Below are 58,520 nucleotides of genomic sequence, written 5' to 3'. Positions count from 1 at the left end.
CTCGTCTAACCAAGAGATAAAAGAAGCAATTGGTGCTTTTTCTGAGAGGCTAACCACGGCAGAGTCCCGCATTAGCAAAGCTGAAGACGACATCTCTGGGCTAACTGGCAAGGAAAAGTCCCTTCAAAAGAAAGTTCAAGAGCTTACATTAAAACTAGACGACCTCGAAAACAGACACCGAAGATCCAACCTACGGCTGATCGGCTTGCCCGAGAAAACTGAAGGAGGAGACGCGGTCGCATTCCTTCAAACCTGGCTGCCTGAAGTCCTCGAACCTGACACGTTTCCGAGTCCAGTTGTTATTGAACGTGCCCACCGGCTGCCCGGCCGACATGACCCGAGTGGACCCCCGCGCACTCTCATCATGAAGTTCCTTAACTATCAAGACAAAGTCCGGGTAATGAGAGCAGCTCGTAAAAAAGGAAAAGTTATGTATCGGGAGCACCAGATCATGTTCTTTCCAGACTTGTCTGTGGAGGTACAGAAACAACGCCGTCAATACAACGATGTCAAGCTGAAACTCCGGGAGCTGCATCTGGACTTCGGGCTCTTATTTCCCGCAAAGATGAAGATCAAATCAAATCAAATCAAATCAAATTTTATTTGTATAGCCCAAATTCACAAATCACAGTTTGCCTCAGAGGGCTTTACAATCTGTACAGAGACGACACCCTCTGTCCTTCGACCCTCGATTCGAGTGAGGAAAAACTTGCCCCAAAAAAGGCCCTTTTAACAGGGAAAAAATGCGGAAGAAACCTCAGGGAGAGCCACAGAGGAGGGATCCCTCTCCCAGGACGGACAGACGTGCAATAGATGTCGCATGTACAGAGCAGATCAACGAGATCACAATGTATTCAATTATAAGCGATGGTTGACAGGAGTGAAAGTACACAAAGATGTATTACAGCAATAATGATGAAATGCACATGGAAATGTGATTACTAGTGATAACAGTAGTAATGATCAATGGCAAGGATGGTATGTAGCAATGCAGTACGATAATAGTAGTGGAACGTATGTAACAGAGATGTGACTAATATTAGCGACAGTAGTGGTGGGTGTCAGGCAGGGTCATGGCAGTAGGTGCATCCACGATCAGGCAGGGCCATAGCAGTAGGCGCATCCACGATCAGGCAGGGCCATAGCAGTGGGCGCATCCACGATCAGGCAGGGCCATAGCAGTGGGCGCATCCACGATCCACGACCCGGGCGCGGCCAGGATCCAAGGGAGCCTGTAGGACTAGAAAGCACAAGGACTCCGGGGAAGAAGCAAGTCAGTGACATGCAGAGATGGGGCATGTATACAGGCATAATGTATACAGATGGAGAGGAGAGGAGAGGGGAGGAGAGAGAAGCTCAGTGTGTCATTGTCCCCCGGACTAGGCCTATAGCAGCATAACTAAGAGCTGGTCCAGGACAGGCCTGGGCCTGTCCTGGACCAGCCCTAACTATAAGCTCTATCGAAGAGGAAGGTCTTAAGTCTACTCTTAAAGGTAGAGAGGGTGTCCGCCTCCCGGACCAAAACAGGAAGATGGTTCCACAAGATCTTTCATAAAGGCAGCCGACACCAGTTCAACACACCAGAAGAAGTTGAAGCATTCATTCAACGGATCCGTCAGCAACAAGAGGGGTAAATAACTGTCAACATTATGACAAAACAGAATATTAAACACATCACGTCTTATGAGTGACAGTGAGGAACATTGCCACAGTGTTCAAGTGTTGTTTATCCTGTATAACGTTATAGGTGATTATGTTTGGTTGCTTACACTTGTGCATTTATCATGAGGGTGATGGAAAACATGATTATTGTTCACTGGGATCGGAGCGCTTGACCTATACAGTTTAGGTAGTACGCTTTCTGTTGTTTTATTTTTTTTATTTTGTAATTTTTTCTCTCTTGCTCCTTTTGAAGGATCAGTGAGCTTAGCCGGGTCGCTTCAAGTGGGGAGGGTTTCTGTGTACGAGATCACAGGGGGCGGGAAGGGTTCAGAGTTCTGTGTTGTAATGAGTGTTTTAATGTTCTTTACTTGGAATGTTGGTGCTTTTTTTTTCACAGTAATGGCAAAACGGTATCATCAGGGCCATGTCATAATCACAGTATTAATACATTAATAGGATTTTAGATCTTCAGATAATTTCCTGGAATGTCAGAGGCCTAAGAAAATTAGTTAAAGTAAAGCAAGTTATGAATCGGATTAAACAATATAATCCCAAAATAGTTTTCTTACAAGAAACACATTTGCTCTCTAATGAAACAGGTCGCTTAAAGAAAAGATGGCCAGGTCAAGTAGTCACATGCTCTTTTTCATCATATGCCAGAGGAATTGCAGTACTTGTCCATAAGTCTGTTCCTCTTCGTATTCATAAGACGATTCTGGATCCAGCTGGCAGATATATTATTATACAAGCTTCATTAATAAACCAAGACTTAATTCTTGTACGGTCCTAATAATGACGACCCGAACTTTTATAATAATTTATTTTTGCAAATTTACTCTCTTCGGGGTGTCATAATAATCGGGGGTGATTTTAACTGCGCCCTTGACCCAAAACTTGACCGCTCTTCAGGCATAGATCTAACACATGCAAGAAGCAGGAAGATAATTCACCAATTTATGCAGGAGCTTAACCTAATTGATATTTGGAGGGTTAAAAACCCGACAAGGAAAGAGTACTCTTGTCATTCAACCACACATAATTCATACAGTCGCATAGATTACTTTCTCGTGTCCAATTTGCTTGCTCCAGATGTCAATGATTGTGAATATAAGAGTATTCTCATTTCCGATCATGCTTTACTTCTGCTTAACTACTCAGCTACAACTGCTGTCAAAGGAAAAAGACTCTGGCGCCTAAGGCCACAGTGGTTACAAAATCCCAAATTCCTCGACTATGTTGGGCAAAATATTGATGACTATTTTGAGTTAAATACAACAGAAACATCTGCCTCAGTAAGATGGGAGGCTTTCAAAGCTTTTATTAGGGGTCAAATGATGGGATATACAAGAAATAAATCGAATAAACAATATCTAGAGATATTGGAGTTGGAAAGAGATATAAAGGAACTTGAAGTGGAAGTAACCGAAAACTTTAGTAGAGAAAAACAACAGAAATTAGCGATCCTAAAAGCGAAGTACAATGAGTTATCCACCAATAAAGCCCTGGCAGGATTAATTAGACTGAAGCAGACCTATTATGATCAGGGAGAGAAGGCAGGGAAATTACTTGCTTGGCGCCTTAAAACAGAACAAAATGCAAGAACTATTACAGAGATTGTCACTGCCAATGGAGATAAAACATCAGACCTTCAAACAATTAATACATTATTTGAATCATATTATACACAGTTGTACTCATCGGAATGTTTAGTGACTAATGAATCATTTCAAGATTTTTTTGATCAGTTAACGCTCCCCTCACTTAGTGAGGATGATAAAGCTGATTTAGATTCCCCTATCACTTCAGCTGAAATATCTGAAGCAATTGACAAAATGAAAGGGGGAAAGGCTCCCGGCCCAGATGGGCTACCTATTGACATCTATAAAATCTTTAAGAATAAGTTATTATCCCCACTGTTAGATATGTTTGTAGAAAGCTTCAATTCCGGCAAATTCCCACCATCCATGTGTAATGCACTTATAATTCTAATACTGAAGCCTGGAAAACCAGCAACAAAATGTGATTCTTATCGGCCGATTTCATTGATTAATTCTGATGCTAAAATAATTGCCAAAGTACTGGCACAAAGGCTTGAGAAGTACCTGCCTTTTCTCTCTGATCCGGATCAAAATGGATTTGTTAGGGGACGGCAAGCTTTCCACTCCGTCCGTAGGGTTCTCAATATTGTTCATGCAAAGACAGAACATCCAGATACAGCAGTGCTCTCGTTAGACGCAGAAAAAGCGTTCGATCGAGTTGAGCATCAATATCTCCACAAAGTACTCGAACGTTTTGGCTTTGGTCATTACTTCTCCAATTGGATTAAAGTCCTATATAACAACTCGGTAGCATCTGTATTAACGAATGATACTATATCCAATCCTTTTACTCTTTCTAGAGGCACACGCCAAGGTTGTCCTCTTTCACCCCTTTTGTTTGTGATGGCAATTGAGCCCTTGGCTATTGCCATTAGGAGTAATCAAAATATTACAGGCATTAAAATAAATGAGATTGATAACAAAATAGGCTTATTCGCAGATGATATTGTAATTTTTTTATCTCATTTAGAACAGTCACTACATTTCATGTTTAATATCATTAGCTCTTTTAGTAAGCTATCCGGTTATAAAATTAATGAATCCAAATCTGCTATACTTTTCCTTAAGCATTCAGAAAGAATAAAACCCCCTGTTCAAACTCCATTCAAGGTGGTTAGGGAAAGCTTCACATATCTTGGTATTAGAATCACTCCTAAAATTGAAGATTTAGTAGAGACAAATTATAATCCAGTGATAGAGTCAGTCTCTGAATCTATTAATAGATGGTCATTACTACCAATTTCCATGATAGGGCGGATCAGTATACTCAAAATGAGTGTTCTTCCGAAATTCCTTTACCTCTTTCATTCCATTCCTCTTAGTCCTCCTATTAATTTTTTTTCAAAGATGAAAAGCATGTTTTGTAATTTCATTTGGAACAACAGACGGGCTAGACTTCGCTTATCTTTGCTTTATCTCCCCTACGATAGAGGAGGCTTGAAACTCCCAAACCTCCAATGGTATTATTGGGCTGCCCAACTCACTACTGCCTCTTGCTGGTTCTCGCAAAAAACGCCACAGTCTTGGATGAGTATGGAAAGAAATATGTCATCCCCCCTACCACTCAATTCATACCTATACTCAGCTAAATTAAAAGAATTAAAAGCGTTAACACTTAACCCCTTTGTTAAAAACACAATTCTAGTATGGTATGAGGTTCATAAGCATAAAGGTGAGATACCTGTAATATCTCAATTTACACCAATCTGGGGCAATAGAGATTTTAAACCTGGCCAAAAAGATATGGGCTTCAAAATTTGGGCAAACAAAGGTCTTAGTAAAATTGCAGATTTATTTGACAACAACACTCTCTTGTCATTTGTCGATCTGAAACAAAAATATGGCATCCAACCAAGCCATTTCTTCAAATACCTGCAGATAAGAAGCTATATATTTAAGTTACAGAAGTCTTTATCTCTACCTACACTTAGCCCTATAGAAGAAATAGCAACTAATCAACATCCTAAGAAGGGTTTGACTTCAAGCTTCTATGCATCAATCATGGAAGGTTCAAAGGTTTCCTCAGATAGGAAAAGATTGGCATGGTGTGAGGATTTAAATTCAGTAATCTCCACCGAGGACTGGCAAACCATTTGCTTAAAATCTCAAATACAAACAATAAATACCCATTTTAAACTACTTCAGTACAAGTGGATAATGAGAATATATGTAACACCAACTCAACTAAATAAATTCAACCCCAATAACCCTGACACGTGCTATAAGTGTGGTAGAGTGGGCACACTATACCATTGCCTTTTGGACTGCCCATTGATTCAGGCCTTTTGGAGTGAGGTGATGAATATGATTTTGCAGGTTACAGGTATAAAACTAATATTAGACCCCAAACTTTGTATTCTTGGTATTTTTCCGATAAATCTTAACCTTAACAAGGCAAACAAATCTATGATTATTTTTTGCATGTTACAAGCCAAATACACTATAGCCAAGTCATGGAAATCCACTACTAAACCAAGTATCAGTGTCTGGCTTGCAGGACTATCAGACTCGCTGGCACTGGAAAAACTCACCTTCACGTTAAAGGGTAAATATCTAATCTTTGACAGTATGTGGAGATCTTTTATGGTGTTCTTGGAGGGGAGGAAAGCATTGGAGGCATGTTCCCCCTGTATGTAAGCCATCAACAAACGTAATTACCATGTATTTACTATACGTCTGTTTGTTTGTTTTTTGTTTTCCGCTCCTTTTATTTCTATTTGAAATGCTTTTCCCCAAGTGAGATGATGGATTATTTATATTTTGGAATTTGTAAATAACACATGCTACTGCCCTGTGATGTTTGTACCATTTAAGATGAGCCATACTGTGACAGTTTTGTTCTGCACCTGTATTTACTTGTTGTGTGAATATTTATTCTGAAAAAATTAATAAACACACTTGTTTAAAAAAAACCCTTTCATTTACAAAGTGTTAATTAGGTAGTTTTGCCAACATTTTTTTCAAAATAAAATTCTGTTAAATCTGTAGAATGACAAGTTGTAGAATTGCTGAGAATGACTGTTAAGTAAAATCACCAGCCCCGTTCATGCCGCTCCATTCACACCGCCAAGTTCACACCTCCCCGTTCACACTGTCCTTTCAGTGCGGGAATCATGCACCGATACTCCGCCTCGCCGTCTGTGTGAAAGTTACAGAGGCGGAGAGAGGGGACAGTTTTGCTGTGGCTCTGACCCTCCTCCAGAGGTAGAATCAGAGCTGCAGCCGAGGAGAGTGTGAATGGAAAAGCCGGAGGCGCGGATCAGGAGTGTGTCGGTCTGATGGTGTTCACAGTCTGACAACTAAACAGGTCCTTCACTCAACAAAATAAAGACAAATGTCCCACAAAGCAATGTTACAGGCCCAAACAACAGTAATGTGGTAACGGGTCTAGTCTTTGGCAACATACATGAGGAAAAAATACCACATTTATCGTGGAACAGCCTCTGTCATCCTGTCTGTCCCCCTGTCTGTCCTCCTGTCTGTCCTACCAACATTTCTGCCCGAAAAACAGTGTCTGTCCCCAGCAGAGAGAGCCGGGCAGCCCTTGCTGGTTACTGGAGGTGATTATGTGATGAGATTTAGAGCAAAAAACTCATCATGTCTTTGTCACCTTCCAGTGTCCGCTGTTTATTGATGGTGATTATGTAATTATGTAATTTAGAGCGAAAAACGTAACTTTGTCACTTTCGAGAATGCATGGTTGGTCAGGATCTCAATCACAACACATCCACATCATCCATATGATTATAAACAGTCAGTGGTACATGTTTAGATTAACAGGAGGACACCGGAGGAAACACGTTGAAAAAAACATACAGACATCATCATCATGACATGTACCGCCAGGCCTCTTTTGGATCCACAGCACCAGCTTGCTGTATGAATTGACACACTGGAGTGGCTTTATGTTGGCGCTGCTTGGTTCTGTGTGAACAAACAAAGGCGGCGTAAAGGCGGGCCTTCGCTGTGGCGATAATGCAGAGTCTCTGTGTGAAAAGGGCTGCTGGCTATAATAAAGAGGTTTGGTTATTACTGAGTATTCAGCATTTGTATCCCTTATGTATAAAGACAGGTTGTTAGCTAGTAAAAGGCTACCAAGTTGTGTGGTGTCATGTTTTAACTGTCACAATAATGAACCCATTATGAGTAACATATGAGTAGTGTCAACAGAAAGAGGAGCTTGGTAACACCAACTTCAGCACTAACTAACTACGGTCTGTGTAGCCTGCCTGGAAAACAATTTGAATGAAATATTTCGGCCTAAATATTTTCCAAATACTGAATGAAGACGAGGTAAGTACCATACATACTCATCACCTAGTGCTTAGTATAAAGTCAATAAATGTGAAACCTATTCCTATATTTAGAAAGACACAAATGGACATTGGAAACATAATTGAAGAAAGAAAGACAAAATCACTGTAGTGGAAATTCTCCTTTGTGAGGTAGAGAGTTGCTAAGAATTTTAGACTCAGCGTGATGAATCAGATCTCTTTAATACATGCAGCATGGAGAGAAGTGTTCTGTGCAGTCTTCCAAATGTTTCTGACTTTAATACAAACAAAGTGGGGGGTTACAACAGTTCTTACCAAAACAATGACCCCCTGATGTTTGGTTGATCATCACTTTCCCAGGACAGTGACCCTTTGATGCTTTATTAGAATGTAAATGTCATCCTACCATCTACCTTCCTGTAACACCTCAGACAGAAAGCGTTTTTATACTGGACAGCAACCAGCCAATTTGGCTGTCCTTTTTGCGGCTAGGTCCGCAAATTTAGACAGACCGCAGTATATTGGGGGTCTGTTTTGGTCTGCTAATATGACGCCAATGAGGGTACACTTTTTGCCACCTCCATTGCTATGTAAATCCAAGTCGTCGATGTCCCGGCAATTGCGTGACATGGGCGGAGGTGTCGATGACGTGCACTGTAGTGCGACCCACAGCCGGGAGTTTTAAAAGCAGGAAACAGCTGATCACAGCAGTCAGTTCATCACTTCATCCGCGGACGTCAAGATGAGCAACTGGAAAGCCGCTGAGATTCAGGAGATGCTAACCATCACAGCCGAGAGAATCTACAATAACCAGATCACTCGTCACTGTTCACGCCCAATTTCGTGCTTCACGTCACGTCACATTTTTACACCTACCACAGTGGCGGCTTTTTTGAAAAGGAGGAATATTACACCTCCGTTTCACATAGACAAGATGGCAGATTGCAGCCTTTACCGCGTATTTTCTAAATAAAAGGAGCTAGAGATAATTGCCCTTTGTCTGACTTCCTGACCCTCACCCCAAAAGGGGATTCTCCCCTCCTCCTCTCACATCCTGATATGGTCTTTACAGTACATTGCTTACTGAATGGAAAACTATTTAATTTCTCACATCCCTCCCTCACTCTTTGTTACAGTAAATAGAAAGAAAAAAACAACAACACACTCTAAAACAAATCATACAAAAAAATAAAACTATACCAACTCATCATTTTAGTCATTATATGGGTTTCCTGGGGCCCATTCCAGCATGGAATGAAACACCTTGTTCATTATCGTTGGTTGACTCAAGTGGTATTTTAGCATATAATGTCTTTTCTTCTCCAACTATCCCACTTATCTATCTGTATATAAGTGTCACACCGCGGTGAGGAGTGTCCTGTCTTGGGTTTTTGTCTTGTGAAATTCATGTTTTATTTTGAAAAGTAACTCTCCTCTCGTTTCAGGTCACTTGCCCTTCCTCTTGTGTCACCGGTCTGGCGTCTCCCCTGATCCCTGATTGTTTCCACCTGTGCCATCCCTCCTCATGTGTATATAGTCTTTGTCTTCCCCTGTCTGCGTTGCCAGAGTATTTCGTTCGTCCTGTCGAATACGTCCAGCCCTGTTCCACAGCCTTGTTCTCAGCCTCGATTCTGTACTAAGTTAAGTATTGCCAAGCTTTATTTTTTGGTTAGTAGTCCTCTGAAGAAGAGTGATTTTTTTGTTAATAGTATTTTTGGTCAGTTGTTTGTTTCTGTCTTATAGCTTCATAGCATTTGTTTTTTCCTCCGTTTTGGAGCGCTTTTCGTTCATAAAGTTTTTGTAATTCAGAGTAGTTTAATTTTTATAGCCTGTAAGCCCTCCTCGTTGAGTGATTTTCAGTTTGTTTAATTTTCACCCTCCTCGTTGAGTGATTTTCAGTTTGCTAAATTTTCATAGAGAGTTCTCGAGATCAGTGTAGTTTTGTAGTTTTGCAGTTCTGTCGTTCTGTGTTTGGTCCCCTGGACACATAGATTTTTCATAGCCTAATGTTTTGTCATTCTGTCTGAAGAGCTGCTAAACAGAAAATAAAAGCCTGTCGATACTGCCACCTTTCTGCATCTGAGTCCTCTTTATCTGCTAAGCCTGACAGAATACTCTGGCCAGAAATGGACCCAGCAGAGGTGGAGCAGCTGACAGAGGTTCTGCGCACCCAGGAAGCACGTCTCGTTCGCCAGGAGGAATTTCAAACAGCCATGGCCGCAAACATGGGCCATCTCTCCTCCCAGATACAAGACCTGCTCGGACAACTTGCTCGACCGAGTGCAGCAGCCCAGGCTCCGACAACGCCCGCCCCCCCAGTGCCTACTCCGCCGGTCAGTGGGGCCAGTTGTAAGTTGGCTGCTCCAGTTCCGTATACAGGAGCACCAGGATTATGCAAAGTGTTTTTAATTGACTGTTCGATTCATTTTGAACTCATGCCTCATGCATTTCCTACAGATCGGGCTAAAGTAGCCTTCATGATTTCGCATCTGACGGATAGAGCCAAGGCATGGGCCTCCGCAGAGTGGGGGCGGGGCTCGGTGATCTGTGACTCTCTCAAGGATTTTCAGGCTGCACTAACCATGACTTTTGACCCGGTTACCTCTGACAGGGAGAAGGCACAAGAGCTGAGCAGCCTGAAGCAGGGCAGTGGGTCCGTTTGTGACTATGCCATCCGCTTCCGCACTCTGGCGGCGGAGAGCGGGTGGAATGCCACAGCGTTATACGACGTTTTCTTGAAGGGGCTGGCAGCGCCTATACAAGACCTCCTCGTTCCTCTGGATTTACCCGCTGATGTGGATTCCCTCATCGCGCTCGCTATTAGGACGGACAACCGACTCGTCCAGCTCAGACGGCAGCGGAGCGAGAGACCGGCAGCCACGGGAGGATCTTCGTACTCCCCTACACCGAACTGGCCGGCCGTTCATAGATCTCCGTCGGAGCGGCTTCATTTTCCCAGCAACGAGCGGGAGGAGGAACCCATGCAGCTGGGAAGGGCTCGACTAACACCGGAGGAGCGGCGAAAACGGCAGCTGGAGGGGAGGTGTTTCTACTGTGGGGAGATCGGCCATCTTGTCAGCGCCTGTCCAGCCAAGGGATCCCGTGCGGTGAGTCATGTCCCGAGACTAAGCATGGTGCCACGCACCCTCACGAAAGTTACCATGAAGCACTACACTGCCACCGAATTGAAGGCGTTCATTGACTCGGGGGCAGACGAGAGCCTAATGGACTGGGGTTTAGCTAAAAGGTTAGGACTTGACTCAGAACCGCTAGCTAAACCCATCAGGGCTAGGTCACTAAATGGAAAAGAACTGTTTGAGATTACACACATCAGTAAGCCCATTCAAATGCACATTGACTGCCATGTTGAAAGCATTCGCTTCTATTTGATCAATTCGCCCTCCCATTCCCTGATCTTGGGACAGCCATGGCTGTTTCAACATAACCCACACATTGACTGGAAAACAGGAAAGATCAGAGACTGGGGGATGGAATGTAATAACTGTGTTTCTCCTGTGGATCAGGACGAGAAGCCCACAGAAATTAACCTTTTTTCTGCCAACCCTGCCACAGACCCAGAATACCCGGATCTGAACCTGGTTACTCCCGCCTATCACCACCTACGGGAGGTGTTCAGCAAGACCCGGGCCCTGTCACTCCCACCTCATCGTCCCTATGACTGCGCCATAGACCTGATTCCCGGTTCCACGATTCCTAAGGGCCGTTTATACTCCGTTTCAGGACCGGAGAAAGAGGCCATGAGGGAATACATTTCCGCATCACTTAAAGCCGGCCTGATTCGCCCCTCCTCATCCCCTGCAGGGGCGGGATTCTTCTTTGTGGGGAAGAAAGATGGGTCCCTAAGACCCTGCATTGATTACAGCCCTTTGAACGATATCACAATAAAGAACCGTTACCCCCTTCCTCTCATGTCCTCTGTTTTCGACCAGCTTCAACAAGCTGAGGTGTTCACGAAGTTAGATCTCCGTAATGCATATCACCTTATTCGGATACGAGAGGGGGACGAGTGGAAGACGGCCTTTAACACTCCTAGTGGCCACTACGAATACAGGGTTATGCCGTTTGGTCTTACCAATGCTCCTGCAGTGTTCCAAACTATGATAAATGATGTACTGAGAGACTTCCTTGACCATTTCGTGTATGTTTATTTGGACGACATTCTGATTTACTCTCCTGACCTTGAAACACACCACGATCATGTGACCCAAGTTCTAGAAAGACTGTTAAAGAATCAGCTGTATGTCAAAGCAGAGAAAAGTGTGTTTCATGCCGATACTGTCTCCTTCCTGGGCTTCATCGTAGCCCCTGGAAAGGTTCAGATGGACCCGGCTAAAGTCAGCGCTGTGGCAGAGTGGCCAACACCTGACAGCCGCAAGAAGGTTCAGCAATTCTTGGGATTTGCTAACTTTTACAGGCGGTTTGTCAGAGGCTTCAGCGCAATAGCCGCTCCCCTTCATGCTCTTACCTCCACCCAGGTGCAGTTCCACTGGTCCCCAGAAGCAGAGAGAGCATTCCAGACCCTCAAGCACCGATTCACTACGGCTCCTATCCTCACCATGCCGGACCCACAACGCCAGTTCGTGGTGGAGGTGGACGCTTCCAATGAGGGAGTGGGAGCAGTTCTGTCCCAGCGCTCAGAGAAAGACGATAAGATGCACCCATGCGCCTTCCTGTCGCGGCGGCTGTCCAAGGCGGAGTGAAACTACGATGTCGGCAACCGGGAGCTGTTGGCTGTAAAGCTCGCCTTGGAGGAGTGGAGGCATTGGCTGGAGGGGGCCGTTCATCCATTCATAGTCTGGACCGACCACAAAAATCTAGAATATATCCGTAAGGCTAAGAGGCTTAACTCTCGCCAGGCCAGGTGGGCGCTTTTTTTTTTAACCGCTTTTCCTTCTCCCTCTCTTACAGGCCGGGGTCCCGTAACATCAAACCGGACGTCCTATCACGGCTGTTTGACCCCGAGCCTGAGGCCAAGCAACCAGAAACCATCCTGCCACTGAACCGTGTGGTAGGAGCGGTGACTTGGCCGATAGAATCTGAGGTAAAGCAAGCTAATGGTGGAGCCCCTTCACCTAGTGGATGCCCTGATAATCGGTTGTTTGTTCCCCCTGAGCTGCATCCACAGGTGATCCATTGGGCTCACACTTCGCTGCTTTCATGTCATCCGGGAGTGAAAAGAACTAGGTTCGTCATTGCCCGGCGGTTCTGGTGGCCATCCATGGAACGGGAGGTCCGGGAGTACGTGGAGGCATGTTCGGTCTGCGCACTGAACAAGACGCCTTCCAGATCACGCATGGGACTTCTGCAGCCACTCCCGATCCCCTCCAGACCGTGGTCGGACATATCCATTGACTTTGTCACGGGGCTCCCGGTCTCTCAAGGGAATACCACGGTCCTCACAGTTGTCGACAGATTCTCCAAGATGGTTCGATTCATCGCATTGACCAAGCTACCATCCGCCAAGGAGACGGCAGAGGTCATGATGACTCAGGTTTTCCGAGTCCACGGGTTCCATAAGGACATCGTTTCGGACCGGGGGCCCCAGTTTGTGTCCCGGTTCTGGAGGGAGTTCTGCAGACTCATCGGGGCCAAAGCCAGCCTGACTTCAGGATACCACCCAGAAGCCAACGGCCAGACCGAACGCCTCAACCAACAGCTGGAAACCGGCCTCCGGTGCGTGGTCCATCAGAACCCCTCTACATGGAGCAAACACCTGGTCTGGGTAGAGTTTGCTCACAATTCATTGCCCACTTCAGCCACTGGTCTCTCGCCATTTCACTGCGCTCTTGGCTATCAGCCCCCGCTTTTTCCAGAGAACGAGATGGAGGTGTCGGTCCCCTCCGCCCATGCCATGGTCCGACGTTGTCGCCGCATCTGGGCAGCCGCACGCCAGGTACTAGCCAGACAGGGGGACCGAGTAAAGAAGGCAGCAGACTGCAAGCGACGTCCTGCTCCTGACTACCAGCCCGGCCAGAGGGTGTGGTTGTCCGCCAAGGACTTACACCTCAAGGTCCCCTCCAGGAAGCTGGCACCGCGATTTGTTGGCTCATTCCCAGTCACCAGACTCGTCGGCCCAGCAGCGGTCCGGCTTCGTCTGCCCCGGTCTCTCCGCGTTCATCCCACCTTCCACGTCAGCCAGGTGAAACCAGCCAAGGAGAGTCCCATGGTTCCAGCTGCCGCTCCTCCACCTCCACCGGAGGTAATTGACGGGGGACCGGTGTACAAGGTCAAGCAGCTTTTGGCAGTACGCAACCGGGGCTGGGGCAGACAGTATCTGGTAGATTGGGAGGGCTACGGGCCAGAGGAACGACAATGGGTCCCATCGCGCCACATCATGGACCACACCCTCATTGACGACTTCTACAGGAACCGTCCTGAACAGGCTGGGCCGTCAGGGGCCGGCCCTGGAGGGAGGGGTACTGTCACACCGCGGTGAGGAGTGTCCCGTCTTGGGTTTTTGTCTTGTGAAATTCATGTTTTATTTTGAAAAGTAACTCTCCTCTTGTGTCACCGGTCTGGCGTCTCCCCTGATCCCTGATTGTTTCCACCTGTGCCATCCCTCCTCATGTGTATATAGTCTTTGTCTTCCCCTGTCTGCGTTGCCAGAGTATTTCGTTCGTCCTGTCGAATACGTCCAGCCCTGTTCCACAGCCTTGTTCTCAGCCTCGATTCTGTACTAAGTTAAGTATTGCCAAGCTTTATTTTTTGGTTAGTAGTCCTCTGAAGAAGAGTGATTTTTTTGTTAATAGTATTTTTGGTCAGTTGTTTGTTTCTGTCTTATAGCTTCATAGCATTTGTTTTTTCCTCCGTTTTGGAGCGCTTTTCGTTCATAAAGTTTTTGTAATTCAGAGTAGTTTAATTTTTATAGCCTGTAAGCCCTCCTCGTTGAGTGATTTTCAGTTTGTTTAATTTTCACCCTCCTCGTTGAGTGATTTTCAGTTTGCTAAATTTTCATAGAGAGTTCTCGAGATCAGTGTAGTTTTGTAGTTTTGCAGTTCTGTCGTTCTGTGTTTGGTCCCCTGGACACATAGATTTTTCATAGCCTAATGTTTTGTCATTCTGTCTGAAGAGCTGCTAAACAGAAAATAAAAGCCTGTCGATACTGCCACCTTTCTGCATCTGAGTCCTCTTTATCTGCTAAGCCTGACAATAAGAGCTTGCATGCACGTGAGCGCATAGGTACAAAAACATAACCCAATACCAAACACAATCACAACAGGTATTAAAACATGAATGATTAGAGTACCCAAGGGGCCAAGGTGGTTATTTAACCATTTGTTGAAACTAAAACCTGCTGATTCAGAAGGACCAAATGCATCGCAAATCTTTTCAAGTGCTGTGATTACACTGGTAATATTTTCGGAATTATCAGGGGCAATACTTCCGTGTGCTCTCGTCCATGTGCGGATAGTTAGCATAATACTGGACTAAACTAATGACTGGATCTAAGCAAGGACAGTGTCTCACCTCAAGTTGAAAAAGAGAATGCTAATTTGCTGGAGGACTCTGAATGGCTAAAACATTCATGTTGGCACTGTACATTCTAGACTTCATCCACCTGATAAAGGAGTACCAACTATTTTTCTCTTTATAATTATCAATAAGTTCACCAGCATCGAACCCCCAGGGTTTCCAAACGTTTTTTTCAAACAATTCTCTCTTTTTCCTGATCACCTGGGGCCTCATGTATCAATGTTGCGTACCCACAAAAACATGGCGTACGTCATTTTCCACGCCAACATTCAGATGTATCAAAAGTGAAATGACCGTGGAAATGTGCGGTGCCCCACGCCAGCTTCATGGCTGGCGTACGCACGTTTCTACAGCTATTGTTCCTTTGGCGACACTTTGAGGTGATGCTGGGAAACTGTTAATTATGTGAAAACAATTTGTCCTCAGAGTAATGTGCACATCAGAGACACGGACAGTTAACACACACGTGTTTGCAATCATATGGATCATAAATCATAAATCACTCACTGAAATAAAAAATAAAAAATGGTCGGACGTGAAGGTGGAGGTGAAGCGGAGGATTTCTGCCTAATAACATGCGAAATAGATTGTTTCCTTTTTTCATGCACCACTTGATTGAATCACTATTACTTTTTTCAAAATAAATAATATATATAAGTGCTACCGTTAGTGGGAAATAAACAGAAGGACAAAACAACTTCATTACAAGGATTGACGAGACTGATCACATTTATATTAATGACTGCAGAAGTGCGCCGTGGCTACTGCAGTTTGACATTTCCAACTTTACGCACGCATTTAATGACACAAATACTGAACACAACGAGACAATAAAGGGCTTGTTAGATAGCTCTGCTGCTCTATTTTCACCAGGGAAAAACAAATGCACATATTTGAATGCACGTGCCCAAATGGGCATTGTGCTGGTTTACATTCGGGGCGCTATTAAACGGATTTACTCACCGAGAAGCCACCCATCGCGCACCGTGCCAGCCTCCAGCCTGTTACCAACCATGCTATTGGTAAGAATGAACGAGTCATGTGTTGAACCAGGCCACCTTGCCACGATGTTGGTGAGCTGCATTTGCGCATCACATATTATTTGAACATTAATTGAATGAAAATGTTTCCTGTTGACGAAAACAAATTCACCCTGTGATGGCGCTTTTATAGCAACATGTGTGACTCATGAGCCAGTTGTCGTCATTTGCCAACAGATCTTCCCGTTCTCTAAACACCCTCTCACGTCTGATACCATTTGCGATATCTTCTAACAAGGCCAAGGCTGCCATTGTTAATGCCATTTTTCATAACTTTGCGCATGCTTTTATGCGACGTTTTTGTGCGTACGCAACATTGATACATGAGGCCCCTGATTTCTTTTGTGCGTACGACAGTTTCTGGAATCTAGCATACGCCATGTTTCAGTAGGAAATCCACGCAAGTCTTAGTACATGAGGCCCCTGCTCTGTTCTGACAGGTGACCTCTTGGGATCTTCTGATCCTGCGTTGGTAACATGTTAATGCCACCTGTCCTTTGTATGTCTTCTTTCGCTCTCGTTGATAACAGTCCATTTCCACCCTTCTGTGAAAGATGGGGTGTCTGAGTATCAGTATAAATGACATCAGTGTGATTGGTGACTGCAAGTGAATCAGTTGGTGGTGTGATAGGTATTGTAGCAGGAGGTCACTAGGGCTGTTTTCGAAACCGCATACTACCGTACTGCCTACTACCGTACTGCCTACTACATGCTGTGTTAGTATATACTGTATACTGCATACTGAATGTGGGATTCAGCATGCTACTTCAGCCGACCGACGCCGTTCACACCGCAGTATGCAGTATACAAGTTTCCCAGAATGCATTTCGTGGCGACCGGCAGCGGTAGTTGTAAAACAGGCGCAAAGCTGTTTTATTTTCCGCTGTAGGGTTAATATGTCACTTTATTAAGTTTTAATATTTTTTCAGGCGAGAAAGTAACCGTTTAGATCCCCAATGTGCGGTTAGTTTACCCACATGACGGCTGTTTAGTAATTTGCCTCGATGTTTTCGGAGAAGTGAAGCTCCACCTGAGGGACTGAGGAGCAGCTCGTCTCAGAGGCAGCAGCCCCGTCTCCAGAGGTGTTCCGCCGGCCAACATGCGTTGTCGTCCCGGGGGAGACAGCAAGCCAGTTATCTTAACCGCTGCTCTTTGAAGATTAAACGCTACAGGGAAGCTTCATGTTTGTAGTGGACAGTATACAGTATAGCGCTGTCTCGGGAGCTCTGTATGTACCGAAATCACCAAATATTAATAAAAAAAAAGTTTTTTTCATTTCACATGTACAACAGCCTGGATTTCTATTGTACCTATATAGCTTTTGTCACAATAGTCAAGTAGCCTATGCACTGTACTTATGTTATGTGAACAAACATAAATGCTGTAGGCTACTGCTCCGGAGTACGTGACGAGGACGTCATGATCCAGACTCCAGTGCATTGCATTGTGGGAAACAGTAGGCAGAGTAGACTGGTCGGATGCATACTGGAAATATTTTCCGAATCAGTACGACATCCGGGAACTTTTCGCATACTGCAGATTTTGCTTTTGTTCGCATACTGCATACTACATACTACATTTTGGCCAAGTCAGTGCGTACTAGCAGTATAGTATGCGGTTTTGAATACAGCCTGAGGACTCAAGGAGCAGAGGCTAGAGACCAATCAAGCAACAGGAGGGACTGATTGGCAGCAGGTGTGACTACAGCAGTCACTCTTCAAATCCCTTTGTGTGCACGCCAGGGCTATGACTGCTTGATTCCCTGTGGCTCTGGTAGGATGGATTTTTAACATTGTTTTATACTCATGTTAGCATTTTAATTGTTAGGGTATGGTAGGGGCATAGATATATACATAAAGGCTAGATGTCTTACGGCGGAGTCTAGAACGTCCTCACAGGTCGGCCATCTTGGTACAGGTTAGCTCTCTGGCTGTATCTGTGGAACCTAAGGTAAAGTCAGTGATCTGCACAAACACTTACTCTTATCTCACTGAAACCTTGATGGATTTACAAACAGTTTGGTTTCTTACAAACGTCATTAACGTGGTTATAATTCTGGATGCTTGAACATGTTGAAATCGCATCTTTTCTCTTTGAAGAAATCATCACAGTTTTAGTTTTAAGGATTTTTAGCTCCTCTTCTGGGTTTATAATGGGTGTGTATTGCGTGAGCTAGAGTGGGTGACATCATCGCTAGAGTGGAGAGCAGCTGCAAAAACTTTAGAAAAAACTCTCTTCAGCTTGATTTGGGTCCCACATCTTTTACTTCACATAGACAATATATACATAGAAATGTAGGAAATCGTGTTGGCTTTCAGATGATGGTCTTATTTCAGATATAGGACTTAAACTTTTGGCTGTAGAAGCCCTCGAGCGACAAGCGCTCCAGCAACTCCCCCATAAGCCGCAGTGTTAACTTTGAGCCTACATTTCTGGAGTGGAGCAGACGGTACCGGTTTTGTCTCTCGCTCTGGCTCCCTCATTTTTCACTCTACAGAAATAAAAAACACATCACAGGTTCAGCAATGTCTCCTATTACTCACTGTATACACATTTTGGCCATAACCATTACACTTTTGTCTAGACCTGCAGGTGTTTGGGAGGTGTTTTCTCATTCATCCTTATGGGGAATTTTTCAAATGTCATTTTACTACTGCTTCAGCATACGTTCAGCTATAGAAACTGTTCAACTATCAACATGTTCAGCTTTTTAAGCTCTTTCAGCCTTGTACAGTTCAGCTTTTTAGCTTTTCAACTTTTTCAAATATTAAGCTTTTGCAAAAATAATAGTAATATGGAAGCAAATGTAAAAATCCTCAAATCCTTCAAAACTCATCCACTTTCAACCTCTTCTTGTGTTAAAATATTTTCATTCAAAATTGGAAATATGGACTTGTATGGTTATTCGTCTCAAGGCCTCAATTATTCATAAGTATGCAGTGTCATAAACACATCTCTGTACAGGGTGGGGATTTCAACATGCAGCATTTCTTGATGTATAGCCTATTGTAGTCTACCTATTTTAGAACATTATTCTATTTTTTAGAACATAACATCATTATTCATAAGTATGCAGTGTCATAACTACATCTTTGACGTTTATAACAAACCAAACCGTTTGAAAATCGGTTGAAAATTGAGCAAGTTATGGTTATTTTAAAAGTACATGTTTCATTACAAACACAATGTTATGGGTGAGCGAGCTACCTGTACCAAGATGGCCGACCTGTGCGGACGTTCGACTCCGTTGGCCAGCAACGCGGACGAGACATCTAGCCTTTATATATATATCTATGGGTAGGGGTGCTTGCACCCCGAGGTATTTGTAGCTTAATGATTTTAATTGTGGGTCTGTTAAACTTGCTTTTAGGACTGACGTGACTGCTTGATTCCCTGTGGCTCTGGCAAAGCACTGACTGCCGTTTATTTTAGTTTAGTATTATATAGATTTTAGCTTTATTGATTTTATTGTTTCATTTGGTTAATATAGGATTGGAATTGTTTTAGAGTTTTAACATTCTGTCTCCTTCTGTCTCTAGTGCTGCGGCTGGCGGGGTCCTCCATTCACCGGTGTGGTTGATGCTGGGAGTTCACTTTAGATGGTGTTATGGTTTGTGGTTGCACATTGTTATTAATGTGTTGTTTTATGTGAAGTGTGTTGGGTTTATATTTCTTTTTAATACTTAGCATACTCCCAGTGTCCTAGCAGTGAGTGGTTGGTGTCCCAGCCGTAGTATGACTGTCTGTCCTCTTGTCTCTTCTTGCCTGTGTTCTTAGAGTTTTATTTATAAATAAATGGCATGTATGACCCACACTGGCTGTTGTGGCCTCTTCATTGAAGCCCCTGTGTACTCTACACCTTCTTAAAGGTTACAAGTGTGATTGGTGACTGCAAGTGAATCAGTTGGTGGTGTGATAGGTATGAATATATGAGGACATTTGGAGTCCAATTTTGCTCTGCTATGGCCCAGGATTGGGCAATGGTCACTTTGGTGACCAATCCAACGAATAAAAACACAGCCATGATCTTCCGACAGTATCCCTTCTCAGCATTCCGAAGGCTAGGTTGTGATCCTCTCGTCAGCGGCATGGCTCGGAAAAGGCTTGCACTGGGGTGCATGGATCCACGTGTCCCTCTCAGCTATCCGGATGGCAGTGGGTGTTGTCAGCAAGCACCTGATATGGTCCCGTCCACCGGGGTTGGCGCCAATGTTTCATTCTGAGGTCCTTGACCACTACCCAATCTCCAGGCTGGATGTTGTGGAGTTGTACCAACGTAGGCTCAGGAAGGGCAGCTTTTACCTCAGGGAAGACAAGCTTCAAGACATAGTTAAGCTCTTACCATGTCATCCATTTCTGTCAGAGTTAACCTGTTTTGAGGAAACGGGCTGTTAATCATTCTCATAGGATGGCCAGTGAGTATCTCATAAGGAGACAATCGAGTTGTCTCATGTAGGCGGCCTCTCATAAACATTAATGCAAGAGGTAAAACCTCAACTCTTAATAAATGTGTTTCTGCCATTAATTTTGTTAGTTTTGTTTTCAGGGTCTGGTAAGCCCGATTCACTGCACCTCCACTAGCTGGATGGTAGGCACAATGTTTTTTTTTTCTTTGTTTTTTTTAGGTTTATCTACAGGCTTTCGGAGAAGCTTTGAATTACACTATTCATAAAATGAGATCCATTACCGCTAGATAATTTAGGTCGAAGGCCCTCAACATGGAATTACTTCTCTCAACAATGCTTTTGCTACTGAGAGCAAACTGTAGCATGTTTACATGGGAAACACTCAATCCATTCCAGAAACACGTCAACAATACTGAGGCAATATTTATACCCCCTACATGGAGTAAGTTCAATAAAGTCCATCATTAAATGCTCAAAGGGACCTTTAGGTTTAGGATGGGCTGACAGTGGCATTGCTACACCTCTGCCAACATTGTTAGTTGCACAAATTAAAAAATTTTTACAAAAAATTTCAGCAAAAGTTGAAAATACTGGTGCATCCCACAATCTATTTACAATATCCAACATTCCCCCTTTTGACACATGGTCATGACCATGTGTCAATTTTGCCAAAAAAGGGAATATGGCTGTTGGCAGTACTGGGTGCCCTTCATTCCTACCCAGAGGCTAGATGAGAGTTTTTCTTTTGTTTGTTTTTTTTTCCAGCATCAGCTCCTGTTTGAAACAAAGACATCATTAAGGGTGTTTGACAGACAAAGGCATCTGTAGAGTGGTCGAGGCAGGTGACAGAGCAGCTGCCTTTGACACTGGGTCAACAGAATTTGTATGAACTTGACATTTGCATACTGCTACAGAGGCAGATAGAAGTAATGCAGACAAGAGGTTAATGATGAGACTTCTATGTGCTATGAGTTTGCCTGTAGATGTAAGGAAATCTCGATTCTCCCATAAAAGATAGAAGTTATGACACACATTAAATGCATATTGAAAGTCAGTGTAAACTGTGACGTTCTGTCCTGTTCCTAGAATGAAAAAACACAAGTTTTTGCAAAATATTCAGCTGCCTGAGCAGACAGGAAGTTTAGCATTTTCAACTATGGCATTCTCAGTACATATTGCATATGATCCATCGGTCGGATTTCTCATAGCAGAACCATCTAGAAAGAAGACAAAGTTAGGGTTAATAAGGGGTGTGTCAAATAATGCATCCTGTGGTTTTGTCACAGTGTCAACCACTTCCAGAAATGGATGTGGTTCTTCATCTTGAGCTGTAGGGAGCAAAGTTGATGGGTTAAGGCCAGTACAACGTTTTAGGGTGACATGAGACATTGTTTGTAGCACATTTGTTAGTGCAATACTCATGCTTTGATTATGTGAGTAGTTTTTTTCAGTGTTAAAAGAGCAGACAGCATGCAGAACATTAACAGTTAGAGGACAGATAGTGATATCAGCTGTTGCCATAACTTTCTTTGGTAGCAACTGCTACAGCTCTTACACAATCTTACTATTGCTCTCTCTGTGGTGGAAAGTTATTTTGATTAATGACCTATTAGGCCCTGCATGCCACCATGGGCTAAGTAAGGGTTTTGACATAAAACACCACATTCAGAAAGAGTAGTAGTCTTTTGTTTTTTTTTATTTCAATTTTGTAATCTTTCAGAGATTTCTAGGGTTTGGTAGGCCTAAACAAAAAAAACCCAAACATTTGCATCAAGCTTGATTCAAGTCAGTAGAGGTGGTCTCTGCCTCAAAAGTCAGTCAAAGTCACTCTTGGTCAAATGTTTTCACCCATGTGTGATGTCATACAGGGGTTGGGAGATCTCCACAAAATTAAGAATCCATGGACAACAATAGCCTGCTAAATTCAATAAGGCAATCGTTTTTTTCCTCATTCGCAGTTTTGGAAGATCCAAGATTGTCTGGATGTGGTTGGGACCCAGTTCTCGACCCTCCGGAGTATAATAACGCATTAAATTTTGTGAAATAACTTGCAACTTGTCCTTCTAAACTTGAGGATCGTTTTCTGCCAGAAAACAAAGTGGAGACACTGTCTCAGTTCTTGACAATGCCTCTGTATCGTAAAACACATATACATTGTCAATATACTGAACAAGTGCACTACCACACAATGGCTGCTAATGCAACAAGTTCTCAGCTCCACAGCAAACAGAGTTGGACTGGAGAAGAAACCCTATGGCATCTGCATCCAAGAATAAAGCTTACCATTGAAAGAGAAAGCAACCCAGAACTGTGAGTCAGGATGAACAGAAATGCTAAAATATGCACTTGCTAAATCAATAACTGAACCCCCACAGTCTGATAGAAATTTTGACAGTGTTACAACATCTGCTGGATGCTCAACAGCTTCCCAGCTAAGGTGTTTTACTGGTCTCCACCCCCCATTTGGTTTCTTTACAGGCAAGATGGGGGAGTTACATGGTGTAATTGGGGATTCAACAATGGCACCTTGATTTATTATAGACTGAATGACAGGAGCAATGCCTTTAAAAGCTTTAGGGCTGAGTGGATATTGTCTTTTACCTAGTCTAAAAGTTGATTTCGATTGGACAATAATTATTATAATAATAATTTGCATCTTTTATATTCCCAAAAATCAAACTTGCTTAGAGCCCTCAAGCTATCAGATACTGTTAGAAGCAATGCTTAGTCTTTAGCAGTCAATCAGTGTTTCTCTCTCTCTGTGTCTATGTGTGCGTGTGTGTGTGTGTGTGTGTGTGTGCCTCATCATTATTCGTGTCTAATTGTTCTTTTCTATGTGTTGCTCAATGCTCTGTCCTCCACTGTCTCCTTTGGCTGTGTCAAAGGGAATCCTGAAGAATGAACAGACCCCTTTAGGTGGTGCACGTGGCTAAGAGTCTTCTGGATCTCGTCCCTCTTGCTGATTAAGCTCTGGGGTAGCACGATCATGTGATGTATGCCCATAGCCCATCTGCAGCATCGGTCTTTTTGTCAGTTCTGTTGCACTCTCCCTGACGCGTTGGATGTGAACCCAGTCTCCTTCTCCTCTTGCTGTTTCTGTTGAGACTGCATTCTTTGTCCAGGACTCTGTGGTCCACCCATCTCCAGTCTTTTCGGTGCAAGGTAGTTCCCTGCAACCTCCTTGAATTTGTTCGGCTGACATAGGGAACATCATCCCCTCTGTGATCTTGACTCCGCAACCAGTAGTCAACAGAAGCTGCTATTGGAGAAAAAGGCTTTCTTGGAGAAGAAGGGTTAATTTGTGTCTCTTTAGAAGATAGGGAGAGGGCTGACAGGTCAGGGTGTATTGGTTACCCTCCCCCCTCCCTTGCAGAGTCTTGCTGGGGTGCTTGACCTCATGTGGAGAAGGTGTCATTGAAGGAAGGGCTCTAGATGTGGAGACAGTATACGGAGGAGGTCCATTCCTAATTCTGGCCCTACATTCTTGTTTCTCCTTCTTCCTCTTACTCAAACTTTCTTTTCCCATTGTTTCAATCCCGCTACTGATTTTGCAAAAAAATCATCAGTCTATCTTTTTCTTCCCTACTTTCCTTTTACCCTTTTCTTCTAACATACTCTACACCATCTTAAACATTCTGTGCTTAATTTGCCTCTCACTGGAAACACCCCATGGTTGACATAGTGCCAAAGTTAAACATCCTCAACCACATTATTTCCCCATTTGTCTGCCCTTATTATCCCTTGTTTTTAATTTCCCAGTTTTGTTCCTCCTGTTTTCAATTGACTCACTGGGACAGATGTGCTTAAACTTCCAATGGGCTTATCATTCACACAAACTTCACAATCACACTGATCTTTCCATACAAGTGTATGATTGGATCTCACCAAACAGACACTAACTTTGGGTAACTTATTCAGCCAGGTGGTTTGTACGACACATTCGTTCTGAGCAATGCACCCTTGTAGCATACAGGCTGTATACTAGTCACTGAATGTTACCACAAAGTTCATTCTTTATACTTATTTCATATATATTTTCACTCATACGCCCTTTTTATTGTAGTGGGGCCTATCATATCATATAATACTGTATCATATCATTATATTATAGTATCTCATATAGGATCATATCATTATTATATTATATTATTATATTACCTGTTATCAGGTTTGCACCAAACACTCCTATTCAATTTCTTACTCATCTATAAGGATTATCTAGAACTCCCTCTTGTAATCACAATGTATATATATAATAATCAGTTCTTTTGCAAGCTTTACTTGTCAGGTTACAACAACCTCTTGCTGTGTTGTTAGGTATACTTTAGTTTCTTTCACCCTACGATTTTCTCTTTTTCAACACAAAGTCCAATACTTGTCCCATGCATGAACCTGAATTTTTTTGGGTTATGTTTGACCATTGTGGTATTTATTTGCTGTCACATCATTTCTGTGTGTTCTATCATTCATCACCATTGTGATCTTTTTTTTTTCTTTTTTTTTATGAAGTACTATGATCTACTTTTACTTTACTAGTATTTTATTCAGCCGAACTGCATTTTGTACCCTGAGCAGCTTTGCTGTAGTTCAGTTAGTTCAGTGTGAAGTGACTGAAGATCATCATCAGATCTTCCTCAACACTGGCTGCAACATTACAACATAATCACATGTCACACATTGCGTTGATCTTGACTGTATTGCATGTTTTGTAGAAGTGTCCATTTTTGGCATTATTCAGTTTTGGCATTATGATTAATTTCAGCCCTCTTAGTCTGCATTTTTATTTTCCTCCTCTGATCCTCCTGATTTTCATGTACAACACAAAGACGTTTTGCAGTTATGTATGTATATTTTTGCTGATGCAGTTTAAGTTGGTGTGTTTTCTACAAATTTGCCATTTTTCATGCAATAAATTCAGACATATACATAACGCACCAATACTTGTCTCAGATGTTTTAGTACATGTACAGTATGTGTGTCAGTTAAAATAGTGACGTCACAAGCCAAACCAGCAGCATAAGCAGATCTTTTGACACAGAAGGGTTTTGTCTCTAAAAATCCTATCACACATTAGTGTCTGAATTCTTGAGTTATGAGCCGAACATGGTTTGTGAGGTCACAGTGACAACTGGAAGTCATAATGATTTCAAATACGAATACGATGAAGAGGTTTTGTTTGCTTGCCTTACAGATGCCGTTAGCCTCATGCAGACTGTGTGAGAGGGAGCAGCTTTTATAACATAGTACTTTGTCACCTTGCATTGTCTGAAGGAAAACGTTTCCAGATGAATGATCTACTTCAGTGAAGGTTGCAGTACTACAGTTTAAAGATATTCCGTTAGAAGCACAGGTTTTATTATCAAAGTATAATAATGATCTACTTTAAGTGGAAATACTCACCAGTTAACTCTGGAGCTGCACCGTTAACCCCGATCCATTTTATCATCAAATGTTCAGGACTGTCAAAATGACATGAAAACTTTCAGTTCACTTGTAGACTTGACATCATTTTTATGTTAATTCAACAATGTTTGAGTTTATTTGACTAAAGGTTTTAAAGGCAACATGGTCAAATTAATTGAAGTCCAACTGACATCATACATCTGGTGCACTTAACTTTAATACTTGAAGTTAAATTTGCATTTATTGAAAAGGTTGAAAGTTTCTGGCAGAAATGTTTGTTCAGACAAGCACACGGCCTAGTTATCACGAGAGTCGCTATGGAAACACAATACACTAACTGTTGAAACTGAAGTAAAAGACATTACAGACCTAAAGCGTCGGCTAAACATTAAAAATAATAAATAGTAATTCAACAAACGCTGTATTTGTAGTGTGTTGGGAGCAGGTGGCTAGCATGCTATGAGACAATGTGTCCAGGGCCATGAGCTGAAGTAAACAATTATACTACTAATGTTACCTGGTGCACAGGTATCACAACAATACTACTAATGTTACCTGGTGCACAGGTATCACAACAATACTACTAATGTTCCACATAGCTCACAGCTGTTGTTCTGGTAAAAGACATTTTAGCACTATAATGAAGTGATCTGCTCTGTCAGATATACTGCTCAGCTGTTTAGAGCCAGCTACAGAGTCTGGATTAGAGCCGGACCTTCTGGAGGAATAAACACCTGGAGTCTCATCAGATTCTGGTCCGGAGCCATTTACTGACAGGAGGAGAGCTCAGAGATTACTTTATAACTTTTGGGATTAAAAAGTGGGTTTCACTGACTGCAGCAGTGATCCAGAGGTGACCTCCACTGTCGGGTGTTTATGTTCTGTGATGTTGACTGCTGACTGGAGCTGGAGGGGAAATGTACTTTACTTCATGAAGGTAACGTTACAGCGAGGAGACAGAGAACCAGAACCAGAGTCTGTGGTAAGTAGGCGACTGGATTCACAGAGTTGTCTGAATTTCACCACACAGACACACACACACCCTTTGTGTGTGCCGTTGCTCGCTGACGTTATCTTATGGTGAGTGTACAGTGAAGTAAAGTGGCTGTTTGGAGCAGATTAACACAAATAAACACTAATGATCCTGCCGTCACACTGGCTTCACTGTTCACTGACTTCCCGTATGAAACTCACCGTTACCTTAAAGGATAACTACCGTTTTTTACAACCTGGACCTTATTTCTAGCAAAATATGTGATCATTTACTCACCCAGATAACTTTGGTGTCATTTGAAGTCGTAATTAGATCCAGTGGAGCGCCGCTATATCCATTTAATGTGAGTGACGGGGCACCGAAACACAGCCTGTATATAGCTTATTATCTGCCACGAAACTAGTTCATTTCACCAATATTTTGTTATGATACGCTAGTGCTATTCCAGTCTGAGTCCGGGCTCGTCTGTTATCAACATCCGGGGTCAAACTAGCAGTAGCAGCTACAGGTAAACAAGCCGGCTGTCGCAGGTGCGCGCGCAGCTCAGAGATGACATCTTCCAGGTCAGAGGTAGTAGGTCAACCTACAGACCCCGGATGTTGACAACAGACGAGCCCGGACTCAGAGGGGAATAGCACTAGCATATCATAACAAAATATTGGTGAAATGAACTAGTTTCGTGGCAGATAATGCTCATAGAGGCTGTGCTTCGGTGCCCCGTCACTCGCATTATATGGACATATCGGCGCTACACTGGATCTAATTTCGTCCGAACGACTTCAAATGACACCAAAGTTATCTGGGTGAGTAAATGATCATATCTTTTGCTAGAAATAAGGTCAAGGTTGTAAAAAACGGTAGTTATCCTTTAAGAAAACTTGAGGAGTTCTCTGGTTTGAACATTGTTGGAAACATTTGGGATAATGTAAGAACACAACTTAACATATAGGACAAAGGTTGAGTTGTTTTAAGACATTTTAATGCAGAATTAATACACATTATAGTTTGAAGCGGTTCCTGTTTGATTTCTTGCCACAGGAAATCCCAGCGTGTGTGGAGACGACCTGGACTCCCGTTACATTAACCAGCCTGAATAAATGTGACAGTTACTTTGTGTCATCATTAGGATTGGGTTTAATAAACAGAAAAACCTGATAATTTCATTGCATAACTATTTCCTATTATCCTATTAACTAAATGCTCAAAGAACAGTTTTTTGTGGTTTGACTAAATCTCCCTTCAGAGCAGATTTATTACTCAAACCTTTCGGGATACTAAACTAACCTGAACGTTTCCGTTAAAGTTGAGTGAGTGAGCTGGAGTTAAACGTTTAATATTTTCATCTTGCATTCTTAAATGTTTAACAAGTCTATCAATTTATAAATTGTTGATGTGTTTTAGTAAAACAACAACAACAACAACATGTATCTGGAAAAACAAGCGGTTTAACAAAAAGATAAACAAGCAGCTAGATTGTACTTCAGCATCATTTTTATGTATTTTACGTTACCCCGACAACCGTGAAGCATTTTCAATCATTTCAATTCAACTGTCATGTGACTCAGTCTGAGAACTTTACTTAACAGAAGACTAAAATGCAGTCATTCAACTGTGTATGTTTGTATCCAACACATTCATTTATTAATTCTTGTTACGCAATGTAAGTGTGTCCACACATCACTGTCAGACCTGTGCTCCAGGCCACAAGAACACAGAAAATCAACAACCAAAATTGAATAGAATCATACAAACCAGAAATTTTAGAAAACTATACATGATTTAATGTGCTTAATGTAATTTCTGCATTACAAGTATTTTCCATTTCATGTAAATATGGATTGATTTCATGTTCGGTTCTCCACCAGTTAATCTACTCAAATATACATGTATTGGTCAACATCAAATCATGGTTCAGGGTTAGAGTCAAAAGTAGGAAAACAAATCACTGTGCTTCCATCACAGACCTCAACCACAAAATCAACACATGAAAAATACAAATCAAGGCGTAGGAGACGAAACCTGAGAGGAGACAAAGCTCCTCAAAATAAATCCTAACGGTCAGAAAGGAGAAGTTGTGAGGGACCGAAAATACTACAACTGCATATCAGTCCAAAAACATGGTTGCATATCACACCTTCCCACAGCCAATTAAATACTTTCTTTACACTTTCTTACATGTATATATAATATACAATCCCCCTAGTCAGTCAACTAATCCCATCACATCAAGGAAATGATTGCAGGCAGAAAAAATAACTTACGATATATTTTGTTGCTAGTTTAGAGAAACCTAGAAAAGAAGAAAAAATCTCATTACTAGCAGGATTCTTTGCACACACTGCATCATGTAACATAGACAGTCACTGTCTTGCCCTGATACTGCTTTCCAAAATATTGAACATTTAAAATAAGCAGCAAAAACACTAGTGAATAACCAATACTGTGACAGAATTCAAACCAACTTGGGCAAGTCGGCCGGTGACACGATCCAGGAAGCACTCAGTTTGAGAAGAGAAAGAGGAGCTCCTCCAAAGAGATCACAAACCAAATAAATAAAAGAGCCAGAGTCTCCAGGTGCTCATCAAGTCCTCTGGACAGGAGATGAAGAAAAGCCCAGAGAGTGTGCAGCTGCTTCAGACTTTAAGTATGGCAACACCAGGACGTACATCAGTACAGTATTTACATCCTCTCCTGCCTGCACACCTCACAGTTCAGCTACTGCAGCCCACGTCTGAACAACAACCACTTTATTCAATATAGAAGAATAAAGAAATTCATTTAGACTTTCCTTTCCTTCGGGTTCTCTCTGAAGACTGAAGAGGTAGTTTCATATTGAAAGCAGAGTACGGATGCTGACTTGATGACACCAGTTTCTACTAGTGAGACAAATATCATCAACATCTTTTAGAATGATAAAAATAATCTCACTGGAAGTCGAAGGAACATCATACTGCGTCACTAAAGAAAAAAATAAAAGAGGTCTTTCTTTAACATAAACTGACTGTCCGTGGCCTCGACATCCAATCAGTTGGATGGAAATCCCCTCGTTTAGGCTCCAACAGCATCAATGGGCCAAATGTGCTCCAACTTTTCATCCATATTCACAAATCTCTCCCCGTCTCTCCAGGGTCGGTGTTGCTGTGAGGACAAAGTACAGGTGGAGGTTTGGGGCGGAGTTGATGGAGCTGGCCCAGCAGACATGAAATGAGAGTTTGCAGGCGAGCAGGCCGCTGTCTCTGGCAGAGGTTCAGAGACCAGGAAGAAGACGGGCTGTGGATGTAAGGCGGGGGTTAAAGCTGGAACCCCTCCATGGGTCCTTCATGTTGCTGGAAGACGAACTGGCCTTGACTCTGGTCCACCTGTGGAGCCAGACTGGCATCCTCCTCTTCAACGCCAAAGTAGTGTTCGATCAGGTCGAAGGCCTTCTGGTAGATCTCCTGGTTCTCATGGCTCTGCAGGAACTCAATCTTGTCCAAGCCTGAAAGGTGAAACACATGCACACAGCTCATTCTCTTTCTAACTATACGTTATAAACTAAACTGCAGAGTGACCCTGTGGTCACACGCAACACAACACAGCTGTTGCAACTCTACACCAGCAGTGTAGTGATCCGCTGTAGTGTAAAAATACACCAGTCTTCTGTTTATAGTTGTTACACCAGGTGTGCACTGCCCTTTAACAAAGACCAATGGCTCCTTTTTAAAAAAAATATTTTTTATTAAATTTTATTTTACCCTGCTGTTAACGTTACACAGAAGCTGCTCCTGCTCCTCGATCGTCGTCAGGATGAGCGTCTGCTGCTGATGTATGTAGACAAGCTCTGTGGTACACTGACTATTGTCAGGCATGCAAACAGGTCAGGGCTGAAAAAGGTGAGAAGGATATTGGCGGGGGGGGGGGGGGGGTGTTCTTGCACAGTGTGTGCACATCCTCCCTTTTGAAGAACTCCACAGCTGTCTTCTCCCTGGACTGGAGGGTGTACTTGACCGTTTGAATGGCATTGAATGTTGAAATGTTCATGTTTCCACTTCTATGGTCAATGACCTCATTCATCGAGCTAAAAGAAGACTCGACTCTGGGCCCATGAAAGATGCTGTATACATTCTGTATCCAACGTCACCATTTTAGTCGACGAAAAGTCTTGGCATTTTAGTCTAGTTTTAGTCAAAGAAAATCCAAAGTATTTTAGTATAGCTTTAGTCAATAGTCTTTTTTTAGTCTTTGAAAGCAGATTGACAGTAATGTTAATCACAATTAATCTAGTCAAACCACTAGATTCATTTTAGTCTTTTTCTCACTCATCTCACAAGATTTATGTCATTATTACCTGATGAAGTAGCTCCACATGTTGAATGATTAGGAATGCTACGTTGCTAGAGGAGCAGCTGCAAAGACACGTGTTGCTGCTTTCTGTCGGCCAGTGCCACACCGATGTGAACCAAAAACACTGCTGACCTGATGTCTGAAGTAAGATAGGTAATAGGTTGCCAAAGATCCCATCAAATCTTATTTTTTTAAGCAGGTAAATCGACCCAGATGAAGCTACGACATCTCAGGAATAATACGTTTTATCAGGCAGGAATACATTTATTGAAACACGGGTTAACACGTGAAATTACTCTGTAGCACGTTTCACCAGAGAAGCTGTTTGTAGGCCTACTTGCCGCACTTAGCACCGGTGTTGTGTGCTCCTCCCTCAGGCAGGCGCGCACACACACACACACACACACACACACACACACACACACACACACACACACACACACACACACACACACACACACACACACAGGCAGCAGCGCAGGAGGAGAAAAAAACTGACGCGCATCCAGTGAAGGCACTTTTTGGATTGTAATTTAAAAGTCTGTGACGAAAAAAGAGACACATTGTATTAAGTTTTTATTTGATTAAGTAGTTCTTTCGTCAACAAAAAATGCATGTTAATTTCGTCACAGTCAGTGTTAAAGGGCATTGATTTCGTCTCGTCTTGGTCTCGTTTTCGTCATGAAAAAAAAACATTGTTGACGAATATTTTTCGTCTCGTCTCGTCTGACGAAATTAACACGCGTGGTGAATCGATAAGACTCCTCCAGTCTTATCGATTCACCGTGCGAAAAGCTCCTTCTTCTTCTTCTTCTTCTTCTTCGTGTTTAACGGCGGTTGTCGTCCAGCCAAAGATACTACTGATTACTACTATCCAGCCGTTTTGCCACACACACACGCCTCTAGCGTTATGGCGGTGAATTGCAAGTCCTCTGCTCCACGCTCTCATGTATAGAAATCCATATCCGCTCCCGCTCCGCTCCTTGTTTTTATGTTGTTTTATGTTTATGTTGATGTAAATTATTGTATGAAATGTGAATTTTGGCACAAAACATGGTGTTTTTCATGAAGTCACCACCTGCCTGTCTGGCTGCAGCGCGCGAAAGACGAAGAGAGTAGAGACGACAGTCCGACGTAGAGGGAGAGAAAAGGGTGAAAGAAAGGTACCTAAGCAGGGCCGTAGCCACCATTGAGGACACCGAGGTCATGTCCTCGGTATTGTTTTCCTTAAGTTTTGTTTCATTAAAACCGAAAGTAAACACGGTCGCGACGTGACTGCAGGTCTGTTTTTAGAACGGCAATTAAATGAATCGGAGCAAAGATGCAACGTAGTGGTAAGAGGCTGCATCAATCCAAGTTATCATTTGTTGCAGCAAGAAAGGCAGAGGATGATCAGGCAAAGAGAAGGAAAGGTGAGAATTGTAATAAGCTAAGAGAATGAGAAAAATAGTGAACAAGCCTACAGATGCAACAGATAGCCAATAGAGATGCCAAACTGTAACCTACTGTAAATGAAAAGGATATGCAATGAATCAGAATATTTTCAGGCCATGTTCAGTCACAGTATGAATTATCCATCAATAATATTATTTGGATGTTTGGATGGATAAGTAATAATGTGACTAAACATGTCATTAAAATATTAGGTCAAATTATAGTAATCATGACTCAGTAGTATACTTAGACTTTTCATTTTAAAAATTCCACAGAGGATGAGACAGAAGAGAGAGACGAAGAGGTTGAAGGGACAGAGACAGGAGGAGAGGAGAGAGAAAGAGCAGGAGAAGGAACCAGTGAGATGCATGTGGAGTCTGCCGAATGTTGACCTCGGTATTTCAAAAATCCTGGCTACGGCCCTGTACCTAAGCTAGGTTATATTTGATACAGTTTTGTTCAAACCCATGAAAACGACCCTAATGTTATAGATGGATTAGGCTACAGAAAAAATCCTGAGTCGGGATAAATGTGTTATTGATTGGTTAATACAGGATATGCATTATTTCTATCATTATTTCAGAGAGATTCTTATTTTTATTTTAGTTTTGTACCATTGACACTTGTTAAAGAGAGATTACTTTAGGCCTAATAAAGCATGTCGAGTCTTTGGTCATACAGTAGAGAGAGATATTATTTTGTTGTAGATTAATTTTTAACTGTAAAACTTAATTTTCTATTGATAGAGGAAACCCGTTACGTTTCAGATACACGTTTTGAACAGCACGACATAACGTTAGCTTAGGTAATGCCCAGGTAATTTTCTGCAAGATCCTATTTTCAATTATTATTTTCAATTCATGTACCGGAAACCCTATAGTAAATAATGTATTTAGAAAAACATTCAGTTTGAAATAGTCATAATTTCACATTTCAAAATTCATGTTGTCGTCGTCACCCCGCCTCTTCCACCCGGGCAGACCTCCCCCACGGTTTAAAAAAATCCTGGAGGAAACCCTGCTGTAGCAGCTTGCAGCTGTAGAGGTTAACTTCCCCAGCTTACCCATATTATACACACAATACTCCACCAAACATGCGCTGCAACTACAAATCACAACTTCCGGTTTAAGCCCCACTCACTCTGGGGGCAGATCCAGATCCAGATCCAGATAATTTGGTTGGCTGAACAGATACAGAGTAGAATGTACTCACTACAGTATGCACTTTGTAAATGCTTATCAGGGAACTAAATTCACTAACAGGCCACTTCATTAAATATCCTACAGCTTGTTAGATAAAGTGGCAGACTGTAAAACCTTTGCACAGTTGTTTGGACCAAAAGCTCCGGCCAGTAACAGAGCACTTTATTTTGAGATGTGTGTGAGTGAGAAAAGGTTCTGTAACCTGGTGCCGTTCTGGAGTTAATGTATTTTAAGTCAGTGATTTATTATGAACATACCATAGAATGTCCCATTAAAGAAAAGTCACAAAATGTTTGTGTTGAAAACTATGATGTGCTGCCGATCATAGTAATTCAAAAGAAAGAAGATGGGCCAAATCCAAATGGACAGGTCAGACATAAAAATCAGAACTGGGAATGGGCTCAGAAATACAATCGCTGCACGTCTACTGTTTATAAATCAGTCTCTGTGTTAAGTGTCCCCCCCTCCCTCCCCCGCTACTTCTCTGATGTCTGACTTCCCTCTTGCTCATCCCCACATAATTTCAAATGTACATGGCCCAGGTTCAAAAATACCAGCTCCCTTTTAAAGAACACACAATTATTGGACATTTAGCTGTTTAGACAGTAAGATGAGCTTCATCTGTTAGTGGACTACTTCACTAGTACATGTCTCAACCTAAGGGCAACAAGAAATATATTAATTAGTGTGAATACTGACACAGAATTCACACTATTGTTCTTCTGGAATTTTTTTATTATTTTTCTTCCGTACGTTTTTTAGCTCGCTTCTCCTCCTACAAATTTTGAGCTACAGAAACCATTCAACTATCAAAACATTCAGCTCGTTAAGGACATGATGGCGTCTATTTTTCTTTTTTCTGTCTTTCATACATTTGGAAATATTCAGCTTTTTCTGCTAAATTTTTCCCATTCATCCTTATGGGGATTTTTTCAAATTTCATTCTGCTACTACTTCAGCGTACGTTCAGCTATAGAAACCGTTCAACTTTCAAAATGTTCCGCTTTTTAAGCTCTTTCAGCCTTGTACTTTTCAGCTTTTTAACTTTTCCAAATATTCAGCTTTTTCAAAAAAAAAAAATTTATATGAAAGCAAATGGAAAATCTTCAAATCCTCTTAAAACTCATCCACTTTCAACCTCTTCTTCCCCCTCATACTTTGAGCTAGAGACACCATTCCTTTAAACTATTCACAAGACCTTGAACTATTGAACTTGTATTTCAAAATTTTAAAAATTTTTATGGTTTTGAAATAATCACAGTTTTAGTTTGAAGGATTTTTTAGCTCCTCTTCTGGGTTTATAATGGGTGTTTATTGCGTGAGCTAGAGTGGGTGACATCATCGCTAGAGTGGAGAGCAGCTGCAAAAACTTTAGAAAAACTTATTTCAGCTTGATTTGGGTCCCACATCTTTTACTTCACACAGACAATATATACATAGAAATGTAGGAAATGTTGTTGGTTTTCAGATGATGGTCTTATTTCAGATGTAGGACTTAAACTTTTGGCTGTAGAAGCCCTCGAGCAACAAGCACTCCAGCAACTCCCCCATAAGCCGCAGTGTTAACTCTGAGCCTAAATTTCGGGAGTGGAGCAGACGGTACCGGTTTTGTCTCTCGCTCTTGTGCCCTCATTTTTCACTCTACAGAAATAAAAAAGACATCACATGGTTCAGCAATGTCTCCTGTCACTGACTGTATACATATTTTGGCCATAACCATTACACTTTTTTCTAGACTTGCAGGTGTTCGGGAGGTGTTTTCCCATTCATTCTTATAGGGACATTTTCAACTTTGGTTCTGCTACTGCTCCAGCATATGTGCAGCTACAGAAACTGTTTGGCTGTCAAACTGTTCAGCTTTTTAAGCTCTTTCAGCCTATTACTTTCAGCTTTTCACCCTTTTCAAATATTCAGCTTTCTGCCTTTTCAGGTTTTTCAAATATTCAGCTTTATGTTCAGCTATAGAAACCGTTCAACTATCAAAATGTTCAGCTTTTTAAGCTCTTTCAACCTTTTCAGCTTTTTCAAATATTCAGATTCATGTTCAGCTAGAGAAACAGTTCAGCTATTAAAATCTTCAGCTTTTTCAGACCATTCAGCCTGTTACTATTCAGCTTTTCTGCCTTTTCAGCTTTTGAAAAAATCAGCTTTTCCTGAAAATTCTCAATTCATTCTCATAGTTTAATGCATTTCCAGCAGTACATTCAGCAGATTTCCGAAATCACTTCAGCCATCAGCATTCACACTGTATTTTCGCAGGAAATGCAATTTTTCTAGTTCAGGCTGATCTTATTATAAAGCCTGAATGTAACTGTGCAGAATCTTTGGCTCACAGAACCAGCAACAACTATGTTAAGTCCTGTCACATCTGTCTGAGAAGTTAATGGAGGTATTGGTGTGAGAGGTGTGTTTTGTATAGTGTTAGCATGTTAACAGTGTGCTGTGTTGCAGAGGTGTACCGTAAGCTTCTTCAATGAGAGCACAGTACGGGTTGATCCCCGTCCCGTTCTGTTTGGCCTCCTGTTCTCCCAGCCTAAGGATGTTTTCCAGACCATTCAGAGACACCTGCACGATCTTTGAGTCCATCACGGTCAGAAGGTCACACATGGGTTTGATGGCATTCAGAGACACCAGATATCTGCTCACACGGGGAAAGGTAAATCATAGCACGTCAATTTGTTTTAAATCAACTGTTTTTGAGCTTTTTAACTTTCAAACCTGACAGGATACAACCCGTTTAATTTCAAAACATTACAGACAGGCAGATCAAAAAATTACTCCTTTTCCACTGGTCAAAATTCCCATTTATACCCGCTAAGATCTAGCTTTTGTGTGCAATGGGAACGTGTGAACATAACACCCAGGTCAATGGACTCTGCAGCAGACAGGTTTTTATCACCTCGGCTCGGCTTTGATCTAAATGTAAGACCCGGGTGAACAGGCTCAATTTTGACGCGGGAAGTGATTACGCGTTATCAACATCCGGTGAGTAAGTAAGTAAGTAAAGAAGGAATTTGGGATGCGGTCTATTAATGACGATTAATTACTGGACACAGTGTTGGAGGCGGAGCCCCATTCATTTGTATGAAAGCTGCTCAGTGGTGTTTTGAAGCTGAAAAAGCTCGACTTCCAGGCTATAAAAATACCTGGGTCACCGACCAAGCTAACTTCCGGTTTAGTGCTCAGCTAACTTGAAGGGGGATAAAATAATTTAATCGTGCAGCTCTTCTAGACTTTCTGAATGTTATTGACGTGACGTCAGTGACATACAACGTAAGGCTTCAGATAAAAATCACAGACGGGCTGTCTTGCCTGCAGGAAGTGGGAATGGGGTCAAAAGGTGATTTTTAACGGGTTGAACCATGTTTAAAAAACCTGTGTAGACTTGCTCATTTTAGTGGAAAAGCGGTTAATGACTGGAGTTTCAGTGTCCACGTTGGTCTGGCTTCAGTTCCCCGGCTCATCCCTGTTCCCGGTAGTTCAACTTTTCTTTGTTCTCCTACATTATGGCTGTCACGGAGAACCAGAGCGTTCATGTCTGCTAAATGTACCTTATCTGTGCAGGAGTGCCCCCAGAGGTGGCGTTAGTGATGGCCCACGCTGCTTCCTTCCTTGTACGAAACTCTGCCTTCTGAAGGATCTCAATAAGTACGGGGAAGATGTTGGCATCAATCACATTCTGTCAAGAGAAGAAATATTGTCAGCAACACAGACACAGAACAGATGACACACTACACCCAGGTGCAGCAGCCTGTACCTGAATCTGTGCTCTGTTTCCTGCTGTGATGTTGGACACAGTCCAGCATGCCTCCTTCTTGATGGACTCCTTGGGACTGCTGAGGAGGTGGAGTAAACATGGTAGTGCTGAACAGTTCAAGATTACCTGGGATGACAACCATACAACCAGATATCAGATGACAAGATTCACATTTAATACGCATGAATCAATGAAGACACAATGTGAGGGAATCAGTCCCTACTGTGACCAAGTGAGCCCCTACCTGAGTCTGGATGTCATCTCCTGTTACGATGTTGCCCACCGCACGTAATGCAGGAGACACCACCTTATAGTCACTGTGCCTAAAAAACACAAAGAAACGATCACACATGATCGATCACAACTCAAACACAGCTTCCTTTTTTTCCTTTTCCGAAATGTTATTGAAACGGGACATGGTCATGTATTGTCACATGCATGTCAGCCTAACATTTTCAAAGTCCTCTTGGCCAGTTTTTCCTCTAATGAATCAGGAAGTGACATATAATGTATCTCTCCTATAATTTGGAGCAGCCAGTTACTTACATGAGCAGCTCCACTAGTCTGCGGCAGACCCCTGAGTCAATGACTGTCTGGATCTTTTCATTAGGGCCGTCAGACAGGTAGGACAGAGCCCAGCAAGCATCAGCCAAAACATCTGGATCACTGCTGAACAGAAGCCTGGACAGCACACTGAGACACGGAGACACCTGACGAACACCAGAGACAAGGACAGCAAAGACACAGGGACAGTTTATTATCAGAGCTGGATGAACACGCAGAAAGAAGGCGGACAGGTTCCAGCATTCAGAGTCTATTGATCACATACAATAATACAATGTACAGCCTGGTGCACCTGGTTCTCTGCATTAAACCCACACAAGCACGTGGGTGCATTTACGTGCAAATCCACACTGAAGAGCTCTGCTGCAGCCAGGATTCAACACTGTGACTGTGAGTCACCGTGCTGCTGCTTATGACGTGTACACTCACCTTGGCAAAATCTGGTGGTGGGTTTTTCCCTCTGCAGAGGTTGGACAGGGCCCAGACTGCATTGCGGGTTGTTGTGAGACGGTTCGACTTAGCAAGTAGCCTGGACAACACAACACAGCATTCAGTTGTTATCACACAATGTTTGACAGGTTCAGCAGAGAGAGGGAGGACACTTACTGTTGTAGAGACGGCAGGATGCCACAGTTCAGCACATAGTCTCTGCACTCAGCATTATCTCCTGCTATGTTCCCCAAAGCCCATACCGCCTGGAACATTACACAAACAAGTCATTACACACCAGCTGTATAAATACACTACATGTAGTAATTATTTATTTATTTATACACACACACACACACACACACACACACACACACACCAGCTGTATAAATACACTACATGTAGTATTTATTTATTTTGTGTGTGTGTGTCTGTATGTGTATATGTGTATATGTGTGTATATATATATATATATATATATATGTATATATGTATATATATATATATATATACACACACACACACAATACATACACACACACATATACCAGCTGTATAAATACACTACATGTAGTAATTATACATATATATACACACATATATATATATATACATACACACACACACACACACATATGTGTGTGTGTGTGTGTGTGTGTATATACATAGTGTGTGTGATTGTGAAATATCCTGCCTCTGTTGGGTATGTATCTTTGTCACAAGAGTATTGACTCTCCTTGATCTCAGTTTCTGCAAAATGTCCAAATGTCCAGTACGATTTATTAGTATTTATTTATATATTTATGCATGGCCTGGTCTGTGTCTGTCTGTCTGTCTGTCTGTCTGTGGATAGATTTTGTCAAGGTAAGATGCAGTCACAAAACAGGTGTTTTTTACAGGTGTGCCGCTGAGATCAAAATAAAGGTCGAGTTTGAAGACAGGTGTGTAATAATGCAGTCAACATGGGCCAAAATATCAACATGATGACTGTGTTGTAGCTGGTAATAGTAATCTTGCATTCTGAGGCCAGAACTTACTGAAATGGCACTGTTTTATGGTCTATAATGGTACTTGAGCCAATTTTTAATATCTCGTCTTGTAGGCGCTCACCTGTTCCTGGACATCCTCATACTCAGAGTTCAGCAGCTCAATGAAAATGGGAACAGCTCCCGTTTCAATCACCACCTTGGTGTGCAGAAAAGTTCCAGAAGCGATGTTGGTTAGAGCCCAGGCTGCCTCAAACTGTTGGAAATACACAAAAATGGCATTTCAGTTGATCCACCACCCACCAAGCTAAAAAGTTCATCTTTTCTCTGCAATCATTTACTTCATGATTAATTATAAAGAGATTAAGCAACACAGAGCATGTCAGGATCTGCTGAAGTGACAATTCAGAGAAATTCAAAAACATTATTTACTTAAGTGGTGCAAGTTATTCTAGATAGGAACATTTTAGATCAGAGGTCACTACAAGGCAGACAGCAGTCTGGGTCTAGACCCAGCCGTCGTCCTATCCAGACCCAAGCCTTGAGTTTCTATTTCCAGCCTTTACGACACTGGTTTAGTGGCAGGGCAACGGCAACTGCCCGTTACACAAAATGAGTGTGTAAACGCAGGTTTTTAAAACGTCATCCGGCTAAAATAGGTGACTGACTCTACCAACATTGCCAGGAGCCATTCTGATTTGTTTTTTCTTGTGTGTCACGTTTGTCCTCGTGAACGCACCGGAACAACAGGGAAAACAAGAGAGCAGCCGATCCCATACCTCATCAGACTACATCCAGAAAACATTAAACTTGTCTTAATAAGTCTTCATCAATAATATTCTGAATGAAACACCATCTGTGATCTTGCTTTTTTCTCATCTCTGTTGAGAGATGCACGTGTGCAGACAGCTGACACAGCTCTGAACTTCAGTCTCTTTCAAACTCAGCACCGACTGAACGATGTTCAAGAGCCGCTTGAAAAGAGATGGATGGAAAGATATTAACGAACCAGCAGCCTCAACTTCAACACACATCACAGCACCGCGCCTCATGGGAGAGTAAATGAGCGTTTACCCGTGAATTGTATTGACGTCAGACCTGTCAGGAGCTGGAGGCGATAAATATCCGTGACTGTCAGAGTCAGCTGACCCAGGAGTAAGGGCCCATTGAACACATTCACATTGAAGACCAAAGCCACATGTTGGCGGGTATAAATAAAAAACCTTCTATGAAATAAAAACACTGAATGTAATATTACAGCCAGTAATAAGCACGATAAAAAATAAGATCTTTTCAAAATGTTATAAATGATGGAGTAATATAACATCTTTTTTCAGGTGTCTGCAATAAATATCTACAATTTTACATCAAAAAGGTTTTAAGGAAATTAAAATAATCCTTCTTATGAAAATCTGAAGTCAACCCTGCGTTTCACAGGATCTGTGCGACTCCACCATTTGTCCAGGACCAGATAACTTGTAGATGTGACAGACACTAGTAGATATCTCTCACCTGCAGTGTGCAGTTTTCACTTCGCTTCAGGAACTCCACAAAACGATTCACAACACCAGGAGTGGAAATAACCTCATCTATGGGCGGGTTCGGCTCTGTGCAGAAGAACAGAGCAGAACTCATCTCTCATTGAATGTAACCTGGTTCAAAGCATGACAGAGCTTTAAAGGTTCTGATCAACTAATAAGCACACTGACATCAGGAGCCAGTTTACCTTCGTGTTCATTAGATAGTGTAATAAAACTAACTTGAAACTGACTCAAACTGTTACAGTAAAGTGATTCCACCTGCTCATCCAGGTGAACGTTCCTCAACAGTGTCCAATCAAATGCACCCAAACTGTGTGTGTTCCTCAAATCAAGCAATCCTGTTTTTTTTTGTTTTTCATGACTTTAATGAACAGTTCAATCTTGAGTGGTGTTTTTATAGAAATCATTTGTCTAGCGGTCTACAGATGTGACATAGTACAAGTTTCAGAAGTAGGCACTCTTTTGGTTAAATTGCTATCGGGTCATTTCATGCCAACTTTTATGCATTTTCTTGGATATAAATCATAAAAAGAGAGAAACTAATTCTTAATTTCTGATCCAATAACTCATGTTGATATTTGAATTCCCAGGATGCAACACAAACCTTTGGAGAGTAATTTCCTAAACTTCTGTGTAGCAATGAGCTGCTGGTCTGGGTCTTCAGAGAAGATCATCTGAATCATGTCTGGGGTTATGACCCCATCCTGCACAAATGTCAACATTAGAAAAAACATGTAAAAAATTAAAATAATCATGTTCAGATCCTAGCCAGTCATATTCATAGAAAACATGTGACCTTAAACAGATATGTGAGCAGTACCAGAGGGGTGTACTACGAAGTGAGATAAGTGTATCCGGGAGGTGTTTTGAGTCTAAAGACAGAGTTTTGTGTCATGAACGAGGATCCCTTTTGCTGCTGTTGATGTTGCAGTAGTCAAGTTAGAAATAAGGGGTTTGTACTGAGAGTGCACCGAGTGGTAAAATAACCTTAATATATTAACTTTACACAATTAGTTATTTTCTGGGGGCATTCCTCCCTTATTTGTAGCAATAGTGTTGCTTTTTGACGCACCAAACGCACTCCTTTTAATGGGAGCGCACACAGTCTGAAGAAGAAAGTCTCGGTTAACAAAGCAGGTTGATAACCACCGTCGTGGTGCTCGTTATCTCTGACTGGGGTTTTAGGTTTGGTTGAGCCAACTCACACAAAGAGAGTCTGGGCTGTGTCGAACTCACTTCATAGTACAGAGCTCTGGCCAGATAAGTACATCGAAAGTGACAGTTCATCCTCTTACCTGTAGGTTGATATCAATGAAATCAAACAATGAAATGGCTTTGACATTGCTTGCAGTCAAAAAAAAAAAAAAAAAAGATTTCTGAAAAGAAACATTGCTGTTGAGTTTTTCAGAAGTGTTTTCTGATGCTTTGAGCACCACAAGACGAGTCCCATCTCGTTCCATTATTTTTTATCTCTACAGCAGATCTCTCTAGAAAATTGGCAAACTATACTAAAACAATCTAGATGGATAAATAGCACTAGAGGTAAGAGGAAAATGTTTTAATGTTTTGATTCTGGGATGAAATGTCCCTTTAATGAATGCACAAAAGAGTAAACCAACACTTACACCTGCAACAGGTACTGTGGAGCTGATGTCTGGATCCTGGATTGGACATTCCAGCATTGATTCATCGCTTGAAGGTACGCACACATTTCTCCTCTTGAACAGCTGTGGGCACAGAGGTCACGTGATTTACCTGCTCTTTATATTTTTAACACTGAACTGATTATGGAAGCAAACATACCAGCACATGTGACAAAAACACAGGTTTTACAGTAACTGAGAGCAATTAATGCCTCAAACAATAAAAACATGATGTCAAGCATTTTAAGAATTTTTCACTGACTCCAGACACTTGGTTAAATATACAGGTGGTTTCATTTAAACAGCAGACAGTCAAATCCACTGATGTAGCTCTCCAAAAGACTTGAAACAGCAGATACTTAAGATTTACTCCTAATATAGAGTGAAGAGACAGTCCTAACGTTTTTTTAATGGTTCTTCGGTTAAGTGCCTCAAATAAGGTCTGTGGTAATACACAAGTTGAAGAAGTGTCCATTTCTTTTTTTTTTACTTAAAATACTGTACCGTCAGTAAATACCCCACGTTTGAATTACAATGCCCTTACATGTGTTAAAAACGAAGGTTGCTAACAAGTGTTAGTCCGTCTTTACAGGCCCACTTTAGTTACTAACTATTCTAACTCTGACTTTACAATTTGTACATTGATCAGTTTATAGAAAACCTGTATAGTAATTGTGCAGTAAGACGCTTAGTGGTGGTGACGTTTAAGTCATGAGACCGTGATGTCGTCTGTTTGTAGCCTAACATTAGCTTTTTACTGCTACACATTTAATTTACGCTTCAAACATCACAAAGTGGAGTTCATCTGTGAAGATTATCTGGATGAACAGAACCTGGAAGGATCGTAAACTTGTGTTTGACACACAGATTATTTTCTGTCATAATCCAGAATGTAGTTCAATAATCCCACAGAGGAACCAGAGCCACGCTAACGTCAGGGTTAGCTACAGTCTTACAAGTCTTCCTTATACCACTCTATTGCAGGAACCCAAATGCCCCAACTCTGAAATATCCCACTGTTGATGTCGTGAGACACTCGTGTAAATGGCGTCAAGTTTCTAAACACCAACAGTAAACTGAGGGGAAAATAGAAAGCTGAAGTCACGCCCCTCCTGGTTTGGAAAAAGTCTGTATGGTAGCGAACGGAGTGAGAGAAACAAACGTTTGATCCTGTGTGAGTTGTGTCATGAATCTCACATATTACGCTCTTTTTTAAAAGATAATTTCCAAGTCAATAAAGTGTCAGTTTGTTGTAATTAAAGTAAAATGTCATGTAGTTTTGTGTTAAATAGCTCAGTGAACTATATCGTCTCAGTCAACACACATCACCAACATGGAGCCAACTGGGTTCAGAAAAGGCCGTAAAAAAGATGAACATCACAATAAATCTGCTCATATTGACAACTACAATTCTGTGAAAGGAGAGTTGGTTCTTGTTCAGTTCTGTGAGCTGCTGATATACAGGAGCAGCTCTACAATGTTTAAGTTAGGACACAAAGTCACTAATGACACTGTTGGCTGTGTCGTCTTTATAATGACGTATTTTCACAGTTAGTTTGACAAACATCATCTGTGTGATTCATGGCACAATTGAAACGGGGGGGACTTCAGCTCTCTATATGGGTGTTTTATGGATTCAGTAACAAAAGCAGAAATTTTATCTGACATGGTAACCACTGTTTTATCTTTATTAATTTCATTTAATATAAAAGGATTTTAATCTAGAGAAAGTGTTTACCTGCTCCTCTCTCTTCTGTTTGCGGAGCTGAATTCCTTCCTCCTCTCTCCTTCGACGCATCTCCTGAGGATTCAACGCTTTGTTCTTATAGCTCTTCATCCTGTAGTTGTCTTTCCCCGGACTCGCCATTGTGTCTGAAAAGTCCAAGTGAAGGACGAGCAGTTCAGATCAAGATGCATTCACTCACCAAGTGCAAACATCATTAACTGTTGAGGACCTGTAACTATGACCCAGCACAGCTCTGTTTACTACTGCACCAACAATAAAGTGTACAACAAACACACAGAGAACAGTGAACAGGGCACACACCGGGCTGCATTCAGGTATGTGGCAATTATTGAAAATAGTCTCAACAGGGATATAAATGTTGGGACTTGTAAGTGCAGATCATTTGATTTTTATCATCAAATTATTATTATTATATTTGTTTGTCAGGAACCAATTACGACAATCTCAGACAGGAGAATCTCATCTGCAGTCTTTGAGTAGGTCATCACAATCACCACAAAATATACTGAAAACAAATAGAAACTACGAAACCAACTGTGATGTACAACGAGTCCCACAGTCACATATCATCACACCTAACGACATTACATGCAGCCATTAAAAGCCCTATTCTCTACAGCACGGCTAAACAGGGTCTGTCAAACATTAGCCAATCACTGTACCCAGTCTACAGGACAATCAGATCTGCAGAGAGGCAAAGATGGCGACTTATGACAACTGACTTGTAGGTGAACAGCACATTTGTGTGTCAAATCATACACAGACTGGGATGGTAGATAATAAGAGCTATTGGACTGTGACAGTACGACACCATCAGTGTTTTTACTACACGATGTGCAAACTAATGCAGTAGAACCGAGATCGAAAAGTGGCCAAAGGTATGTCGATTACTGCTCAGCGGCTCATACCGATCCCTAGAGTCTTATACCGTTCCTCAGAGTGGTGGCAAAAGGTATGTCGATTGCTGCTCAGCGGCTTATACCACCTGCTCAGCGGCATATACCGATCCCTAGACTCTTATACTGTTCCTCGGAGTGGTATGCCGCTGTTGTGCTGCTGATATTCCACCGACACATGACAGTATATGCCGCTAGAGACTGTTATGCTTCTGAAAGACTGCTGGATGGGTACCGCCCCCTGATGGATATGCAAATATAATGCCACTGTGCTGGTTTTACGACAAGTACTGCCATAAATGTATACATTTTCGTAGTCTTTTTTGACAATGCTAACTTAACACATTGCCGTAAATAAAGGAACGTAGGCTATGTGTTTCTTTTGGATGTTATGTTGGTGGGATGTAGGCATATAGACAGTAATTACACGTGGGATTCTTGCGATATGATAGCAAAGTAATATGTCTAAATTTGTGCCTATAAAGTACTTCAAGCTAATGAAAGAGATAGCCTTAGCTAACATGGCTACTGTTAGCCCCCTGGCTACTGTTAGCCCAGCCACCGTAGCCAGTCTGACTAATCGATAGCAGAAACTTTGAGCCAACCAACTAAACAATATTTACTGACAGGTTTCCTTTATTAGGAGAACACAATAATACATTACTTGATATAAAATGTAGCCTACTTTGCCGAACATTAACCATTGTGGCATATTATGTATCATGTTTACTGTACATTGAGATATTTTCTAACTATTGTCAATCAATGTGTGTGTGTGTGTGTGTGTGTGTGTGTGTAAATATCATATATATATATATATACACACATATACACATATATATATATAACTATATATGTACATATATACCATCATGTGTCGATGGAATATCAGTGGCATACCACTCCGAGGAACGGTTTAAGAGTCTAGGGATCAGTATAAGCCGCTGAGCAGCAATCAATATACCTTTAGCCACCACTCCGAGGAAGGGTATAAGAGTCTAGGGATCGGTATATGCTGCTGTGCAGGTGGTATAAGTCGCTGAGCAGCAATCGACATACCTTTAGCCACTTTTCGATCTCGGCGTCAACTATGTTCTTATTGATATTTTATTTCTAACAAAATCACATTACAATCAGAACAGAATAGAGCACAATAGGGTTTACCATCTAATTGAATGAATAACAGGACTGGGCTCAGGATGGATCCCTGTGGCACTCCTTTAGTCACGGGCCCATTTCTTGGACCAGTTAAAGCTGACTGACGATCATCAAGAAATACACAAGGAATTTAATCAATCTCACAGTAAGGAGTGTTTTATATTCTCTAAATCTGTAGCAATAAATCCACTAAAACAGAGCTAAGAGCAGATGTAATCCACTGCTCGGTTCTGTCCGCACTAACGTCATTATGGCGGGTTCTGGTTCTGACCACCAAAACAGCTTGAGACTGTCCGACAGATAATGAAGTCAATTCCTCTGTGCTGTGAGCAGTTGTTTGGGTTGTAGATGACGACAGACAGCTAAATGTGTGCTCTGAAACCTGTGTGGACTGTGTGGAGCAGCCTGACAGCAGCCGTCTCTGTGTTCACGGCTCATTTTAACCCGAGCTAATCCTCTCTGTCCTGGCTAACACTGAGCTCATCATCAACAACACATACACCAGGATCACAGCCCGCCCCCTCAGCTCACACGTTCAAACACAACCTCGGGCTTAACTCTCCAGACGAAGACTGAACGCACTCAGCTGACAGATAATCCACCAACAGCTCGAGTTTAAACAGAATCTCTGAATGTGTTGGAGCAATTCCTGCTCACTAGCTTCACGGCTAGCTCCGTGCTAACGCGGGGACATGTCGAGTATCTGAGCTGTATTCGTTTACAAAGACAACATCCTCCGTCCAAATGAAACATCCTCACATCACTGACTGTCCCCACCGAGGCTCAGCCGGGTCGTACCTCAAAATGCGCACGGCTGCAACCTTTGCTGCTCTCCCTCTCTTTCAGGCAAAATGGCGTCCTATAGAAACTTTCTCCCAGGCCGGAAACCCTTCACGTCAACATCTGACGTCACTTCCTTCAGCTGTGTCCTCCTCCTCCTTCTCCTCCTCCTCAACCGAGAAGGTAATGGCTGCAGCCTGCGGGAAGGCAGGTCCAGGCCCCCCGAGCACGGAGCATTAGCCCCAGTTAGCACAACAATAGAAGCTGGCTTTTCTCGCTTGTTGTGTCCTTCCGAGCTGGGTCTGCTCCCCGAGCTCTGTACCACCATACCGCTGTACACGCATACAGAGACCGGACAATAAAGGAGAGTGCTTGGAGAAAAGTCAGAGAGGATGTTGGACTACCTGCTAAGTTATGAAAATATGTGTCTCTTACTTGATTACAGCGGTCTGTTGTACTTTACTAATAGGTATTCCTCATGGTTTGCCCTCTCAAGGGCTGAGTGGAAGTTCTCTGTGTACATATATGCAGTACTACTAGTAAACAATACCTGTTACTGGACCTGTGTGTGCTTTTATTACCTCCATGACGTCCACTTGAAGATGAAAAGGAGTCATTGTAGGAATAGTGATATAGAGAGCAAGTAGAGAGGCAAATAATGATGTAGGCCTATGTATATTACAAAATGTAAATGCATTTGTCTTTTTTTGGCTGATCTAATTATAGATTTTCCATTTAGTTTTATAGATGACCAGGGGCGGTCCTAGACCATTTGGTGCCCTCGGTGAGCTTTACTGATAGCGCCCCATCCCCAGGAGAAAAGACCTCATGTCCATAGAATTGCACATTTATTTAAACAATGATAATCCAAACAATATAACAATATGTGCAAATGAATAAACCTGTTCAATAATAAATACACAAAAAATAAACATATTTTTAACAGTAGTTCAACATCTGAGAACAAAAAGTGCACACTAAAGAATCTAAACAAAAAATAGTGAATGCTGGAAGTGTAAAGAAAAGGCATTTATCATTTTCAAGACTTTATTCAAACAAGTTAGAGATAATGCAAAACAAGGAGTAAATACAGAACAGCAAATAAATAGGTGTTAGGCAGAGTTCAGCACTTGATGTGATTTCTCCAAACATAGTCCTTGATTTCTGGCCTGTAAAGCAACAGATGAGCAACATGATTAGATATTTTTATGGAACAGAGCTCGACTGTCCTCAGCATACTGTGAACATATACTTTCAATGGTCAATACTTTAGACATTCCTGGACAAAACTTTACAGATGTCCCAGTTTTTATAACATTAAGTACCAGCCCTTTCTTTTTCTTTTCTTTCTTTCTTTACATGTTTCTACTTACTGTGTTTATTGTTATGCACCAAAACACAAATTCAAATGCTGAAAAGCTACTTGGCAAAAAATGTGATTCTGATTATTGTGTGTCCAAGTTACATGCCTGGTCAATATACTGTACAAACACAAATAGTTGTAGGTGGTGTTTATCAGGAAAAATTATGATGTAGCAGGCCCACCACTAATCTTGATGTTTTGGCATTGCCACATCTAATGTTACCATAGCCAGCTGCTGCTAGCTAACCAGCACTGAGTTACAACATCAAAACACACTTTCAAAACGATGTCTGAATGCTAACAAAGCTAGCTTGACAGCTATCAGTGATAGCAATGGCTATGTTGGTTGTTTCCGTTTAATATGATAATATTAGGTGTTTACTTACAGATGAATGAGACATGAGGTAGTTACTTGTCGTTAGATGTTGTGATGAAAACGATGCACTGGTACTCTCCTCCTCACCGCTCGTGCCTTTATATATATATCTATGGTCACGCCAGCCGCCGATTGAAAAAGCCCCGTCAAGCCAGCCGCCGCTTAGTATCTGTTGCGCATCTATTGCTGCACTTACGGTACGGGTGCCCAACTTGGCCAAAATGGATGGGAAAGCAGTTTTTTATACCCGATGCAACGGTTAAACATGAGGGAAATTATATTGATATTGATATTTTCAATGGATTCTTGTTCACAGTGATCCTGACTATCACTATAGAACATATCAAGACATTTTAATGTATGGTTTTATAATAAATTCAATTTAAAATCCCTCCCAGTATCAAAGTGCATACTGGAGAATGGATAATTTCCTGCTTTTCAAAAATTAATTAAAATTATTCCTTAAGAGGTTTGCTAATATTTTCAATGGATTCTTGTTCACAGTGATCCTGACTATTATTCTAGAACATATCAAGACATTTTAATGTATGGTTTTATAATAAATTCAATTTAAAATCCCTCCCAGTGTCAAAGTGCATCAAGGCGAATGGATAATATCCTCAATTTCAAAAGTGTATTAAAATTATTCCTTAAGAGGTTTGCTAATATTTTCAATGGATTCTTGTTCACAGTGATCCTGACTATTATTCTAGAACATATCAAGACATTTTACTGTATGGTTTTATAATAAATTCAATTTAAAATCCCTCCCAGTATCAAAGTGCATACTGGAGAATGGATAATTTCCTGCTTTTCAAAAATTAATTAAAATGATTCCTTAGGAGGTTGCTGTAGGCGATCCTTGTCTTTGAGCGTAACTGCAACATTTTCAATTCCCTAAACACACTCCATAGTACACTGAAAGATTACTGGGGAGGAACTCACACTCACTCTCTTTATAATAATAATATCATAATAATGATAGGGATTTGTCTCCAATACATTCTCAGGAGTTTCTCCAGATGCCCCTGGATCATGGATTTGTTTGCCCAGGTCTGGTCCAACATTTACAAAAAAATGATTAAAGCTGTTAGCTACATCCTCCATATTATAATTGTCTTTGTCCTTATCAATAAAATATTTAGGGTAGTTTGTTTTCCCTGGGCCATTTCAGATAATACCATTAAGTATACTCCATATTATTTTTATATTTTGTTTTTGTTATCATCTAATAATTTCTTATAATAATCTTTCTTGCTTGCTCTTATAATATAAGTTAACTTATTCTTGTACTTTTTGTATTTATTTTCTGAATCTTTAGTTCTCTGTCTTATGAAACCTCTGTATAGTGCATTTTTTTATTTTGCAGGCATTTTGTAATCCCTTTTCTAATCCATGGACATTTAGTATCTATTTGTTTTCTGTTATATTCTTTGATTTGACAGTTTTATAATAGTCAGGATCACTCTGAACAGGAATCCATTGAAAATATTAGCAAACCTCTTAAGGAATAATTTTAATACATTTTTGAAATTGAGGATATTATCCATTCGCCTTGATGCACTTTGACACTGGGAGGGATTTTAACTTGAATTTATTATAAAACCATACAGTAAAATGTCTTGATATTTTCTAGAATATTAGTCAGGATCCCTCTGAACAGGAATCCATTGAAAATATTAGCAAACCTCTTAAGGAATAATTTTAATACACTTTTGAAATTGAGGATATTATCCATTCGCCTTGATGCACTTTGACACTGGGAGGGATTTTAAATTGAATTTATTATAAAACCATACATTAAAATGTCTTGATATTTTCTAGAATAATAGTCAGGATCACTGTGAACAGGAATCCATTGAAAATATTAGCAAACCTCTTAAGGAATAATTTTAATACACTTTTGAAATTGAGGATATTATCCATTCGCCTTGATGCACTTTGACACTGGGAGGGATTTTAAATTGAATTTATTATAAAACCATACATTAAAATGTCTTGATATGTTCTAGAATAATAGTCAGGATCACTGTGAACAAGAATCCATTGAAAATATTAGCAAACCTCTTAAGGAATAATTTTAATACACTTTTGAAATTGAGGATATTATCCATTCGCCTTGATGCACTTTGACACTGGGAGGGATTTTAAATTGAATTTATTATAAAACCATACATTAAAATGTCTTGATATTTTCTAGAACAATAGTCAGGATCACTGTGAACAGGAATCCATTGAAAATATTAGCAAACCTCTTAAAGAATAATTTTAATACATTTTTGAAATTGAGGATATTATCCATTCGCCTTGATGCACTTTGACACTGGGAGGGAATTTAAATTGAATTTATTATAAAACCATACAGTAAAATGTCTTGATATGTTCTATAGTGATAGTCAGGATCACTGTGAACAAGAATCCATTGAAAATATCAATATCAATATAATTTCCCTCATGTTTAACCGTTGCACCGGGTATAAAAAACTGCTTTCCCATCCATTTTGGCCAAGTCGGGCACCCGTACCGTAAGTGCAGCAATAGATGCGCAACAGATACTAAGCGGCGGCTGGCTTGACGGGGCTTTTTCAATCGGCGGCTGGCGTGACCGCAGTGCGCGTTCATTGTTTGCGGGGAGCGGCTTTGGAGAGAGGCCTGAGTGCAGGGAGCTGAGTTTACTGGCTGGATACTTTCAAATCTGGCCTGGGCTTGACGGTTTTTCCAACTTACAGACCCCAGCTTTAAGTTTAATTTATTTTTTATGTCAAAGTATTGTTGTAGATAGAGGGATGGCAAAAACTGTTGAAAAATAAATAGACATTATAATTTATTTTTTCTAAAATTACGAAGTCCTACAGTTCGCAGGTGTCGTAAATGCAGCAAGTTTCATAGAAGTCCGAAGTCCCCACTGTCCTGAACGAAGCACGATTAAGATACTGGATGTGGGCGGGGCTGGACCCGATGTGGGCGGGGCTGGACCGTCCAAGACATAGGCTGTGTCCAAATTCAGGGGCTGCAGCCCACGAAGTGCGCATTTGAAGGCCAATTACGTCACAACGCTGCGCGAAGGCTGTCCAAATTCAGAGGCTCCTCCAAACGCAGCCCACAAATGCAGCCTAGCCTTCCCTCTTTTCGGAGGACACAACGCTACTATCCTTCGCGGCCTGCTATATCCCAAGATCCTTTGCGCACCGCTGTTCAGTCCCAAAACAGAAGAGGAGGCAAGAGAAAATGGCGACATCAAGTGGCGAAGACATGACATCTAAATTTAAGTAATGGGTTTATACTCATCCAATGCCAGATATGTTAAACTTCAAAACCTCCAAATTTCAACTTTAAGTTAAAATACTTAAAGGTGATGGTGATGCTGTGGTAAATATAGTTGTTATTCACCAATGGCTTAATGTTTATTTTGTAATGTTGATGATTCAATTTAGATTTGACACATTTTGTTGTTAATTTTTATACACACACAAATAAATGTACACGTTTGATAGATTTGGACCAAAACAGACTTTAATGCATCTCTTCATTCACAATCGTGACGTAACAGTAAGGGGCGGGAACATCTGGTGAGGCAACCAGGAAATACTCCGAAGGCTAGACCGTCCCATTTAACAACGGTGGATGAGGCTATCAAAGACCGGTCCGAAGGACCCGGCCCTCGTGGACCGCGAAGGCTAGGCCATTGAAGGCTGCAGCCCCTGAATTTGGACACAGCCACTGATCCATGGTCGCAGTGCCCGATCCATACCCGGAACACGATCCGTTCCAGACGCTTCTGCGCATGCGCCAGCATTTTCCCTCAGACGCTTCACGGCTGGACAGCTACATACGGCAACTCCACTTGGACAAACTTGCCCGATCCGTACCCGGAACACGATCCGTTCCAGACGCTTCTGCGCATGCGCCAGCATTTTCCCTCAGACGCTTCACGGCTGGACAGCTACATACGGCAACTCCACATGGACAAACTTTATTAGGGCACTGGCCGTGCAACTGACGGTACAAGCGTACGTCTGTTAAAAGTTAAATTAAGTGAAAATACTGAAAAAATAAATCAATAAATACAAAAATAAAAGCGTCAGTCTGTTTAACTGCCTTTTTACATGTTGTCCCGCTTCGCTGGATTATGGCCGAGGTAGACCGAGACACCCCGTCTGCCTCGGCCGACGGACTATCACACTCCGCGGCGGGCGGCTGTGGCATGACACGGTCTTTCTCACCCCGTGGTAAAGAGCAGGGCGATTGGTTTATTCTCCAGCCCAGTCACTCCGCTCTTCTCATCACCCACACTTCTATCTATCTATCTATCTATCTATCTATCTATCTATCGAGTGTGTGTGGATAGACCATATTACCATAAACATTTAAGATGTATATTTTACAAAGATGCATCTTTCCTATTACCACACTGAGAAGTTCATCATCATTTTATTACAGTGTAATTTCCGGATTATTTCAAAGATTTGCTTTGTTGTGAGTCATTTAAAGGCATTTAATTCAGACAGTATTTTAAAGATAAGTTGCACAACTGCTTTTGTTTTATTACAGTAACATTGATTGTGAAATCAATGTGTTAAAAGGAATCTAAATGACAATAGGCTGCTGAATGGATAGGTCTTTGGTCTATGTCACAACACACACTTCAGTTCAGGTAATGGTAATATGGTCTATCCACACACACTCGATAGATAGATAGATAGATAGATAGATAGAAGTGTGGGTGATGAGAAGAGCGGAGTGACTGGGCTGGAGAATAAACCAACCGCCCTGCTCTTAAAGCTCTGGTCTACCATCTGAGAAAGGTTTGAAAAAAGCATCCCCCCACACACACAACCCTCCCCTATGTGCTCCTTAACCCCTCCCCTCCGAGCTTGTATCGCTCTCCCCTCGGATATGTTAGTGCCCGATCCGTACCCGGAACACGATCCGTTCCAGACGCTTCTGCGCATGCGCCAGCATTTTCCCTCCATCACTGCCCCCCCGATTCACGGCTACATAGTTGTCCAAGATACTGTCCAGCTACATACGGCAACTCCACTTGGACAAACTTTATTAGGGCACTGGCCGTGCAACTGACGGTACAAGCGTACGTCTGTTAAAGGTTAAATGAAGTGAAAATACTGAAAAAATAAATTAATAAATACAAAAATAAAAGCGCCAGTCTGTTTAACTGCCTTTTTACATGTTGTGCCGCTTCGCTGGATTATGGCCGAGGTAGACGCCAGACGGGTCTCGCTGCCCTCGGTCCTGGTGCTCCGCAGGTCAGCCAGACCGAGACACCCCTACTATCACACTCCGCGGCGGGCGGCTGTGGCATGACACGGTCTTTCTCACCCCGTGGTTAAGAGCAGGGCGGTTGGTTTATTCTCCAGCCCAGTCACTCCGCTCTTCTCATCACCCACACTTCTATTAGCTCTTAACCACGGGGTGAGAAAGACCGTGTCATGCCACAGCCGCCCGCCGCGGAGTGTGATAGTCCGTCGGCCGAGGCAGACGGGATGTCTCGGTCTACCTCGGCCATAATCCAGCGAAGCGGCACAACATGTAAAGGCAGTTAAACAGACTGGAGCTTTTATTTTTGTATTTATTAATTTATTTTTTCAGTATTTTCACTTCATTTAACTTTTAACAGACGTACGCTTGTACCGTCAGTTGCATGCCCAGTGCCCTGATAAAGTTTGTCCAAGTGGATTGCTGTATGTAGCTGTCCAACCGTGAAGTGTCTGAGGGAAAATGCTGGCGCATGCGCAGAAGCGTCTGGAACGGATCGTGTTCCGGGTACGGATCGGGCACTGACACCCGCGACACACCCCCTCCGGCTACAAGCTTTTTTTTTTTTTTTTCTCTTCAACGAACTTTATACGTCCCGCAACAAGCACCAAGAGCAACAAGCCGGCAGAAACCAAATACAGCCCAGCTTTGAATGCGGAGTAACGATGTCGGATTCACAGATAAAGTTATTACAATGCACGTTGAAACTAACGTAAATCTTGTAAGTCATTAAAATGTCCACAGCTAAGCTCCACAGCCAAGCTAGCGTAACGTCATTAGCATGCTACAGCTACGTTACCTTACAGCTACGTAATAAGTTACAACAGCTAAGTTAGCCACTTCTAAAAGTTATTGAGGGCCAAGAGACTAACAGATGCTGCCGTCAGCTTTCATCACAACGATCGCTTCCACATTGTGGCTGAAAAACAAACCTGTGTGAGTCTCGGAGCAGCTGTGTGTGTCCCTGGTGCTGTCTGACTAGCACCAGACAGCAGCTAGGACACACACAGCTGCTCCGAGACTCACACAGACCGCGACACAAACGTGTCCGTAAACTGTAATCTCTTGTTTATGACAGATAAGACACACAAATACACACATCGTAACGCGTTTATGATAATCCATTATATTGATTTAGCAAAGGCTTCGTTAAAAACAAACGGACAAGACCGGGAGGAGGGTTAGCAAAACAGTTGAGTAGTGACCGGGCGAGAGGTTGTTATGGAGAAATAAATCCGGACAAATAAGATAAAAATCCGGAAATAAATCCGAAACCCCTCCGCTTCGCGTTGGGATTTCATCCATCCCTTCATTCATCTTACTTGCTGCTTCATTTAGCTGCCACGAGCAAATAAATAGGCTGATTTGGTGTAAACATGTTAGCAATGTTAGCTTGTTGTTAGCTTACAATGCTAGCATAGAGGCTAACGTCTCCGTCGAACAAGTAAACAAGTGTTGACAATACTGCAGAGACAGACACCGTCTAATAACACAGAAACAAACTAACGGCAGCTTTCACAGTCATAAGCAGCATCGGCATGAAAGTTATCTGTGTCACAACATCCACAATAAAGACGAAGGTTACCTGCTCAACAGAAACGCCGCTGTATCACCACCGGGTCCATATCTTCACGGACCTTTCGCCACCGTTCAAATGATGACCCGATGTTTATTCGGTTAGAGCCCTCTTTGTTTCACATCTCCGGTTTGTGTCTTTTCAGTGACAGACTTTCTTTCTTTGACTCTTTGTCGGTGGGGCGAGCAGAGGCAGCTGAACTGCTCAGGGCAAAACAAACCTCTTGTCCGCTTGTAGTTTCAAATGCGGAAGTGGGTCGGGACCAGACGTGAGCAGGAGCAGGAGAGTGAGCGAGGATTGGATCAGAAAATTGATCCAATAGGAGCCATCCGGGCCGGATGGTTCCTATTGGTCAATTTCTTTTCAGTTTTACAGACACTAGAGAGAATGGATTTATTTGGTTCCTATTACTCTCAACATCGTGTAGGTGGTACTATTGGGTCACAACCACCATCTAAATGATGTTAATAATAATAACAAATCTTTCAAATCGTAGACCATAGCTTTAACCACGAGGTGAGAAAGACCGTGTCATGCCACAGTCGCCCGCCGCGGAGTGTGATAGTCCGTCGGCCGAGGCAGACGGGGTGTCTCGGTCTGGCTGACCTGCGGAGCACCAGGACCGCGGCAGGACCGAGGGCAGCGAGACCCGTCTGGCGTCTACCTCGGCCATAATCCAGTGAAGCGGCACAACATGTAAAAAGGCAGTTAAACCGACTGGCGCTTTTATTTTTGTATTTATTAATTTATTTTTTCAGTATTTTCACTTCATTTAACTTTTAACAGACGTACGCTTGTACCGTCAGTTGCACGGCCAGTGCCCTAATAAAGTTTGTCCAAGTGGACTTGCCGTATGTAGCTGTCCAGCCGTAAATCGGGGGGGCAGTGATGGAGGGAAAAGGCTGGCGCATGCGCAGAAACGTCTGGAACGGATCGTGTTCCGGGTACGGATCGGGCACTGACAACACTGACACTGCTCTTTGCAGCTTGTTGGGTCTTCCGTCCATGGATCTATAATGATACGTCCATGCTTCCGTCAAGACCAGGCAGCCGGAACGCAAAGCAGCCGTGCACGGCTTGACTCCACTGTGCGCCGGAGCTGATCGCGGCCACTTGTGATTTGTTACACACTATCTGCTACTAGGGGATGGAGAGTGATGGCAGGTTAAGAAGGGGGATGTTTTTTGGTAATTTTGCTAACAAGGGGGACGGCATCCCCCCTCATATCGCCTACTGCTGGACAGTATCTTGGACAACAGATGAACATCAGCCGCTGCCATTTGTAAATCCTTTTTGCCAATAGGCTGATGCAGAGACTATCTGTCAATAACCATGTTAAGGCCAACAAATCAGTGCATCCCTATAGATTCATTATGCAATCAAATATTTGATGTCTTGCATTTTTAAGTACTTTAAGTTAAATTAACGATGTGGTTCCTGTGGACATGGCATTTTTCCAGGTAAATGGCCTGTTCCTCGGACACCCCGCTCCACTTCTCCTCTCACACATTAGAACTTCTACCTGCTAAGTGTAAGTAACTGGACACCATGGAGAGCAGTAATGGTCATTTATTGAACAAAAACTTTATTAAATAGCTCCTGATGTGAGTTCACAGTAAAAACAAGCAGAGGGAAACAAACGTGTTCATGGGATCCTTTCAGCATGTAATGTCCTGGAGTTCATGATGCTGTTCTGTAAAAATCAAATGACAAAGTCAGCTGGTCACAGATGGAGAGCAGTTTGTTCACAGTCTGCACACTTCACACTTCAAACAATGTGTTCAGTCAATAAGCCAGCAGGGTGCTTGTCTGGTTAGTAAGATAGTTTCACAGTGAGGAACACATTCAGTCAAAATTAACTTAAACTGGAAGACCTCTGTCTCCTCTGTTTCACTATCTCCTTATACAGTGGCAAGAAAAAGTATGTGAACCTTTTGGAATTTCATGGTTTTCTGAATAAATTCGTCATAAAATGTGATCTGATCTTCATCTAAGTCAAGGGTATTGACAAATATAATGTGTCTAAAATAATAAAACATTTTTTTGATCTTTCATGTCTTTATTGAGAACAACCAAAAAAAACTCATAGTGCTTGTGGAAAAAGTATGTGAACCCTTGAGTTAATGACCTCAAAAAAGCTAATTGGAGTCAGGTTTTAGCACACCTGGAGTCTCATTAAGATAAGTTTGGGGGTGTGGACTACTTTGACTGATAAAAACCCCTCAAACTTTTGGAGTTTGCTCTGCACAAAAAGAACACGCTTATGTGAGCCATGCCTCGCCAAAAAGAGCTTTCAGAGGATCTACGATCAAGAATTGTTGATTAACATAAAGCTGGCAAGGGTTACAAAGTTATTTCAAAAACTTTAGAAATTCACCACCATTAGGCAAACAATCTACAAATGGAGACACTTTGGGACTGTTGCTACTCTACCAAGAAGTGGGCACCCAGTCAAAATGACACCAAGAGCACAACGAAGAGTCATCAATGAGGTAAAGAAACAACCCTGAATGACAGCCAAAGATTTGAAGGCATCATTGGAACTGGCTCACATCTCTGTTCATGAGTCTACAGTATGTAAAACATTGAACAAGCAGGGT

At 42.0% G+C, this 58,520-nt stretch overlaps 2 protein-coding genes and 1 long non-coding RNA gene across 7 annotated transcripts in view; all 3 read right to left on the bottom strand.

Annotated features, from left to right (window-relative positions):
- Positions 1-28,485: 28,485 nt before the first annotated feature.
- kpna5 (karyopherin alpha 5 (importin alpha 6)) lies at positions 28,486-47,459 on the bottom strand. 3 transcript variants are annotated; one of them, XM_084358093.1, is made up of 14 exons: positions 47,350-47,459; positions 44,489-44,622; positions 42,733-42,834; positions 41,712-41,811; positions 41,079-41,173; positions 39,691-39,822; positions 38,758-38,846; positions 38,581-38,680; positions 38,134-38,297; positions 37,832-37,910; positions 37,588-37,713; positions 37,382-37,509; positions 36,290-36,468; positions 28,486-30,349 (listed from the first exon to the last, which is right to left on the bottom strand). In XM_084358093.1, exons 2-14 carry the CDS (start codon positions 44,615-44,617, stop codon positions 30,162-30,164), a joined length of 1,611 nt encoding a protein of 536 aa, XP_084214219.1. In that variant the 5' UTR covers positions 44,618-44,622; positions 47,350-47,459; the 3' UTR covers positions 28,486-30,161. The 3 variants fall into 3 exon arrangements, with proteins under 3 accessions (XP_084214219.1, XP_084214221.1, XP_084214220.1); XM_084358095.1 differs by lacking the exon at positions 47,350-47,459 and adding an exon at positions 47,311-47,333; XM_084358094.1 differs by lacking the exon at positions 47,350-47,459 and adding an exon at positions 46,558-46,627.
- Positions 47,460-48,364: 905 nt separating this feature from the next.
- LOC311259732 lies at positions 48,365-49,225 on the bottom strand. Its single transcript, XR_014622939.1, has 2 exons — positions 49,081-49,225; positions 48,365-48,500 (listed from the first exon to the last, which is right to left on the bottom strand). It is a non-coding gene; the product is annotated as an uncharacterized lncRNA (long non-coding RNA).
- An 8,248-nt stretch (positions 49,226-57,473) lies between these two features.
- zufsp (zinc finger containing ubiquitin peptidase 1) overlaps positions 57,474-58,520 on the bottom strand; it is a 98,911-nt gene continuing 97,864 nt past the window's right edge. For all 3 annotated transcript variants that reach the window (XM_084357736.1, XM_084357734.1, XM_084357735.1), the window contains one exon: positions 57,474-57,613. In XM_084357736.1, the coding sequence (XP_084213862.1) occupies positions 57,566-57,613 (48 nt within the window). In that variant the 3' untranslated portion in view covers positions 57,474-57,565. The remainder of the gene's footprint in view (positions 57,614-58,520) is intronic.

The sequence above is a fragment of the Pagrus pagrus genome, assembly GCF_965226575.1.
Source record: "Pagrus pagrus genome assembly, chromosome: 7".
NCBI classification, from domain to species: domain Eukaryota; kingdom Metazoa; phylum Chordata; class Actinopteri; order Spariformes; family Sparidae; genus Pagrus; species Pagrus pagrus.
This window is presented reverse-complemented; position numbering and strand designations above follow the sequence as displayed.

Coding starts and splice junctions, on each gene's coding strand:
- kpna5 (XM_084358093.1), bottom strand. CDS start 44,617: ATGGCGAGTCCGGGGAAAGACAACTACAGGATGAAGAGCTATAAGAAC. Junction 37,911..38,133: donor AGACTAGTGGAGCTGCTCAT/GTAAGTAACTGG, acceptor TGTGTTTTTTAG/GCACAGTGACTATAAGGTGG. Junction 37,510..37,587: donor GAAACAGAGCACAGATTCAG/GTACAGGCTGCT, acceptor TTCTCTTGACAG/AATGTGATTGATGCCAACAT.